At 45.3% G+C, this 71,548-nt stretch overlaps 3 protein-coding genes across 4 annotated transcripts in view; 1 reads left to right on the forward strand and 2 right to left on the reverse strand.

The window, feature by feature from the left end:
• Nucleotides 1–13,489: 13,489 nt before the first annotated feature.
• On the reverse strand, nt 13,490–37,340 carry ERP27 (endoplasmic reticulum protein 27). The gene is made up of 7 exons (XM_019480878.2): nt 36,038–37,340; nt 35,839–35,939; nt 32,872–33,009; nt 29,150–29,266; nt 24,434–24,559; nt 15,755–15,952; nt 13,490–14,068 (listed from the first exon to the last, which is right to left on the reverse strand). The coding sequence occupies exons 1-7, from the start codon at nt 36,105–36,107 to the stop codon at nt 14,021–14,023; spliced, it is 798 nt and encodes a 265-aa protein (XP_019336423.1). The 5' UTR covers nt 36,108–37,340; the 3' UTR covers nt 13,490–14,020.
• Nucleotides 37,341–37,427: 87 nt separating this feature from the next.
• Nucleotides 37,428–49,187, reverse strand: ARHGDIB (Rho GDP dissociation inhibitor beta). The gene is made up of 6 exons (XM_006268057.4): nt 49,080–49,187; nt 43,642–43,829; nt 42,849–42,932; nt 41,232–41,308; nt 39,715–39,778; nt 37,428–38,224 (listed from the first exon to the last, which is right to left on the reverse strand). Exons 2-6 carry the CDS (start codon nt 43,817–43,819, stop codon nt 38,025–38,027), a joined length of 603 nt encoding a protein of 200 aa, XP_006268119.1. The 5' UTR covers nt 43,820–43,829; nt 49,080–49,187; the 3' UTR covers nt 37,428–38,024.
• Nucleotides 49,188–70,294: 21,107 nt separating this feature from the next.
• Nucleotides 70,295–71,548, forward strand: part of PDE6H (phosphodiesterase 6H) — an 11,160-nt gene continuing 9,906 nt past the window's right edge. Inside the window, exon 1 of one of the 2 annotated variants that reach the window (XM_019480881.2) lies at nt 70,295–70,366. The gene's annotated coding sequence lies outside the window, so the exon portion shown is untranslated. The remainder of the gene's footprint in view (nt 70,367–71,548) is intronic. The other variant, XM_019480880.2, reaches the window with a different exon arrangement.

Here is a 71,548-nt window from a genome sequence, read left to right on the forward strand (position 1 = left end):
TGCAGTGCCAGTAAAAGGTTCTAGCAATGGCCTTTCAGGAATTGTGGGGTAGTCACGGATTTATCCCTGAAACTGAGGATAGGATCATGACTGCCCTCTTACATGTCCCAATCTGAAGAGTAAACACTTGCATTTTCCAAAGCCGCACGCACTGACAGCCTTGCACACTCCAGCAGGAAAAGGAGCCAGAATGAGAGACTGGGGGACATGGAGGACTCCAGAAGTGGCAAGACTACTGTGTGGAGGTGTAGGAGCAGACCAGCAACCAGACACTGGAAATGGCACTGAAAAGCATGATGGTTCACAAGGCAGGACTGAAAGCCAATTGAGAGGCCATGGCAAGAGCCAGGTTCAATCTGGACCTGCTCTGAGAGAACTTCCTGTTCAAACAGTCAATGAGGAGTTCCTTACTGGAAGCTTTCCAACACTTAGCTTCCTTCTGTATTATCTGCATCCCCTCCCCACCGCATCTTCCCCCTCACAACCAATTCCATCTGATCCCAGCAGAGGTGCTCTCACCACGTGTACAACAGCTGCTGGAAAATACCTTGCTCTATGACCAGTTGCATATGGGCAGCCAGACCTCCAGTCCCAGCTATGCTGCTGAAAACAGGGAGAACAGCCCCTTCTGGGAGTTGAGCTGCTTTGGCTCCTTCAGCCTGACACCCTGCTACTCCAGCCCTCAAGGAACCCAGACTTGCAATGGGCAGGTGTTCTGTGCACCACAGCACTGACCATTGCTGTGGAGGATGGAAGGGCCCTAGGCCCACCTATATTGCACAACTTGCTGATATTTCTGATCATGTACATAGTTTCCCCATTCCTATTCACATTTACCCCCAGGTTGTTTAGCATTCCTCCCTTCTTCTGATGTATCACTCTTTTCCTTAGCCCAGGTTCTAATGCTCTATCCAAGTTTTTACAGCTTGGCTTTGTTCAAAAGCTTTACTGTTCCTTCCACACAGCCCACACAGGGTTCATTTTTATGGGGTTTCCATGCAGTGTCCCAGCAAATTCAAGCCAAGCAGACCAAAAGCATCACATTGCTAGAAATCAAAGGTGCCACCCACAGAGCAGAAAAAGTTTCATGACTTGGAATAATCATTTAAAATAAATAACAATTTTGGAGAGAATCATAAGAAGTAAAGATGCCCAAACCATTTTTATTTTATTTTTTTTTGGTGGGGGGGTGGGTCTTGCCTTTCTCCAGTGCTCATAGAGAACAATTGATCACTGTACTTTGCGTAACAACCTTTTACATATATGGAAACTGCTATTATTCTCCCCTCAAACTTCTGTTTCTTAGAGGTCATAGATCATGTTTTCTAAACTTTTTACCATCCTTCTTCCTCCTCTCTAGACTCTTTCCAAGTTGTCCCATTTTCTCTTAACATCATGCTAAACACTGGACACAGTATTCCAGGAGGCTTTAACAGAACCAAGTAAAGCAAAGTAATTAACATCCATGCCTTACATATGACACTTCTTTTGATATACCCCAACATGAGATTTGCCTTTTTTTCAAAAGCACCATATTGTTGACTCCTGTTTAGTTTGTGATATACACTATAACTTCCAGATTCTTTACTGCTATACTCCTGCCTAAAAAGTTGTTCTACACCTTGTATTTGTGTATTAGATTTCTCCTTACTCATTGTAGCACTTTGCACTTGTCTTTGTTGAGTTTCACATTTTGTGTTTTCAGATCATCTCTCCAGTTTTTCATCATTTCAAACTCAAATCCTGTCTTTGATCCACAGTGCTTGTAACCTCTCCCAGCTTGGCAGCATCTACAAATATTGTACGTATATGCTCTATCCATCACTAACTTCATTCATTAAAACAGTAACTAGATTTGGGCTCTGGACAGACTTCTGGCAGCCCCACCTGAGCTTTCCTAGTGATAGCAAGTTATTGTTAACTACTCTTTGGCTATATCTACACAAAATGCTACTGCACAATAGCTACTGCACATTTATTTAGTACTTGTTTATACAGTAGCCTGAGTTACTGCTCATTAGTGCTGGTGAATGCCTTTTTTGTGACTCTACTGAGCAGTAGTATCTTGCATAGTAGTGGCACGGTTTTTGCCATGCCGCACTACCGTGCAGTAGTATTGAGCTACTACGCAGTCAGCATCTTGTGTAGACACAGCCTTTGAGAGCAGTTTTTCAGCTTTCTATGCATCCGTTTATGGTGATTACTTCTAGACCTTATTTTCTTAGACTGCTTATAAGAATATCAGAAAATGCAGGCATATATGATAACACCTTCATAATACAAAAACTTAACCACTCAACAGCAACTACGCCCAAAGGAATGGTTGATGTGTTTCCATCTCATTTCAACCCATGAGCCTTTCTCAATTTAGATAAACTGATAACCACTCCACTATAGAAAGTACATCTCTTTTGCTGTTCAGTCTTTTTGGACTTGCTGTTTTGACTATAATCTTCAGGACAGGGATTATTTTTCAGTATGCATAGGTGCACTAGTTAGCACAAGGGGACATTGATCTTAGTTGGGGCCTCTAGGATCTGCTGCAATACAAATATTAATTAGAAAGTTTACCACTAAGGGAATATGCTGTTTAACAGCAGAAACAACCTGTGGTGTTGGCATGACTGTGCAGGTTCAGGAGGAATGTGGACTAGATTTGAAGAGAGAAATTAAAAGAAGATAACAAATTCTTTCTTCTTCCATGTATTTCTGTGACTTTGTAGCTTTTCTTCACAAGAATTTTATTGAGAAGTTTCATTAGTGGCCAGGCCCAAAGGAGGCAAAGAATAACTTGAGTCACAGCCCCAGAAATATCATCTCTGTATCCTGCCTCTCAGCCCTGTCTCTCATCACTATGTGTTCCATATTATATTCATCCAGCAGACTGGGCAGCCTTTCTGTATGCTAAACCACTGGCTTCCCAGACATCCACCTTTTGACCAGTTCTCCTTTCCTTCCAAACTAATGTCCATACCTCCCCCATCCTCCTGTTTCATCATCAGGCAAACCACTTCCCCAGAAGCCAGCAGCATCCTTCAGCCAATATTTCTATTCCTACATCAACTGCTACCTCTTCTCCCCAACCCACAGAGTGTTATTAGTCGTCCTGAGGTGAAAAATGAAAATACAAGGAGATGCTGTGAATGACTCATATTAGCTGAGCTAGAATAGTGGGTTTCATAGATTTCATAGATTTCATAGACATTAGGGCTGGAAGAGACCTCGGAAGATCATCGAGTCCAGCCCCCTGCCCAAAGGGCAGGAAGTCAGCTGGGGTCATAGGATCCCAGCAAGATAAGCATCCAGTTTGCTCTTGAAGGTGTTCAATGAAGGTGCTTGAACAACCTCCGGCGGCAGGCTGTTCCAGACCTTGGGGGCTCGGACAGTAAAGAAATTCTTCCTTATGTCCAGCCTGAAACAGTCTTGAAGTAGTTTGTGACCATTTGACCTCGTCATCCCTTGGGGCGCTCTGGTGAACAAACGTTCCCCCAGATACTGGTGGTCACCCCGATAAACTTATAGGTGGCCATCAGATCACCCCTGAGCCTGCGCTTTTCCAGGCTAAAGAGCCCCAGGGCTCTCAGCCTGTCAACATAGGGTCTGCTTCCCTGACCTCTGATCATGCACGTGGCTCTTCTCTGGACTCTCTCAAGCTTCTGCACATCCTTTTTGAATTGTGGAGCCCAAAACTGGACGCAGTACTCCAGCTGCGGCCTCACTAAAGCCGAGTACAGGGGGAGAATGACGTCCCGGGATTTGCTTGAGAAGCATCTATGGATGCAAGCCAGCGTTTTGGTCGCTTTACTAGCCGCCGCATCGCATTGCAGGCTCATGTTCATCTTGTGGTCAACGATGACCCCCAAGTCTCTTTCTTCCATAGTGCTAACCAACATAGCACTGCCGAGCCTATAAGGATGCTGCGGGTTTTTTTTCCCAAGGTGGAGAACCTTGCATTTATCGGCGTTGAACACCATCAGATTCTCGTCCGCCCAGTTGCTGAGCCTGTCCAGGTCAGCCTGGATCACCCACCTGTCTTCTGGCGTGGATGCTTTGCCCCAAAGTTTGGTGTCATCGGCGAACTTGGCCAGTCTGCTTCTGACTCCAGTGTCCACGTCATTAATGAAGATGTTGAACAGTATGGGTCCAAGGACAGAGCCTTGGGGGACCCCACTGGTCACAGGATACTACGATGAGTGACTTCCATCAATTGCTACCCTCTGGGTCCGACCCCAGAGCCAATTTTCCAGCCAGTGGATCATGGAGGACCCAAGGCAACAATTGGCCAGTTTCTCCAAGAGGCGATCATGGGACACCAGATCGAAGGCTTTTTTGAAGTCAAGATATATGACATCAATCTCATCTCTCTTGTCTAGGTGATAGGTCACCTGGTCGTAGAAGGAAATGAGATTGGTCAAGCAAGACCTACCTGTAACAAACCCGTGCTGGCTATCCCTTAAGATGTTGACGTTGGCCAGTCCATTAAGGATGGCCTCTTTAATAAACTTTTCTAAGATCTTCCCCGGGATAGAAGTCAGGCTGATGGGCCTATAGTTAGCCGGATCCACTTTCCTCCCTTTCTTGAAGATAGGCACCACGTTGGCCTTCTTCCAGTCTTCGGGCACTACACCAGAGCGCCAAGAGTTTTCAAAGATCCGCGCTAGAGGCTGGGCTATGATGCTCGCCAGCTCCTTGAGTACCCTGGGGTGAAGACTGTCAGGGCCGGCTGACTTGAAGGTATCCAGCTTCTCAAGATGTTCCTTCACAAAGTCAGCATTAATGGAGGGCAGGGGATCACCCTCACTCGGACTTCCCGGCCCTGTAGCGGGCATGGGCGTCCCATGGGGCTGATGAAAGACCAACGCAAAGTACCTATTTAATAGGTTGGCTTTTTCCTGGGCGTCAGTTGTCAGTTTCCCCATCTGGTTCAGCAGGGGTCCAATGTTGCCCCTGCTTTTCCTCCGGCTTTTCCCCCACGTATCTGAAAAAGGACTTTTTATTGTCCTTGATGCTCAAAGCTAGCTGGAGTTCAGTTGCAGCCTTGGCTTTCCTGGTCTGCTCCCTACAGGACCGGACCAGTGCAGAATAATCCTCCTTAGAGGTGACTCCCATCCTCCATCCTTTGTAGGCCTTTCTTTTTAGCCTCAGGAGGTCTGCTAGGTCCCTGGAGAGCCAGGGGGGCTGCTGTGCCCTCTTGCTGCCTTTCTTCTGAGATGGAATAGACTTAGTTTGTGCATTGAGGATCGCTCCCTTGAGGAGCAACCACTCTTCTTGAACTCCCCTCTCCCTGTGGTCACGGTCCCTTAGGGCCTCACTGACAAGCCTCCTGAGCTTGTCAAAGTCGGCTTTCCTGAAGTCAAGGACTTGCGTGTTGCTGACCGACTTGCCAGCTTTTCGGCGGATGGTGAAGGTGATCAGCTCGTGGTCGCTGTCACCCAGCTTCCCATCGATCACTAGATCGCTGACTAGGTCATCCCCAGTAGCCAGTACCAGGTCGAGCAGCACTTTGCCTCTCGTTGGCCCATAGACTTCTTGAGTCAGGTAGAGGTCATCCACACATAAGAGGAAGCTCTGTGACCACTCAGATTTTGCTGAGCGATCCTCCCACGAGATGTCGGGTTAATTGAAGTCACCCATGACAACCATGGTCCTGGAGCAAGCTGCCTCAGCCAGTTCCTGGGCAAACTCCTGGTCAAGCTCAGGACTTTGAGTGGGAGGTCTGTAATAGACTCCCACCATTGTGTCCCCTGTGCTGTGTTCCCCACGGATTTTAACCCAGAGGTTCTCCAGCCGTCCACCCTGGTCGCCAATATCGGCTTGCAGGGACGTGTAGCTTTCCTTAACATAGAGAGCTACACCCCCGCCCCTTTTCTCTACACGATCCCTCCTATACAGGGTATAGCCATCTATACCCGTGGTCCAGTCATGAGTGGAGTCCCACCAGGTCTCCGTTATCCCTATGACATCGTAATTGTTTGCACTAAGCAGGAGGATGAGCTCCTCCTGCTTATTCCCCAAGCTCCTGGCATTAGTGTACAGGCAGGCAAGTGCCCCCTGGTTGGGTTGGGTTGGGTTCCAATACAGTATTTCTAAACTGACATTGTTTCTGAACCCTCTTCTCTCTTCCAGGATGCAGTGGGATGGCTTTCCTATCCCAGCCAGTCACACCATACAACCCTTTTTCCCCACTTTACAGCAGGGAAGGCAAATGACTGACTCATACTCTCTCCACTGGAAGTTCAGCAACCTAGTCTCACTGGACTCCGTCCGTCCCTGTTCAGCAGAGCACTTATAAATGACTTATGCACAATGGGCCAGATCGACCTTGGTAAACTGTGCATATAAATGGACTCAGGCTGAATTTAGGCACCTATGTCACAAAAAGCAATCAAGAATGCCCCTCTGCTCCATCAACTGCAAAACCTCTTGGCTGCCTGAATTCATTTGGCACCCACATTTTGGACTACTAAGGTGCATATGCTTAGGCTTCTATGCATGTATAGAAGTGCCCCATTCTGAGTACATAAGTGCCTAATTCCACCTATGCTTCATTGCCATCCCGAATGGAGGTGGGCCAGCAATAGATCCAATCCAATAGATGGGCTCAGATAACACCTAATACACACTGACAGCATTTAGTTCAGCATCTAATTTACAATCACAGGCACTTTCACTCACTTTCACAGCCACCACACAAGAAAGAGATACTATGTTTTGTTTAATTGCCTAGTGCAGGGGTGTCAAATTTGACCAGCCTTCTGGGCCAGTTCTGGACCACAGGGCTCCACACAAGCTGGATTAGGACCCAGCAGTAGTGGGGCAAGGGGCAGCAATGGCAGTAAGGCAAACAGTAGTGCTGGGGCAAGTAGAAGCATGGGATTTACACAGTTATCGTTCCCCCCACCACGACTGACATGCATCCCCAGTGAGGCTCCATATCCAGGAATTCAGTGGCAGGCTCTGCCTCCATCTACTCGGCCCCCGAGTTCCCAGACTCTTCAAAAGCTCCATGGGATGGGTGAAACAGCTCTGCGGGCCATATCTTTGACACCACTGCAAAGCTGTGGTTAGAACAGTGGGGCCAACACTTTTGGCAGGCATACCACAAATTAGCCTCTCACCTTCCCTGAGTGCCAGTCAGATCTCCCTTCCCTACCTGATCCGCTGCTCTGCTTTCTGCTCTCTGGCCTGTGCTCTCTCCCAATCTGACGCTGTTTTCTGCTTCCTGCCCTATCTGTCACTGTGCTGTCTGTCCCCCTGCTGCATGCCACACACAGAGGCTACCCATGGCACTTGTAGTATGCATGCTGCAGGGTGGGAGGCCTGGGTTGTAGGCTGTCTACAAACTGAAGGGCCTCAAATCCACATCTCAGAGGAGAGTACCCTATATTCTCTGTCCCTCTTACTGAAGGTGGGCTACTGTTTAGCCAGCAAGGATCAGAAAGAGAGCAAGCAAGCACTGCTGCCTCCAAGAACCTGTTAGGTTCTACTACAACACATCCAAATAAGTACACAGCCACTATTCAGTAAGGATAAACTTAGTGTAGCCTTTATTCATACCATCAGCCAAGTGATAAGACTGGCCAACATCAGGGATAGTGCATGGTTAAACAAATAGAGATCTAAAGTACATTTCTATTTGACAATTTTTTTACATCAGAAGCGCTTACGTCAAACACACATCATTGCTTTCAGATGATCAATCATGTTTGGTGTCATGCACCTGACAATTTGCTAATTAATGAACTTAATTACAACATTGCTACATATGTTTCCAGGCATGTACCAGGTTTTGGTTGTACTGTACTATGTGTTTTTCTTATCCATTACAGCAGGTTCTACCGATTCTCCCCACTCCAGGATGTTCTTGACTATCTGCTTCTGATGCACTTTGGTGCTTTCCACAGAACTTTAGGCTTGCAGATTTGGACTCTTGCTGCTCTCAGCCTGTCTTATGGCTTACAGCAAGAAGGAACCTGACACTAGCTTAGTGATAGAGGACCCAGATGGAGGATTTGAGACCTGGATCCCAATCTCTGCTCTCAGGATTCTTTCCAATTTTTACCCAATGACTGGCTAGTTTTAAATGTATAAACATTCCCAAAAGTGGAACCTAGGACTCCTCCTTCCCCTTACTTTTCTTTCTGCTCAGTGGCCCAATTTCAACTATACAATAGCTGGGTTGTTAGGCCTCCTTCTGGCAAAGTGAGAGATGTGGGTTTCAGTTCATTCTGACTAAGGTGTCCCACTTCTGGCTCTACCACTTCCTGGATGAGTACTTGACCCACTAGGCTTGTATACAAGAGGTGGGCACCATTATCATGATGGTGATGTCAATTAAGTGCCTGCCTTCAGAAGAGAACTCAGTGATCTGAATCTGAGTAGATGGACATGCTTAATGTGCAGCCTGGCTGAAGGGGAGCTGACCTAAGGGGAGCTGACCCGTCCCACGGGAGGGCCCCCAGATTGAAATGATGGACTGCAGCCTGGGGAAGACCTCAGTTGATGACATACGAGAAAAACAAATGTGATGGTGGATATGGCCAGGAGACCGGTGTGGACCATTGTTGACACAGGGTGGTCACAGACTCTAGTAGGAGCAGATCTTGTACCACATAATGGATGTCTACTCCCACTCCCATAAAGATGATCTGCATTTATGGATGCGCCTCTATTTATGCCAGATGAAGAATCCAAGTGACAGCACATGGGGTCACCAGAGAGATGCCTATGGGAGTGGAGCCAGACCTGCCATACCCAATGGTGCTGGGCCGGGATTAGCTCAAGATTTATGATATTCTGGATGCCATCAGGGCCAAGGACAGCCTCCAGATGTGTCTGATTGAAGAAGAAGAGGAAGAGCTGACCAATGAGGAAGAAAATACACCCTTCAATATGGAGGGATTCGCTAGTGGAACTCAATTTAGGGAGGCGCAGAGAAGAGAACCGGCCTTCCAGGCCATATGGGAAACCAATATAGCACAGAGAGAGCAGTAGGTAATCCATCCTGAGTTATGTGAACAGCTACCCCAGTGTGAGGTTAGGAACAGGCTGTTATAACGCATTAAGAAGGGATGGGGAGAAGGGAAAGATAGCCCAAGTAATGGTGCCACAGGCATTGAGGACCTTTTTGCTGCACTTGGCCCATGCAAATCCCCTCAGAGGTCATCTCAGGAAGGAAAAGACGGTTCCCTGCCAGTTTTTGATGGTGCCCTGCCAAAAGTCTTTCCTGCCAATTTTTCTGGCCCCATTTATATGAGGAAGTAGTGCAGTTTTGTGCAGCAAGTCCCAAGTGTCAGAGGGTGAGTCAAAGAAAACTCCCTAAGGTACCGTTGCAGGTATTGCTGATTATCACTGACCCATTCTCTTGTATTGCATTAGATGGGGTGGGTCCTCTGCCTAAAAGCTCAAGAGGTCACCAGTCTGTATTGGTGATGATTAACTATGCCTCTTGGTATCCAGAGGCCACACCTCTACGGACTGTTATGGGCAAGAGGGTAGCAGAGGAACTGATTAAATCCAGAGTAGGGATTCCCTGGGAGATAGTTATGGATCAGGAGACTAACTTAATGTCCCATGTCCTCAAAGGTGTCTGTCAAGTCCTCAGGATTAGGCTTTTGTGGACTTCTGTCTACCACCCTCAAACCAATAGGCTGGTGGAACGTATTAATGGGAACCTTAAGAATATGTCTTGCCACTGCACCCAAGAGGACCCTAGGCGATGGGACCTGCTAGTTCCTCCTCTCTTATTTGTAGTGAGGGAGGGTGGAGGCCTCTTGTTATGCGACCTCCCTGAGGGAAAAGCTGCGGGTCACTAACAGGGTAGCCATGGATAACTTAGAAAATGCGCAGAATAGGCAAAAGGAGCAGTACAATGAGAACACAAGGGAGAGAGAGTTCCTAATCCTCCTTCCCAGCTCCACAAGCAAATGTTTGACCTGCTGCCAAGGCCCATCCGAAATTGTGAGGCAGGTTGGCCCAGTAGATTGCGAGGTATTCTAACCTGGGCATAGAAAGGAGAAACAGATCTACTGTGTGAATGTTAAAGTTATGGTGACAGCCAGAAGGTGAGAGCCAGAATAACTTATTTGCCAACAAAATTTACCCAGTTCTATTGTCTTTTATCTCCAAGAAGCAAATCTGTCCCTCTCCCATTCACATTGGTAATGTCTAGCAATTGTAGCAGCTAGGCTCCTAGCTCAATTCTGGAGACTTTTGAGGGAAAGTTTCAGCCCAGCTCCCTTTCTCCACCATTGCTGTCATCCCTGCTCCAGGGTCTGTTGGGGCCAGCATGGTGTGGCTTTCTATATTGTAACAATATTGGGCTGCGGCAAAGTGGGGGTGGAGGAGGATGTTTTCCTGACCACATTGTGGTTCAAGGGTTTGTTGATTTGGATTTAATGCTCCAGAAGACACAGAGGGAATTAAGCTTGCCAGCATACACAATAAGGCTCTTTAAAAATTGGCCCTAAAATTAGCTGTGTGCACTGATGGGACAGCCACTGGGGAGGCTGCTTTTGCTCTCAAACATGTTTGCAAAACCACAGCTTCTTCTCACTTCCTGTTTTGTTTTTCTCAGTGCTGGCACATGGGACTGTAGAATGATCATATTGAATTTTGAAAGGCAAGGCAATACAGCTACTCTGCACAAAGAGCAAGGTGTTGATCTGGCTGTTCCCAGCACCTACACAGTATGCTAAGTGGGCTGTTTCCCTATTTATTATTTTCATAAGACCACAGGTGTACATGACACTTAAAGTACATATAAAGATTAAGCCTTGTACAAACAAAGGTCTTGCATACTGGAAGTTGTACTGCTTCATCTGTATTGGTATACTCCAAGCCATACGCCACCCATAAAACTAACTTGGTATAAAGATGTTCTATATTGATATCAGCTATTCCTGTATTGGAAAGAGAAAAAGCTATACCACTCTAAGGCACCTTTATTCTGTCCACACAAGGACATGTATGGATACAAGTATACTAGTTTGCGTTCAAACCCTGAACTGACATAAATGCATGGGTAAAATTGTCATGTGAATGTCACACCTCATGTTCTAGTCCTGCACTGTGCAGAACTTTGCATCAATGTAAAGCCCATAGGAAGTCAACAACTTCCCTCCCCATGCAACAGTGTGCAGAATCAGAACTTAGGCTGGAAATACTTATGTATTGTATTTTCTTACATAACACACACGCCTTTCCCCCCCAGAATCAGCTGGTGGAAATTGGGTGCATTTATGCAAGACATATGGATCCCCAGGGGTCTGGAAATTTGGCAGCAGAGGAGTAGTGGCAGCATTAAATGGCATGGCTTTGAGAGTACCATAGCTATTACTGCTACCACTGCTCCCCAGCTGTCAAATTTCCAGACCTGTGGAGAGCCCCCTCCCCACCATCCAGATAACAACAGCTCAGTAGCAGGCTCAGCTTCTAGCTGCTACTACTTAGTTACTTAACTGTAGTACAAGGTAGGATCCTTTTTTCTTCATGCTGCCTTTTAAAAACGGGATGTACGTTATATTTCTGGGGCATTCTCTATGCAAGAAAACATCTTTGCACATGAAATGAAGAATTAGGGAAATGGAAGGAGAAATACTGAAAAAATCTGTTCCCTCTCTCCTTCTTATTGGGCGCATCTACACAAGACACTTAATGTGCAGAAGACTAATTCTACTATGCATTAGCACAGCACTTAATATGCAATAGATTTAGTCTGATGAGCATTAGCATCACTAATAAAGCATTCATCTCTGCTAATGTGTAGTAGTGCCGATTACGGCACATTAAGTTAGTACCTGTCATTACAGGTACTAAACTTAATGCACCATAATTATGGTGCATTAGTTGGTTTTAAATTTCAGGTAGAGCAGAATGCTTCTATTCTGGGTTTCCCCACTTAAGGCCTGCACCCCAATTTTGGAAGGCTAAGTTTTTTGGGGAAAAGGTGTGCAATGGCACATAAGTAAACCATATAAATCAGATGCAGGAGTATCAGGGGAAGCCCCCACAAATAGATTAATGGTGGAAGCTGCCCATGTCCCAAAGTACAGTATTCCAGCTGTGTCAATTGCTGGCACTATGCATAATAGTATTCAGGCTGTGGGGTAGTCACCTCCTCTTTGGGCCGCTTAACTCTGGCCACCCCTGGTGTATTGTCTCAGGCAAGCAAAGAAAATGGGACACTAGAGCACTGAGATGAAGCAAGTTCAGTTGCTTTGAGGATACCCACAGGAATACAATAGAGACAGACCAGCTTCATCTCCCTAAGGGAGGCAGGAACTAATGTTTAGAACAGTGATTCTCAACCAAGGTGCTGGGACACCTTGGGGTGCTGCCAATTCCTTTGAAAGTTTCCACAAGGCATGAGAAGGTAAGTGAGGCATAAGAAGATAAGCAGATAAACTAAGCAAATAACTGCAGACTCAGGCTTGTCCCTACCCGAGTAATCCTCCACCCTTGCTGCCCAGCCCTTCTGCAAGAGGATAAGTACTATAACATATATGGTGGTTTGTTTTTTTTAACTGGGTGCCACTGAATTTTCAAAAGTTATGGAGAGAGGTCTCAAGTCCAATGAAGGGTGCCTCAAGTCCAAAAAGGTTGAGATCCACCGGTTTAGAAGTGACACTACACTTACAAAGAAGACCTTGTTACTATGAACCTCATTCTAGTGAGTTAGTCTGCCCTCCTTCATGATGCTATTTTCACACTGCTTCTACCAATGCTGGCTTTTATCTCTGGGGTGGGCAGCTAAGTTTTGTTTTACTCACCAGGGAGATCACATCCTGCTTTCCACTCCCAGCTCTTTGCTTTGGGCCAGTCTCTGAGAAGAAACTGTGGTTTCTCAGCTCTGAAGCACTTAGACACCTCTCTGCCAAGCCAAGTCTCTCCCTGAGAGACAATGCAGTCACTGTCTGATGGGAGCAGCAGTCTGTAAATCAAAGCTGCTGTGCCAAATGTGATACAAGCTTGCTGCATACATGTGATGGAGCAAAGCAGTGAGATGGATAGCATATCTCACCTGCATCACCCCTTCCTGTTCCTGCCTTGGGACTTCAGCCCATCCTTTGAATCCTGCTCCATAGCACTTCTTACTATTCCAGTCCTGAGACAACCATCCCACTGCAACATATCTTTCCACTACACACTGTGGTTTTCACCATACACTGTAATACAAACCTACAACACTTCTTGATATCCCAGGTCTGCAGTCCCCTACAGCAATGCCAATATACACTAATCCCACCGTTACTATATCTAGTTCTATTTGGTCCTAGGTCTTCACACAACTTCTCTGTCTCATTAAACCATGCAGATATCCAAGTCAAACCTAAGTCACCCAAAATGTAGGGTGATACTAATGGTTACCCAATAACTAATCTTACAAAGTTATTTACATTCAGTTAGAAGATCCGGGACTTTTCTTAGCGATATTTAGGCTTACTGAATTCAAGGGTAGGGGAGAAACACAGGAAGTTTGTACAAAAACTCAGGTTATTCACTTTCTGCTTTATTTAGTAAAATGTAATGGAAAAGGTCAGGTGACCTCAAGCAATAGATCAGCTCTCAGACCAGGAGAAGCTTATAAGAGCCAGCATGGCAACAGTTAGAGAAAAGGGAGTCAACTATAAAGACATTGCAGTATCAAGGAAACAGACCAGCCTGTCTCTGTAAACTGCAAGCCATGTTCTTGACACCATGTTTTAATACCACCCATGTCATCTGTGCTAGCAAACAGGGAAAACCGAGAAGGATAGAGACAGTACCGTGCTATGGCTCTTGGAATACTGGAATGAGGGGGCTGGAGCTGACAAGTGAGGAGGAAAGAGAGGGACCTCAAGAGAACAGAAAGCATGTATGCTATATGGAACAGAGAGGGATTGATCCTGGTTGACTTGGCTTCATTTTCCCATTGTCCCATGGGCTCCAGAGCTGCTAGTGCACACTAGATCCTTTCTAGACCAAGCACAGGTGGTTTTGGACACAGGCACAATGACATATCCAGTAGCCGAGAGGGAAGTCAGAGCTCCACCTTAACAGCATCCTCCTCTAGTCCAGGATCTTCTTTCTAAAACACATTAAAACCAAGAAAGCCATGTTGATGCCACTGTGTATTAGCATGGGGATTAAGAGGAAAAGAGATTTAATGTCCTGTTTAAGCAGCCTGGGCTACTGAACTGTCCCCATCACATTTCAGTTCCCTCTAACTTTCACTGGCTCTGAGTAACTTTCACATATTGTAAGGCTCCTGCACTGCAGTCTGGCTCAGCTCTGTAAGGCTCAGTCAAGCTCCTGCTCTGCAGCCCCTATTAAGTGCACTGACCCAGTTAGCACTAATCAAGGCCTGCTAATCCTCAACCCCTTCCCTCTGATTGGTTCTAGAGCTGCATTTCAGCAACTTCTCTAGCACCTGAGCCTTGTGCACAACACACTGGTCTCCAGTCTTTGAGCAGCTGCTGTTCTAGCAACATCTCAGCTTTTCTGACTCCTGACCTTGCCTTTGACTTGCTCCTGGATTTTGGCCTCTGAATTCTACCTGCAGACCTGTTTTCTGATCCTAGCTTGGACTTTCTGATTCTGAACTCCTGACCTTAGCTTGGCATTTTGGCTCCTGATTCGTGACTACTAACCCTTACCCCTGCAGCCTCCAGCTCTACAACTGGCTCTATTCACTAGGCCAGAAAGTCTGGTGGACTGTGATGCACATCATGGGGCTATCTAGCATACAAGTTCACATACAAGACAGTAACTTGAGTATTATAAACATAATAGATGCCCAGGACTTGATAAACATAGAGATTAGGTTCCTTGCTCCTCCCTAGAAGTTATCTCAGGTAAGTTTGGAGTCTCCGGTTGTAGTCACACTGTCATGCCAGGTTGTAGGCAACCAGTGTACTGACTCTGAGTATAGGGAAGCCAGAAACCAGGAGATCTGTCTGAGGAGCTGAGTCAGAGATCCAGAGATTCAGGAAGAGCACAGGGTAAGGATGCTGGCCAGGTCAGGTATCTAGAAAACCAGAATCAGGTCAGATATCCAAAGAGTCAGGCAAAACTCAGGGGTCCAGGGACAAGTCAGGCTGGGTACTCAGAGAGTTTGTCAGGAAGCCAGTAGGAGCATAAGCCAGAAGTGCAGTAGCCTCAATACAAAACTGAACTTTGCTGCCCAGTCATTTCCTCTTTCAGGTCAGGGGTTTATATTGGGAGGGGTAATGGGTCAGCTGACCTAGGCTGCCCAGTCCTGTGGCAGGGAGTGGGTGCGTGGCCCAGACAGAGTTCTGGCCATCTGTGTCCAACCAATGTTCTGTTGGGGAGATGGCAGACTGGGATGGGCTACTCTGCCAGTCAGACCAGAGCTCCAGGTTCAAGGCCACAGCCTGACACAATAATTTACTTACAACAGTTGCAAATTTTTGGCATACTGTGATGTACTAAAATTAGTATATTAGATAATCCATGCCTAAAAGGGAGCAACTTTGCAATGCCATGATGGTACTTAACGCATACTAAGCTGCTTAAATGTGCATTTTCTCATGTGTTAACTGCATTTAGTAAGTGTCAATCACCCTTGAAGTCCATCTCTCCACATGCCAGTGGACAGAGGATCTCCAAACCCAACCAGTTTTGCTACACCTGAAAATCTATTTTCTTTATTATAATATTTAGAAATGGAAGGGAGTTACAGACATCTGATATTTTCCTGCTCAGGAGCTATGTGAACAATACAACTCAACCACAGGGGACAGCCCTCTCTTACCTTAGTCTTTCTCTGCAAAAAGGCATTGCAGAAGTCCTGCACATGCTCCACAGAGACGTCACCCAGTGGTAGCACATCCTGCTCTTCATCTGGGGTGTGGAATATAGCGAGAGCTGGCAGCTGGGACTTCTTCAGTTTGAAGAATGACATCACACGGTCGTTGCCCTTCACATTGCTGTCCACCAAAACAAACAGAATCTGCAACAGAGTGAAGAGAAAGATGGAGAGCAAAATACAGAGAGAGAAAAAAACTCATTGCATAAACATGGCATCATGCAAAGATTTACAATGATACAGCTGTAGTGCATTATATAGATGCTAGACCTGAAAAGAACTACAGTACAGTATTAAATCAAAAACATCCTCAACCAATGTGGGCCGTCTTACTGAAATGCATTTCCACTATTTTGTTCCATCTAGACTTATATTACCATATAATGGAATCTGGCAGGGAGGTGTTAGCTAGTCTGATCCCACTACAGGACAAGGAGGCAAGTTTTCTGCTGCTTCTACGGCAACTGGAAAAGCAGCTGCATTCTCTTACAGGGCCTTGGTCTACGGGTCAAAGGCAGGATAGTACTGGTAGCACTCAGCCCCTAGAAGTACAATAGAAAGAAGGCACCTTTATGAACAAGGACTGTGAAAGGAAAGTGAGATGTAAGTGCAAGAGTATAACAAAGCAACAGAGACAGAGGTGCCCAAGAGGACAGTAGATATTAGGGACTTACCAGTCTTTAGGTCAGCAGCTATAACTAGACATGAGGTGGCATTTGCATGAGTAGGAAGAGGTAGTGGGACACACAAGGCATATAACCCCCTCGCAGCAAACAGTTGTACAAAACTATTAATTGACACCAATGTTGTTGACACTATGCTTTCTTAAGGTCTGGGATTCTATCCAGATCCTGAGCATGATTCATCAGACATGCAGAGGAAAGGACAGTCCTCTCTTTGGAGAAATGTTGAAAGGCATACAGGCAGCAAAAAGGTTCTGGAACCAGGGGAGTGTAACAGCAGTCTTACGGACCACTCCACACACTCACCAGAGGCCTGTTCTCTTCCAGAAATGAATTGTGCCTGAAAGATCATCACTTAAAGGAAAGAAAAATTGTTGGGGCCTTCTCCAGAGTAGGCTTGGGCTACAGGGTGATAAGTATCTCCACAGTCCCACTTCAGTCCTATCCAGAGAATCCCTTTGTAAAGAGCCTGGGCTCAGCTGGGAATGAGTCAGTCTCAGGGCCCACCTGGGTAGTCAGGGACAAAATCTGAGCTACAGGAAGAGGTCCCCACCTATACAGGGTTTTATAAGAGCACAGCAGACAGAAGCAAGCTGCCTGGGCAAAGATTGCTGTACTTTGCTTCTTGCCTAATTAATGCTCCTTGTGCACCCCTGGTTTTATGGCTTGCTTCCTCATTCTACTTTTCCTAACCCTGATTCCAGCTCTGCAGTCCTATTCCTGGTTCCTTGGTTTTTCAACTCCTGACGTTGGCTTCTTAGCTCTGGACTCTGATCCCAGTTTCTGGACCCTGCTACTGCCATCCAAGTGATTTACCATGTCTGCCCACACTTTGGTCCCTACACTGTTGTTATGTGGGGTACAGGGTCATGGTTTGGGGATGTCATGAACTTACCATTTGTGAGGACCCTTAGTTATTTGACAGCGGTCTATATGCAGCCAAAAACCAGCCTCCACTTCAATCAGACATGCCCCTCTTTTTAATAATAGACCATTAGAATACAAAAGTCATTGAGATGCTCTTTATGCCACTTTGATGCTCAAAGTTCATCCCTTGGATCTAGTTCTCTCAGCTACTTCTCACTTTTCTGTTGACTCCAGATTAGTCTCTTTATTCATGCCATGGCAAGCTGTTTTAAGAGGCTACCTTGCTAATTCAAATCCAAAAGCACAGTATATTGATCCTGGATGCATTTCAGACCTGGATGCACATTTTGTCCAGGGATCCAGTCTAGGGAATAGGAGGTCTGCATATAGACCACTGCCAAATAAATAAGGGTCCTCACAAATGGTAAGCCCATGACATCCCCAAACCATGACCCTGTCCCACACATAACAACAGTGTAGGGACCAAGGTGTGGGCAGTCGGAGTGGATCACCTGGATGGCAGTGGCAGGATCCAGAAACTGGGATCAGAATCCAGAGCTAAGAAGCCAATGTCAGGAGTTGAAAAACCAAGGAACCAGGAATAGGACTGCAGAGCTGGAATCAGGATTAGGAGAAGCAGAATGAGGAAGCAAGTCAGAAAGCCAGGGGTGCACAAGGAGCACTAATCAGTCAAGAAGCAAAGTACAGCAGTGTACTATTGTTAAAAAGAGGGGCATGAGTGATTGAAGTGGAGGCTGGTCTTTGGCTGCCCAGCTGTGGAAAAGAGCAGCCACAGGGTGGTTCATCAGTAGAGGATGGCAGTACACTTTGACTGGGTGTGTGAATTTCATTGCCCACCCTATAGCAGCTTTATAGCTGGTCAAAGTGACTGAAGAAAGTCAATAATATTTTAGGTTATTTTTTCATCAAAATTCCAGTTTTTTATTTAAAATTGCCCAAAAGAATAGTAATAAATGAATATTTTAGCACCAAAAATGGAGGGTTTAAGGTTGAAGCATTCAAGCAGTGAAGCTGGTATTTTTTTTCTTTGTGATTGTTTTCTTCCTATGCACAAGACTTTAAGATAAATTAATAAGCCAGCTATAAGTGAGACATCAGCTAGAAAGCCTGAGGTCAGCAAGTCCCCAACTTCTGCCCTGGATGAATTTGATGATAAGAAAGTTATCACTTTTGAATCAAACTGAGGAAGCTGAGGTACAGCCGAAGTTCCTGTCCCTCATACGCATGACATGCTAAGAAGTATAAGACACCATGTATTGGCTGTTTCACTCGACCAGTCAAAAGGAACTCTCCCAGAGAATTTTAGAGGGCTATGTTGTCAGAGTGTCTAGACAACATGACTCCAGTGTGTTTTAGAATATCAAGTTCCCAATGAGTACCAGGATGTGGCATGAAATGTATTCCACAAGTAATTAGATGTAAGGGCTAATATGCATCATAGCCTGGATACTCCCCAGTCTTCTCGTTAAGGACTGTGCAAATTACTGAGTGTTATTGTTTGAGAGCCTATGGAGTCGAGTAGTATGGAGGGAACTGATAGCAGTGCTCAGACTTTGAGACCCGATAACCCGAACAAACTTGTAGCTAATGTACAGCTGTTCTCTATTCATAATTTCAGGGCTGGCTGGGAATTTTTTTAACAAAATGTATTTTTTAAAATCAGAAACTCTCTATTAATCTAATCAACACTTTTCAAGAAAAATAGAATAAATTAAAATTTTGTTGGGAAGCTCTCCCAGGTCAACAATGGGAGAGTACAGAGTAGCCTGGTAGCCTCCCACATAGGCTGTGGGAGACCTGGGTTCAAGTTGTTGTCTCTAAGCAATGTCTCAGGTCTATGAACCTGGTTTCCTACATCCAGGTAAGTAACCTAACCACCAGGATTTAGGAGCAGCCTCCCTTCCTGGTTCAGTGAATGGCTATACAAAATGGAATGACTCCTCCAGGACAGGCTGAGAAGTCAGTGGAGCTATGACAGTTTACATCAGCTAAGAATTTGGCCTTGTATATTCAATTATAAATCTAAAATTGATACTGTATTGTTAAACTATAGTGTATAGGTAACATACTGCTATGTCTCCATTCCCCAAATCTCTCTCAACCTTCCAACATGCCAGTGTCTGAAACATGCCTTCAACATAAATGACAAGTGGTCAAAAGATCTAAAACCCATGTCTTTAAATGCAGCACCATGACTGCATTGCACTTCTAAATTATAAAAAAGGTTTGCTGACTGTGTGATTCAAATAACATCATGTTGCAATTTGATGAAGTGTTTCCGTAGAAGAGGGTTTGTCAAAACTCAACATTTTCCCTTCAACAGGTAATTCCAACATTTCAAGAAAGTTTTTATTCCACCTTGGAACAAAAATGAGTAAAATTTTGAAACTTCCTTTGGAAAATATATATTTTTTTAAATTCCTTCAGAAAATTTTTTTTTTTCATTTTTTTAAACCTAAAACAGAGTGGCTGATTGCTACAATTTCTAAGGATTCCTGGAGTTGCTCTAATTCTGAAGAATTCTCTAGACTGCTCAGAAAACCTCAGGAGCTCTCAGAGACAGGAACAGCCTGAATGTTTCCTTATCATGGTACAGGGAACCTGGAAGCCCAAGGAACCCACAGTGAGCTGGAATTTCCTAGCTCTCCTCCATGGAGGGTGCAGCTCTAGCAACTCAGACAACTCAGGCTCTGAACTGGGACTTCTAGTCCAGGGCTGCCATGGTCCCTGATCCACCGAGCTTGGGAGCCTAGAAGTCCTAGATCCTCACCAGGAACTGGCATTCTCAGGAGTTTCAGGTTCCCTCCTACAGTGCCAGGAACCTGCACCATGAAAGCCTTTTCTGTAGTCCAGGTTCTAAGGGTATTTGGGCTCCCAGGGTAGCTGGGCCTCCATCCTTATGGGATTGGTGAAGCGAGTTTTCACAGCCCTGACATACTGAAAGTCTTTTCAGGCTCAGCATTTGAATGGGGGAAGGAAATTACAACCGTGAGTAATCTTTTGAAATGAGGCAGTTATTCAGATGAATATCCCTATTTCAGAACTCACTCTGCTGTTTTGACATGTAGCAATGTGGTCTACTTGCTGATCCTCTAAATGTAACCAGTGCTTTCAAATTCATCCATCAGTAATTCACACAACTAGCCACAGTCCTTTTCAGAATTATAAGCACCAAGGCAAAAAGCCAAACCAGATCTCTGATCAGGATTCCTGACTGATCATATTTAGAGGCTGGATCTGAAACAAATCCTGCATTCATCCACATGTGATGCTCAAGGAGAAACCTTTTCAGCATATTGACAGTAGGCAGCAAGGTGTAGCATTGCTACATCACCTGAAAAATACTTAACAGAAGTCCTAAATGGTTGTCTATATTCTTTCTCAATTGTTCCTTCATGTTATATCTAACTCTGATATCCATGTTGGAATAGGTTGCTAGAATGATCCAAAACAGAAAGACCATTATGCTCTAGAAACTTGTTGCAGTTTTTCAGCACATAAGTGAAGAATCTTATAAATATCAGCATGCAATGTCACCAGCTGGATATCTTTAGTCAGAGGCCTGGTATGAGACAAAGTGCATCCAATTTAACTGAAGAACATGGCAATTAGTTGGATATTAGTTACTATTACTGAAATAGTAAAAATCAACTCCACTTTCGTACTTCTTCTTATGGAAAGAAAGTAGGAAAGGCAGGTTGGCATCAGTGCCAGTCCCATTAGCAAAGGTGGGAATTTAATTCAGCTTGTGACAACTGATCATTAAAAATAACATAAGACTAGTCATTAGTTCCTTAAGAGGTGGTGACAGTTTGGCTACAGATCTCTGGCAAGGTACAAAGGTTGCCCATATTCACAATATTTGGATTTGCTTCTTTTAGCCATAAGTAAGATAGAGTTTCATTGTCCCATCATGGAGCTAAGTGTCTGATGATGAGAAAGCTATAAGGTCTCTGAATGGGCATGTTATGCATTTCCACTAACTAGTGAGGCATGCTCTATCATCCCTGACACACAAGGCCATGAAATGAAGCACTTGGCAGCCTTATTTTAACACAAGGCTTCTCCAAAGATAACAAGCAATTTCTCATGCCTAGTGTCAGTACTTTGATTAATGTACATATGAAAAGGAACGCTGCAGCCAGCACTTGTTATATCATTTTGTTAGTATGATCCAGGTACATCCCTTGCTGTGAAAGTTGTTGTTTCACGGCTCATCTTTTTGTGCAGCCACACAGTACTTCTTCAGGACTTTTGCCATATGTTTTCCAACTGTACTTGGCATATTGTGTTCAGCTAAAATTGAAAGAAAAAAAACCCCTACTCTGCTTCCAAGACATTTATTCTGGATTGGTTTAATAATGTAACATCTGACACTTTCTTTCCTGCAGAATGCTTGGAATTTTGGCAGCGCCTTTCTGAACTGTTATGGGCTCGACTGTTAAAGTACCCTTTATGATGTATGACAGAATCACTCCTGCAGCGCATAGCAAACATATATTTTGATTCTCACCTAACCTGTCACTTACTCAAAAGTGTTTTTCCAGCTTTTTTTAAAGTAGCACTTGTCTCTTTTTCTGTCAAATCCTACTTACTTCTTACTAGTTGAACTTCAGGCTTCCCCAACCAACATTTTACAACCCACAGATTCTAATGAAGAGAAATGTATACATACATTACACACACATACACACATGCACCTACACACAATATATATATAGATAGATATACATACACACACACACATACACACACTGTATTTCTCCATATAGATCATTGTCAGTTGTATCCCTTCTTACAAGGATGGCAGTCTTCCAGTAAACAGGGAAGTCACTGGTGAGTCCACAGATAACTAAGGAGACCAATCTGAAATCTGCATGTTCAACTGCAGATTTGGCAAATAGTTTAATGGATTTCATAGATTTCATAGCCATTAGGGGCTGGAAGGGACCTCATGAGATCATCGAGTACAGCCCCCCTGCCATAGCCAGCAAGTCTGCTGGGGTCAAATGAAGTTCCAGGAAGAAGACTGGATGCAGGTGTTGCTGGGTCACAGCTCTTTTCCTTTGTCTCTTCTTGTCTATTTACCTCCAGGGTGAGGTGAGTGTTTGAAATAATCAATGCCTTATTGTGCATCACAGCACTATTGGGGATGATTCAGTGCTTGAGCCTTCAAGGTATTGATATTAATACTGCATTACTTTAGATTGGCCTTCAAGGTGTCCTTGAATCTCTTTTTTTTTACCATCTCTAGTGGAGCAGTGGCCAATGGTAAGTTGGGAATGTAGGACCTGCTTTGGAAGCCAGTAGTAAGGCATCCTTATGACATGTCCTGTCCAATGGTGCCATATTAACATGGCTTCAATGTTGGTGGTGTTTAGCTGAGCTGCATTTGTTCTTCCATCTTTTCAATTGATATGAATGATTTTCTGAAGACATCACTGACGGTAACATTCCAAAACTCTCATGTGCTTCCAGTATGTCATCCAAGTCTCTTCATTTGCATTAGAATATTTTATATTCTATATATTCTAATGCAAATGAAGATTCACACACACACACACACACACACACACATATTATATATATATAAAGAGAGAGAGAAAGAATTGAGAGAATAAAATTACTTCCAGATACTGCCTCAGCCTCTATTAGTTAGGAGACACATCAAACTCTCTCCATGGGATGCCTCAAACCAGAAGATGCCAGCCAGCCTGTATTTGTCGTACAGTCCTCCAGATATGTATAACACTGGAGATGTTTGTGATTTTGCATAATACAATAAGTCCAGTCTCAAATACTTCAGCCTTCTTTTTACTTAGACAAATTATCATTGACTTTGATTTGATAGGAATCTTGACTGAGTATCAAATAACTAAAAAACATCAAGATTTGGTTTGCTTTATAATTAATAAACTGTTTGGACTTCAGTAGATTGCAGTGTCTTGTGAAATTTTATTTGGAAGGTTAATCCTCACTAGTTTGGGTCTAAGCAGCTCACGTGAGTGGAAAACTGGATGAGGTGCCATAAACAAATGATGATAAACAAAAAGGCACTGAGTTAGAGGAGAGTTCCAGTGGAGTCCAGGAAGGGGGTATGTTTGGAGATATGTATATAAAAAGAGAGGGGAAAAAAAAAACAGTCTCTTTAAAAGGTACTGGTGAGATCACCTACCACACCCAGCATTCAGTGATTTACTAGAGCTGTTTTGGAAATTTCCAAAGAAACAGTCACATTGATAAATGTCTGCTGAAGCAGAAATGTTTTCCATAAACTTGTTTTCTTTCTGGTTGGGTTTTTTGTTTGGTTTTTTTTTGGGGGGGGGGGGGGAAGGGGGGGCATTGATAAATTTCTACTTGATTTCCCGCCAGCTGGTGGTAACTTGGTGGAGAGTCCAGGCTTCCAAATCCAATGTAGGCCAACCATGCAGAGGAAATCTCTGTATAGCATCCCCATCTGTCCTATTTCCTCCCTTGAAACCTCTCCCTGACCCCTAAATTGAACACTTACAATGGACCCACCTGCAAATCCCTCATCACAGCCAATTACAAGAAATCTTTTTCCTTGGGACTAATGAGAAGGATAAGGGTTAACTATCTGTATTGTAGTAATAATGCTGTCCATTGGTATATAATGTTTTTCAGTCTCTAAGATGCTGCATATAGAGAAGTCATTCCTCACACCAGTGGAATGTAACAATTGCTAGGGTGAAACACAGCAGCTATTTGTGGTCTCTAAAACAGCACAAGGCAACAATGTAGGGCAAGAAGCAAAGAACTCAGCATCCATTTGAATCTACAGGGTAATTTTAAAGAGAAAGAATGTATCAAGCATCTTTCCTACAAGGTGATGAACAAGAGGAGGAAGAAAACATTTGTTCCCTCTCATGAACTGTCTCCTACATCCACTTAACTACCCTGATACCTCTCCTCTTCTCCTATCCGGTCTCTCTTCTCCCCAGGTATGTGATTGCCTTCCCTGGAAAAAATTACTGCTCCTCCCTCCCAGAGGAATCCACCCTTATAGTATCTCTTCCCCTTCTTTTGTACTCACCTTCCCTCGGAACAATTCTGCAGCTTCCCGGTACTTGTGCATTCGCTCTGTATGCTCCTTAGAAGTCTTGTCTGTGAACAGGAGGAGGTGGATTTGGACTGTACTGTTGAACAGCCCTATAGCAGTCTGTCAAAGACAAACAAGCCACCAACACACAGACACAGGGAGATGTGACAATTAGATCTATTGCATCTGTGACATTATCAGAAACACCAGTCCCAATGTCCCAGGTGAATTCTCTCAGCAGATCCCATCTGTAACCATGTTTGTCATTTTAAGCCAGAATCTGGAGATATGCAGCCTAAAGGATCCTCAAGTCATGGTCTGAGTAACTTCTGGGCAAGGGTTTGGAGGCCATGGGGCAGAGGTTTGGGTAGGATGTTCAGTGAGTGGGCGAGGAGATATTCTCGAGACAGCAAGTTGAAGTCCAGAGGGACAAGGAGCTGGACATGGAAGGCTAGGATATCTAGCTCTCCAGATGGGGCAGTGAATTGTGGTGACCGTTACCTGGAACCAGAGGACACAGGGAACTGAGATATAACAATAATGGCATCAATGACCTTGGCGGAGTTTGTTGTATTAACCAGGAAGATTTCTCCAAAAAATGGTTTCCTTTCCTTAACGTTAGCTGGATGTGGTGGAGTTGGGCCTTAAATCCATACCCTCTTAAAAAGGAATAACAACTTGTGGGTTGGGCAGCTAGGATTGCAAAGGGTTAACCCTCCATTTGCAGCTTTCCAGGAAGACAGAGGCTGGCTCTCACCATCCAACCTCAGGGAGGGTAGAAACCAGGCAGCACACACTGGCCCTCTGTGAAAAGACCAAAGGTTGGCACTGCCAGTGGAGTTTCCGCACAGTCTCCAGTTGGTGGGCAATTTGTCATCTAATTTTTCCCCCTCCTGTTTCCTGAAATGCAGCAGCTGCTCCCTCAAACTAAACAGAATTCTGGACAGCCTGCAGCTGACCTGCCGCCTCTCCTGTGCCACACAAAACCACAGGGAGGTAGGCTATATAAATCCCTGCCAGAATTTTATGTGAAGGAGAGAACAGTATAAGCAGAACCAAGGATTAATAAAGGAGAGGTCAGCAAGTACATTTATGTAATAGCCTTCCACTTGGGAGCATCAAGCCTCATACAGTGTGGGAGGTCCCAAATACCTGGAGTTTCATCTTCTGAGCCTATTTTCTAGTGTACGTTCATCCACTGCATAGTCCCTCCACAAGGGGCAGCATAGATACGGAGGAAATCATGTTCAAAATGCTAGGAAACTACAAATCAAGAATGGAGGGTGTAGGAGGGACTTGGGGAAGCAGACAGATTCATAGATATAGGGTTGGAAGGGACCTTGCAGATCTTCTAGTCTGACACCCTGCCCTGGGCAGGAGAGAAAACTGGACTCAAATGACCCCAGCTAGGTAATCGTCAAACCTCTTCTTAAAGACCCCCAAGGTAGAAGCCAGCACCACTTCCCTTGGAAGTTCATTCTAGATCCTAGCTGCCCTGACTGTGAAGTAGTGCCTTCTAATGTCTAGTCTAAACCTACTCCCTAACAACTTATAGCCATTATTCCTTGTTACTCCGGGAGGCACTCGGGGGAACAAGGTCTCTCCCATTCCCCACTGGTCCCCCCTTGTAAATTTATAGACAGCCACCAGGTCCCCTCTCAGCCTTCTCTTGTGAAGGCTGAACAGGTTCAGGTCCCGTAGCCTCCCCTCGTAGGGTCTGCCCTGCTGTCCCCGGATCATGTGAGTGGCCCTCCTCTGGACCCTCTCCATGCTGTCCACATCCTTCCTGAAGTGCAACGCCCAGAACTGGATGCAGTACTCCAACTGTGGCCTGACCAGTGTCGCGTAGAGGGGGAGGATCACCTCCTTGGCCCTGCTTGAGATGCATCTGTGGATGTACGACAAGGTGCAGTTAGCCCTACTGACCATGTCCTCGCATTGGCGGCCCATGTTCATTTTGGAATCAATAATGACTCCAAGATCTCTTTCTGTCACCGTGCTCTCAAGAAGGCCTATAGGTATACTACTGGTTCTTACTGCCCAAGTGCAGCACCCTGCACTTGTCAGTATTGAATCCCAACCTATTCTCATTTGCCCACCCCTGTAACCTGTCCAGGTCCAGCTGTATCCTGTCCCTCCCTTCTAGCATGCCCACCTGACCCCAAATCTTGGTGTCGTCTATGAATTTAAACAGGGTGCTTTTCACCCCCTCATCCAAGTTGCTAATAAAGAAATTAAACAGTGCGGGCCCAAGGACCAAGCCTGGGGGACTCCACTGCTCACATCCCTCCAGGTCGAATATGACCCACCCACCACCACTCTCTGAGTGCAGCCTCTCAGCCAATTTGCAATCCATCTGACTGTGTAGGCATCAATGCCACAGTCACCTAGCTTTTTAATGAAAAGGGCAGAAGTTGACAGGGCAGAAGGTGAGGTGAGTGATCATGGGGGTCCATTGAGATCATTGCCTGAGAGGGCCAAGGCCTAGGTTAGCTGCAGCTACTGTTGCAGGTCAGCATTAGGGTATTCTGGGAAAGCTATGAAAGCCCAAGAAATGGGTGGGAAAGAGGACTCATGGGCCCTAATCTGACCCATGTGAACTAATTTTTGTTGGGGCCTATAATGTGTTAAAGTGAAACCAGTTTATGAACCTAAAATAGATTTTGAATAAGAAAGATTGAGATAAAGCAAAATACAGCACTTCCAAAATAAAATGTACTCTGTTTTGGCAGACTGCACCAGTGAGAGCCCTGAGAAACCAGGCTGAAATTAGTGTGATTTTTTGTCAGTTGCCCAGCACTGAACTGGGTACCAGGGATGCTGCAGTGGAAAACTGTGGTACATTGGTACAGTGGTGGTATTTTCAGAGGAATGAAATAACACGTTCTCACTTCAAGTGAGACTTGGCTAAGGAGTCTGGGGAGTAGGAAGCCGGAAGAGGACTCTGGGACTGAATAGGAAAAACATACTGTTGCAGATTAAGATTGTAATGTATCAGCAGATCTGTGTGATGGCTGACAGCTCAAATAAAGCATAATTAGCCAGAAGATACAACTCATTGCCAAAAGATACAAGCGAGGCTAAACATTTAAAAGGGTTCAAAAAAGGCTTGGTCCTTTATAAGGATAATGGGAACATCTGCTGTTACATTATATTTTATTTGGGTAGTTTGAAAGAGATGCAAGCAGAGCTTGTCAGGAAATGATTTTCCCATCCTGGAAAAACTTGTGATTTTGATATTTTTTTCCCCATCTGTTATCAGGACAAGAAAAACCTCAAAATTTTTTGCAGAACTGAACTCCCAGAACATTCCATTGTAAAACAGTAAAATATGCCATTTCCAAAATAAAATGCACTCCTCTTGGCAGGCTGCACCACAGTAGGAACCCTGAGAAACCTGGTTGAAAAGGATGTGATTTCTGTCAGTTGCCTACCATGGAATGGCATCCAGTAGGAGTCTGCTCAATTTTGCCATTGCCATTGCCACTCACTGGTGAGAAGCTGCGAACCTGACAAGAATTATCAATCCTACTCTACATCTTCTAGGATTTTAGGTCCTCGGCTCCTCAGCAACCAAACTGTTGGACAGGTGAGATTCAAAGGCCCAGGAAAGCACAGAAGCCTGGGAAGCCTGGGCCTTTGGTAGCCCATCTGGTGCAGTGGAGGGGCACTAGGGGCCTAGAAGCATCAGCTCAGTGGGCTGCCAAGCAGCAAGGTGAATGAATTCATCTAATGTTAATCAACACTGAACAAAATTGGGAAATTGCAATGATACCAGGGTTTCCTGTGGAGTGGTTCCAAATTTTTATAGTTGCAAGCCTTAATGCTTCAAGGCTTAACCACACAGGTTAGAAAGAAACATCTCCTATGGGCAAGTTATTCCATAACTGCTTTCTTCAGGATTTCTTGCATCTTCCCTGATGCAACTGGCACCAATCACAACTGGAGACAGAAAACTGGTTTGGATGCCCATATGTCTGAAACCAATATGACAAACCCTATGTTCCTGGAGATAGAAGGAGGCACTATTGACTTGATAAGAGTTAGTGCTAGAGCTGTGTACATAGAGACACTTTTGCATTTCCTTTCTGACCTCTGCTCTGTGCCTGCTAAGGGTATGGCTGTACAACACAATGCAGAGCCATCTAAAAGTACCTGAACTAACTCTGAATGAGCTAGTTTGGGTACCAGGAGCAGTGCAACCATATTAACCAGGTGCTCTGCTAAGGCTAATTAGCCATGCTGAGCAGCAGTGTTAACTCAGGTGCAATTTAGCACTAATGCAGCTATGCCGCTTCCTAAACTGGTTCTTTCAGAATTAGCTTGGGTATCTCTGCATGGCCCTGGATTGTGCCACGTGGACATACCCTGTCAGAGTCTATAAATGACATTATAGACTGACACAAATGGAAAACTAAAAAATATCCAGTGTGCGGCTATGGTCACCCAGAACAGACCACGGAACAGATAGTGACTCAATGCCCGATCCACAAATATGAAGGAGGTATCACAGCAATACACTCTGCTGCTCCTGATGCAATTATCTGATTCAACCACCGAAAAGTAAAATTATAGTTGCTGTTCCATATCAGCCATATGAAAGGAGAAAAAGATGACACTATGACCCCCAAAATCTGAATAACTGCAAGACAGGTAGAGAAGGAGAGGGAGAGAGGATGCTGGGTGAGGGTGATGCAGATCATTAATTACCACAGGATTGTACTCTGTCACCATACGGAGTTCATTGATCTGAATGAAGCGGCTCAACCTGGTGGCGTCCATTTCTTTGCCATCTGTGATTTCCAAGTCTTGCCGATTCTCATCGACCTGTGGTGATGCAAAGACACCTGCAGTCATTTTTGGCCTTCATACAATAGTCTCCTCCCTACCTTTAGACACAGGTGACACAAATTCTTTGGTGCAAGTACTGATGTGAGTGGTGTGAGCCTGAGGTGTGAGCCTGAGACTATTAGGCCTCCAGTTCTCCCTGGGAGCTAGCCTGCCCATCTTGCACTTTTCTTCAGTCTCTTCCTTAAGCATCCCAGCCAAGACAGGACAAACTTCATGAAGTAAAAGGAAACAATCAGGATTTTAACATCCTTGTATCTTCAGCACAGGCAGCTCCGGAGCCAGGGAGGATTAACTGATAAAATGTAAAGGGATTCAGGAAAGAGAATATTAAACAAATCTAATTCCCTACATCTCTCTCATCCTTTTAGAAAAGTCCATCTGTTTATTTTAGTCCATCTAAAACTAATAAATGCTGGAACGGACCTGTGTGGATTTCCTGGAAACATTGTGCAAGCAGGAAATCTCTCCAATAAAAAGAGGAATTTTTCCAGTACAGCAGGAAAAAAAATCAGCCTGGAAAACTCCAACTTTAGAAGAAAATCCCCTCCCCCAACCTCTACCCCCCTTCCCTAAACCCCTTTTACCCCCAACCCCCAACCCACTTACTCTCACCACCATTACCTTTTGGCAGCTATTTTATTAAGGTTTACTTTAGTCCTTCTCCTAGCAACCAGGTATTGAGAGAAGGAAAACAGTGAACAGACAAACTCCAAAGTATACCAGGTATATATATAGTTACATTACAGGAGTCAGCTGAATTGAGACATTGCAATGTTGATGTTTAGTACAGTATGGTTCAGTTGATCCCTTTTGGACTTAATCCCTTGTTTATAAACATGTGCTCGTCTTATGGAACCTAGGAGATGTCTTCACGCAGACCCCATATTGTTTTAAATGTGTCCATATGTATGTTATCTTTTCCAGAGCCATGCAGTCCCCTTCTTTTCCATTCTGTGGTCACTAGAACTGTCTTTGATCTGGTGTGTTGCTACACTCCTCCTGACAGTACTACTCTTAAAGTAATAAGGACCGACTCTTCTCCCACTTACGCTACTGTAAATCAAGAGCAAGCCCCTGAGGCCAAACCAATGCAAATTATATCAGGCAGATCTTTGGAGCTGGTCTAACATCAATCAAAGACAATGGAAAAACACCCATTTATTTCAGTGGGGTTTGTTTTTCAACCTATTGATTTCCATTTCTGGAAAATCAGAAACCAAACATACTCTTGAATGATGCAAAGATTACATCTTATGAGGGGAATAACAGGTCCTGTATACAGAGATGACCAGAGTGGGGTGAGAGGCCCACCTGAGAGGCCCCTTTAACACTGCAAGGGGCCACAGCCGCTCCACCTGGTACCCACCCAGCTCTGCAGGGCCCCCCAAAATGTGGGGCCCAGGGCAGTCGCCCCGATTTGCTCCACCACCCACAAAGGATGGCCCTGCCTTTATATAGTAGTTTATCTTAAAACAGGATGTTTCTATCACTCCATACAGTTACATTCACTTCATTATGTCTTTTTTTCGTATTTATCAGTTCAGTCATCTGGCATTAACCAACATAACTCCATTAACTTCTCTGGAGCAGCATCAAGTTCCACCAGCTGAGACCATGATCTCTCTGACAGGCACAGAGTTTTGTAATTTTAGGGTGTTGCCAGGCTATACAAAACTAAAGGACCATTGTTTGATTGCCATCATTTTGATTTGCTAACATGTCTTCCCATTCCTTGGATGAATGCTGTATTCCACGTTTGTGGTTTGTGTTCCAATTCTTTTTTCTTTTTCTTTTTTTTGATCTGACCCGCACCTCCTACACAAGCTTTCAGCAAAAAATGTCTCAATTGTTTAAACTTATTGGAGCCTGGGAATCATACAAGTGAACTGTCAACCACATTTTAAATCTGGATCAGGGATTTGATCTCTTTCTGGTTTTTTATGAAATGATTTTTCAACCCCAAAAGCAGAAGTGCAAACAGGGACAATTGAGGATAATCCAAACTGTATATGTCTTTTATTTTGATAAAGCAGCCTTCCACTTTAGCTATCCTCCATTTCTCCTGCTGAGGAAAATGAGAGATCCTTAAAAGTCTTGGAAAGAAAATCATTGTAACCCAGCAAGCATAGACAAGGTGAGTTTTGTTTCAATTCTCAGCACCTAGTGACAGTAAATGCAGTCTCTGTTTCTAGATTGCATGCAAAACTGGATCATTCTCTTGAAGCAGGGATTGAAATCTCCTCCTAGCCTGTAAACTAGATTTCTACTAAAGCTCTATGCAGGAAACAATTAGGGGACAAAGAGGAAATAAAGGGGGCTTTACATTAACTCGCACCTTCTGGGTTCTGGGGCCTGCCAAGGAACAAACCCTGAAACCTCTCTATTGTGTGTTTTTCCACAAGAGCAGTCTGTAGGCTACTGCAGCACTTCAGAGCAGTAAGTGCTCTATGCTCCCTCCAGCCATGCCTCTTCCCTCCTCCTTTTCCCCTCTTCCACGCCACTCCCATGCTCCTATACAGGGGTCAAGGGGAAAGCACCCTATTATACTCCTATATTATCATAGAATCAGAGAAAATTAGGGTTGAAAGGGACCTCAGGAGGTCATCTAGTCCAACCCCCTGCTCAAAGCAGGGCCATCCCCAAATACATCATCCCAGCCAGTGCTTTGTCTAGCCGGGTCTTAAAAACCTTCAAGGACGGAGATTCTTCAACCTCTGCACAACCTGTTACAGTGTTTCACTACTCTCCTAGTGAGAAAGTTTTTTTCCTAATATCTAACCTAAACTTTCCTTACTCCAACTTGATACCATTGCTCCTTGTCCTGTCTTCTATCACCACTGAGAACAGTCTCACTCCATCCTCTTTGGAACCCCCTTCAGGTAATTGAAGGCTGCTATTAATTCCCCTCTCAGTCTTCTGTTCTTCAGACAAATAAACCCAATTCCCTTAGCCTTTCCTCACACATCATATTCCCCAGTCCCCTAACTATTTTTGTTGCCCTCCACTGGACTCTCTCCAATTTGCCCACATCCTTTCTGTAGTGGGGGCTCCAAAACTGGACACAGTACTCCAGATGTGGCCTCACCACTGCCAATTGAAGGGGAATAATCACTTTTGCTGGCAATGCTCTACTAATGCAGCCAGCCCAGAATGTTGTTAGTCTTCTTCACAACAAGGGCACACTGTTGGTTCATATTCAGCGTATTGTCCACTGTACCCCCCAGGTCCTTTTCTGCAGAGCTGCTGCTTAGCCAGTCAGTCCCCAGCCTGAGCATGGAGCATTCCTGAGCAGGAAGATCATCCAGCCACGAGGCTCCTGTATATAACAGCAGGAGCTAGTGACCATGGACAACAAGGAGCCCTAGAATCAGGGCCTTTCCTTCTATAGACACCTCAGGCCATACATGACTAGAGATCATCAGGTATTGTATGACTGTCTCAAATCTTTCTCCATGTTACTCTGAATACATTCTATGAAAGGAGAAAGGGAGAAGACTTCTAGATCTTACTGATAGAAAATCTTATTTCAGTGCATTGAGCAGTGCTAATAGAAGGGATATAGAGACACAAGGCTGACATACCCTGCGGAAGATAGAGACGGTGTTGATTGTGATGTTATAATGAGACAGGACCTCAGGGCTGGTGCTGAGTCCAAAGGGCACATCTCGGATTTTTCCTACAAGACTATGGAACTCTAAAACTTCTGGCTTCTCTGGGTCCTGAAAAAATAAGAGAGAGAGTGGAAAAGAGGAAAATGGAGAGACTGAGAAGAAGAGAAAGAAAAAGGATTGTAGAACAAGAAAGAGAAGACATAGAAGAAAATAGAGCAAATGGGAAAAGGAGAGGAGAGAGGAGAAGAAAGGAACAACAAAAAAGTGAAGAAAAGAAGATAGGAAAAAAGGAGAAAAAGAGTTAAGAAAAATGACATTAAAAAGAGCTGGAGATATTAGTCCAAGCTTACTTCTCCCTTCTTGGCCTACCCCAGCAGGCTGCAAAGGGGATTTAGCGTGGAGAACAGTGACATCTGCTGGCCATTTTTTACTAGCACAGGTTTTCTCAAAAAATAGGCCACTTGAAAACAGAGGAGCTTGTTTGTCTAAACATCCCCGGAGTCTCACCACCCAGACATGTTCCCAGTCCACCTCCACATCCTATACGGGCATCCTGGCAACTTATTTCTAGCTGTGTGTGCAGAGCTGTGGGGATAAGTGGGGAGGGACATGTTGGGAGTTAAAAGGCTATGGAGAATAAGAACAGGGAGTGGGGAGCCCAGGCATTTACTAGGGGACAGAAAAAAAAGGAAGAAAGAGAGCCAGATGAACTGGCAGAGCTCACAAAGAGGGAAGTGGAAGGCCAAGGAGGCCACTGTGCATCAATGAGAGAGAGAGGTAGCAAGGGATTTTGGAGAGCTTGTGTATCTGAATCCACAGTCCGGCTGAGTGTGAGGAGTGGGAAGCAACTGGGGCCAGATCTGGTAACACCATCCAGTTCCTCCACCGTAGCGCTCTGCAAAGAATCATTTTCCTCTACATTTGTCGTCTCCCCTCCTGCATTCTCACTCTTCCCTGCACGGCGTGAGTGTGTATGTGTGTGCATACATACAAACAAACAAGTCCTCAAACCTGGGCTTTAATCACCTTTACTCTGCACCTTTTCTCCTCATTGCCTTCTTTCCCTCTCTTCCAGGACAAGATGAGGCAAATCTCTCATTCTCTCCACTCCAAACAACTCAAAGACCAGCACAGAGAAATGGGGCAGCGTAAATCCAAGAATCAATGCCCTCGTGATTTTATCACGGGTTTCATTTGAACTCAGTGCCCTAGCTCTGGCATCCTCTGATGAGGTAAGAATCATCTCAGCTTTCATTGTTTTCCTTCTTTGTCTAACCACTTCTTTTTCTCCTTTGTATAATCAGAGCACTTGCAACAGCCCTCTCTAGCACTTACACTTCTCTGTCAGCCATTTCTGTTCCAACCTCCTCTTATCAATGACATATTTTTGCATTACTTTCATTTATCAGACTTAAAGTCTCAAGGTCTGAAGTTGATTTCAGATGGCTGCTTTGTTTGTTTGTTTTTCTGGATACAGAAAAGCTCTGAACAGAGTTGGTTCAGCTGCTTGGGAGAATGGAAAAAAGACATACTTCCCTTGTTCAAAGAAAAACAACTATTGGGGCCTGTTTTAGACCCGCTTTTGCATCAAAATGCCTTTGTCAAGAGACCAGAAATCAGGCTTGGATGATTCTCGGGGAGTCTGAGCTCTGGAGCATTGCAGCAGAAAAAAAAAGCAGGTTGCAGTCAGGGCAGATGATGAGCCTTTGAACATCTCACTTCTCACATACACACAGGGCTTTTCTTGCGCTGTTTTTCCCTGTCACACTAAGTGAAGGGAGGGCATGTTCCATATGTGTGTGGCTAGTTTAGTGATAGACTCAACCATGAACAAAAGGTTTGAGGAAGAGAATTGCTTTATGGTGCACAGTGACTCACTCCAAATGTCAACCACTTCACTCAGGGTGAAATCCGTTTGCACACAAAGAACAAAGGCAAACCCTAGATAATACTTAAGCCCTGGATAAGCCATGACGTGGCACATAGGATTTGTACCACCCCTTGGTACAAGAGTGGCTTTCACCCATGTGCACACTCTGTACTGTTGGGGTCAATACAAATAGTGCCAAAAGAGAGAAACCCCGGGAAATCCGGTAAAGCTGTAGTCTGAGTTTATGAACTGGGTAACATTTAGAGGCAGAACATGTCAGCGAAGTTCACACACACTCTTAGCCTTATCTCTGTCCCTGGTGCATATGCATGATTTTTCATTCCTCGATCACCTCTTTCTGAATCTGTGCAGCCTTTCCTCTGACTTAGCAGTGGGGGTGGGGGGGAAGGTCTCTCCCTAGGCTCTCTGAGCAGGCTTCCAGTCTGGGGCACAGGACTGAGAGAAGTGGAACATCCCCGGAGGGAGCTGCTGCTCAGACAGCACAAAGCTTGAACTCCTTGACAAAGTCTAAAGTGGCAGCAGCAGATCAGAGGGATTAGATAGGGGGAAAGCACCTCAGGATCCTTAGACATCAATTACATCATTGGCACTATGCTCTACTGCTCAAACTCTATACATGTTTCCCCTTTAGTCATTGGAGCAATCAACCAGTCATTTCCTTCACTACCCCTCTTCCCCCCCGCCCCCCGCCCCACACTGCAGTCTTTATCCCTCTACTGTCTAGGTTCCTGTCCCCCCTTTCCCTTCAACATTTCCCTTTCTCTTAAGCCTGTGATCCAATTAACTTTTTCCTCATATTGCCCCTCATCTTATCCCACAATTTATATATAAGGCATATAAAAATAATGGAACTCTCTCATGTTCACAGCCCTTCACTCTGATTACTCTACTTGCACGCGACATCCCTTCTCTGCCCAAATCCATTATGCCTACACAAATAAATTGTCTTTCTTTAGTCTTTGTCCAGCACAGTGGACCCCAGTTCCAGTGTAATCCTCATAATAAAAAACAACCTATTCAGGAAACAGAGAGTGATGTGAACAGACCTGGAAGAATCCAACGACTGCCACCTCAGCAGCACTGATGAAGGCTGTTGTGGTTTCAATATAATTCAGAAGCACAGGTTTCTTTGCATTTCCAGTGGCACCTGGAGAGAGTGAGCAGAGGATATGTCAGCATTGCATAGCAAAGGCATGGATAGCAGCTCAGCGGACAAGCCCTTCATAGGCACAGAAATACACACACCAGCCCCACATGGTCTTTGCATGATGACTGCAGCAGATCTCTCTCCCGTGCTGGTACAATGCCTCCTCATGGCATCCTAAGAGACAGAACTGTGAGGAGACTCACTCACCCTACGGTCCCATCCATGGTTCATGCAAGTTCCAAAGGATCTCTCAGCTGTAGAGCTCCTTGGGTTGCTCTCTGTCTCTCACACACACACATAATCCTCTCCATGAGCTAACCTCAAGGTCACTTTCTTACCGTGGGGTGAGGGACCTTCCTCAGCACACTCTGAGGGGACCCCCCAAGTGAAGATCAAAAGACACCACAACACAAAGGAGGCCATTGTCTCGCCTTCTCTCCTCCTTGCTGTTTGTTCCATGTTGGTTCCTGCCTGGCTGGGTGACACATCAGCTCTTTCTTGATCAGACATGGTGCTCCCAGTGCCAGTGGGAACTGAGCATCTGGCAGAGAGAGAAACCTTCAGCTCCTGAGATAAAAGTTAGCAAAATGACAGGGCCCCAGTGCCTCTCAGCTCTGTTCAGGTCATGGCATGGATACAGAACAACTTAATCCTGACACCACTGGCTGGAAATGACCTGGAGAGAGCCCTACCACTGGCTGGGACTACATAGACTCCTCCACTGTGAATGCTTTGAGAGTGTGCTGCAATGTACCTCATCCCAAGTCCTCTGAGAGGACTGGCACCAGGATGGTATCTCCATTCTCCCAGACTCTTATCCTTGTCCTTGCTCCTGCCCCATGACTATGCACCCCAAACTAGAAAGAACTTCCCCTGCACCTACAAAGAGGGTTGCTGCTATTATTTTTCACTATATCCCAGAGAAAATGGGAGGAAACTGTATACATCAACCTCTATTGTGTCCAGTCAGGCAGCCAGGGCCCAGTGACAACCATTTCCTTGGCTATTGCTTGCATGTACAGCTTAAGAAACCCATATATCTGCTCCGGACAGTGTGCAGCAAATGGCTAAAAATGTTATGGAGGCCTTTAAGCTCATTAGACTTATTATACAGGAACATTGTATAACTAAACCAATGGTCTATCTAGGCCAGTACCCTGTCTCTGATGGTGGGCCGTGTTAGATGTTTCAAAGGAAGCATCTACCCAAAACAGTACATAGGAACTCTGCAGAAGGCAATGATAAAATAATTGGACTACAGGAAAAAAGTATCTTCCTAGCCCTCAGTAGTTAGTGGGTGGCTTATTCCATGAAGCCTAAGTGTTATCACTCTTCTGAAACATTAAGTTTATGGGACGGTTGTTATTATTTTAATTTTGTTTTAATATTTAACTTTGGACACTCTTTATCCACGTTACAGTTATTCTAAATATATGAAGGGCAGCTCATAGAAACACATGACATTAAAAAAAGAGGTTCACTCAGAAGAAAGGAAAGAAAATGGCTTTATTTTTGGGACACTGGAGTCTTTACAGGTCACAGCAGCTAATTGAGTATTAATGATTGGTTTTTGCCTTTAAAAGTCAAGACATAAATGGACTTGAGCAATAGACCCAGATAAAGTACCATAATGGAATAGGAAGAGCCATTTACAATGAATTGGAGTACAGAGCAAAGGTAACTCTGTTGGGGATCTTTTAAGAGACAATCTGCTCTGCCAAAATCATTATGAAGCAGGTACTGTTAATGTGGTTCCTAGAAAAGGCACTTTCAGGGGCCAGGTTTGGTGCAAAATAAGGAACAGCAGGGTTGGAGACATTCCCTGATTTCCTGTTTGTGTGCCACAAAAGGTCTGTGTTGAAGATGGGTTGGTTATTTTCAGTGTAGTAGCAGGAGATGCAGAGCCTGCCCATGGGCCTCTGTAAACACCTGCTTGTGCAGACTCTCCTGTAATGGGAGAGGGCAACAAGAGCTCTGAAACTTGTGATAGAAGGCAGCGTGATGTGCAGGACCCAGGGCCTGGCACACCAGGATACTAGTGCAATAGGCAAGGGGCAAGAAGGGGAAGGCAAGGAGGGTGTGAGCTCATTCTGTCCAATCCTTCTTAATGGACAGATTCCATTCCCAGGTGAGATGGTCATGCTTGTCATCATCGGTGAAGAAGGACTTGTTGTGATAGGTGCCCCGAGCCAGCATGCCCTTGGGGGCCTCTTCAATAGGTGTTAGGAATTCATACTCCTCTGGCCGTGGCCCGTAGCTACCAACCATGAATGTGGCTTTATCCACTAGGGGAAAAAAGCAGAAGGAAAGAGCCCATCATAAGGGAAGGAAACAAGGGGAAAAGAGGCAGATACACAAAGACATGGGAACTGTGGGGGAGGTTATGTGGGGGAGCAGGCAAGGCTGGGAATGGACAGATTGAATTAAATTGCTGGACAGAACCACCAAGGTGGATGGTGGGAGGACAGTACTGCTTTCACGTTACTGATGCGTGTGTTCTGGCAGGTTTTGGGAGGATCTTTGTGGAATCCTGTATCGTGGGAATTATTTCTCCTTCCCCTTTAGCCCCAGTCTGTTAGGTGTGGGAGGGTGAGGAATGGTGCAAAGGTGACCAGGTGCTGTGTTGGGGAAGTGTGTAGGGTCTGCCTTTTGTACGGGCTTGGTTGACAATAGTGCTCTGTGTAAGATGGGACACTGTGTGTATGAGGAGCTGGACTTTACATAGAAGATGTCCTGTGGAGCAGTTCTGTATGGACTCTTCTTTTTTGGATGTGGAAGGCTTTCTATACAATGAGAAACTCTGAGATAGGAAGTAACAGGGAAAGAGGACTCAGCATACAGTGGAAATCTCCATGGTGAGTGCTGTCTAAAAGAAAGTCTATGGGTATGTGTAAGCATCACAGGGCATAGATATCCCAGCTAGCTGTAAATCAGCTGGCAGAAATAATCTAGCCACAGAAGCATGGATGCACATGCAGGCTAATTTGCCCTTCTTAGAAGTATATCTACACCAGTGGTTCTCAACCTAACCTCTTGTTAGACTCAAGGCACACCATGGAAAATGCCAATTCTCTTTGACTACAGAAAAATAATAGAGCAATTCTTCTGTTGCAAAGAACTGGGATGACGAGGACGAATGGTCACAAACTACTACAAGATCGTTTCAGGCTGGACATAAGGAAGAATTTCTTTACTGTCCGAGCCCCCAAGGTCTGGAACAGCCTGCCACCAGAGGTTGTTCAAGCACCTTCATTGAACACCTTCAAGATGAAACTGGATGCTTATCTTGCTGGGATCCTATGACCCCAGCTGACGTCCTGCCCTTTGGGCGGGGGGCTGGACTCGATGATCTTCCGAGGTCCCTTCCGGCCCTAATGTCTATGAAATCTATGAAATCTATGAAACTCAGAAAGACCATAGCAGGTCAGAATGTTTTCAATACTGTGGATTCCTATTTAAAATCTCTGGGTTTACTTTATGAATCATGCAGCTGTTTGCATAGCACCTTGTGGCACCCTTGAAAAGCACCCACGGCACCTCGGGGTGCTGTGGTACACTGGTTGAAAATCACTAGATTTAGGTCTAGACTATACTGCGCCCTACATAGCAGACTAAACCAGTATGTGAAAGACTCAGTGTAGGCTGAGAACCTCTGAAAGGGGCGCTTTCAGTTGGGGTATCACTATATAAGATGGGAGAAGCCATGGGCAGGAATGGAAGCTGGTGTGGGTGAATGGTATGTGTGGGAGGGAAGGGTATCCTCTCTCTCGCTCACCTTTCACGCCCGTTCGGTAGGTGTGCTGTACATATTTCAATCCAGACACAATGTCCCTATTCACCTGCAAGAGAAAAGCATCAGGAATGAGTCAAAAGAGGAGGATCTGGTTCACTCTCACTGCTTTCCACCCTTCAGTCATACACAGACTGCTCCTGTCCCTGTTCCCACTTTGATGGACATGGTGTGACAGGCCTTCAGGTATAGCATGGAGCAGACATAGGCATGACATTTCTCAGGGGCAGACAAATGGAGTCCCTCACAACCTAGATATTTATGACTGTCTAATGTGATTTGTATTTTGGGTTTCTTTTCTCCTCCTCCAAGCTCCCCATATGCTGAGGTGTGTTAATGAGTCTCTCAGGATGGACTGAAGAGGGAATGGCTGAATGAAAGAGAAGCCTAAGTCTCACAGTTGAAAATTCCTATGCTAGATGAGTAGTCATCCTACGTTATATGGGCAGAGTCATCCTGGGTGGAGTCATCCTATGTCCTATGCCTAAGGCACACAGTTGAAAATTCCTATGTTAGCAGAGTAAAATCATTCCTAGGCAGCTGGGTAGAGTCATCCATTCAGCACAAAGAGACAGGGAATGTCAAGGGCAGACCAGCTGAGCTCGTTCCTTTTCTACAGTCTCTATAGGGATGACAACCTCATCTGCAGAGGGTGGTAGATAGATGGTTTAGGTATGTAGTCAGCTGCCGTAGACAGTGTCCTAGTAATTTTTCCTCAGTATTCCCATGTAGTGTCACAGCTTGATGGCATTACCTTCTTCTCCACTCCTTAACACACTTTCTTATTGAAATGTTACTAAAACTGAAAAGCACATAGAGGACTCCTGCCACACCCCGAGGAGTGAGCATGCTGCTCCTAAAGTGATGCAGATCTTTACCAGCAATGGGAACAAAGGAATTAAGATAACTGCCATTCCTGTATAAAAGGATTGAAGGGCATGTTTCCTAGTATAAAAAAGGCCTAGATATGACTCTGGAACATAGCTATGTCTAGGACTGGGTCAGTAGAGTTGTGTGAACTAGTGGAAAACTCTTCCACCTGCCTTCCCATTAGGGTTTTCAGTGTTCCATTCCAGGTGATTTAACATCCCTCAGATAGTGATTTTCTGCCAAAATCAGCTATGTTTTACATAAAAGCCAGTCAATATGACCATTTCAGCACCAAATGACACCTTTTCCTTTGAACAGGGCCCATTTTCAATTTTTGCTTTGTTTTTCATGGTTTGGTTTTGTTTTTTGGCAAAACAGCTTATTTTGGAGGATGTAAGACAATGCAGGAAAACTCTTTGGTGCACCAGGTCCAAGTTATAATGATACCCAACACGAGGCATGTTTAACATGGGTCAGAGGCTCACTGAAGACATTTTGTTCAGCTCTAGTTATCTGACAGGCTGCTCATGACTGTACCCAGCACTGATGGCATGTCCAGCTGCTCCACTCCTGAACATACTTTCTTACTGAAGCAAGGGAAATCAACAATCTGTGAGGGAAAACAAACTTACTTTGAAGTGGATCTTAACTCTGTATTCAACTCCTTCCTTTAATACAAAGTTCTCTTTCTTGAGTGCCACAAGGTCCCCTGTAAAAAAAAGAAAAAGAAGTATCAAGACATACCATGGAGAGAAGAATCTAGATTGGGGTGGACAATTATTTTAGGTGGAGGGCTACTTAACGAGTTTTGGTGAACTGTCGAGGGCTGCATGGGTAACTCCACCCCTTGACAGTTGCCCCTCCCCCTGGTCACCCTCTTGGGACCTGAAGTCCCACCTGTAACTCCTGACCTTTGCCACCAGCAGTCCCTCCCCTTGTTTCCTGGAAATACTCCTTTTGGGAGGGGGGTTGCCATCTTAGAACCAGAAAAAAACCAAATCATACATTAAAAGTCAAACACCTATTATAATGGATTTTAATTTTATTACAAAAAATATTTTTGTCATGATTTGTGCTTGCATAGTCATACCTTCCATCATTTTTACAGAAGCATACTAACAAAATGTATGCACACGTGTATATGCACGGATCAGTACTGTGTGCATGCTTTCTGGAGTGTGTGTGTGTGTGTGTGTGTGTGTGTGTGCATGCGCATGCACACATACAAATACCTGGTCATCTGCATGCTTGTGGATATACGTAGTGTACACATGTGCTTACTGTGATAAATTTAGAGTTCATCAGGTACTCAGATGCAGCATCTACATTAGATGGTAGCTCTTTCAAACATACAAGGCCCCAGCTTTCAGTAAGGGATGAAGACAGGGCAAGTTTTGGACAACGCTGCAATATGTGTGAGCATAAACAGCTTTGTAGGGTTGAGTGAGCACTGCATATTTTAGTTAAACAGGAAGCAGCTATGTTGCACTAGGCCTGCCTTCCTCCTAATGAAAAGCCCATATAAGGTGAAGCTTGACTCTCTCATCCTGCCCCAGGAAGCCAGAACTAGAGTATTGCTTGATTCTATAGTTTCAAAAGAGCCTGTTACATTTAACGTACACTCACACCCTAAGCCAATGGGGGCGACTCAGATGGGAAGCAGAGCTAACCCTTTCCTGTTACTTACCGGACTCCCAGGGCATGTCTACCTCACCTCTGTGCCACAACAAGGAGCACACAGTGAAGAACGGCCTGCCTTTTTTTGTGCGCTACACTGCAGGAGGAAATAATGGGGGGGCGAGGATAAGGCACTGGGTGTTCACCAGTAAGCATGCCTGAGAGAGAGTTTATTGGCAAATGCACAGTATCACACTAAGGAGGCTATGTTCCATGCATTTTGAGGCATGATGTGCATGCCGTGTTTCACTGCCTTGCTCCCAACCACAGTCCTTTGACTATGTAGATGGGCACTAAGACTCGGCGTTCTGAGAACTCTCCAAGCCTTTCTACAGGCTGTTTGAAGCTGGAGACCCTGGCACATGCCTTCATTACTTCTTACCTTTTTTTTCTTATACATTAAATCAGACACACGGCCCAGAGTCTCCCTAGGGACTACTCCCCAAGGATTCACTTTGCCTTCCCCAGGACCAACTTCAACTAGGAAACATGGACCAGAATTATCCCTGGACTTTAAACCCGGGCTGGACCTCTGACTGTTCTCACACAGGACAAGAAACACCTTCACTTACCAGTCAGGTCCATTGTGATTGGCCCTGGAGCAGAGCTGCATACTAGAGTTAGTCGGGTGACTACTACATTGGGAGCTGTTGGGTCTGAAGGATCAAAATGAAGAGGACAGTCAGTTTGTAAAACCAGAGTTTAAGGGGGAAGACATAACTAAGGAAATCTAGAAGTACCTCCCTATGGCAAGACTGCCCTGTCAGGGGCACTGGGAAACAACTAGCTCCTCTTATGCTATCAATCTATAATCTTCATCCTGTCACCCTAAGACTCTTTCCTAGAAAAGATCCTTCTGTTCCAGGACACTCCCATAGCAAGACACAATGCAGGTAAACAACTGATATGCTACCCTCCTGAAAAGAGTCCTGCTTTGGAGATATACCTGTCACCATAAATCCCTTCCCCAACAGGAACTTTGCCAGTCACAAACACGCATGAGTCACAAGCCTCTGCCCCATCTCAGTTACTGCTACACAAAGACCACTGTTACAGACCTCATCTCCAGCTGAGTCCCTGGACCCCAGTCAGGCACATATCTCCTAGCTTGTTCCCACCCCTCAGCACAAGAAGTGCTTATATCTGCCAGTATCAGATTCTTCTTCATTAGGAACTATCTCAACCCCTCCCTACAACACCACAGCCATAACTGGGGAGTGTCTATGTACTGTGATGCCTCTCTGAGCCTGCCTCCTCAGATCTATCAGTCATCTGACCCCAGCACTCTTTCCCACCTAGGCAGAGGGTTGGACTCAATCTGTTGAGGTCCCTTCTGACCCTAGCATCTATGAATCTAGATCATACCTGCCACCACAGCCCCGTCCCCCAGCAGGGATTTCTTGTACTTAGCAAGGCTTTCATCATCCTTGTCCAGCTCCTGCAGCTCCTGAAGTGTTTTCTGGGGTGGGGGCTTGTAATTCAGTTTGTCATCCAGTTCATCATCATCTTCCTCCACATGTGGCTCTGGGGTTTTCTCAGTCATGATCACCTGTCTGGGAGTGTGGGGAGACAGTCCATCACTGGGAGTACAAAGCAACTGGGGTATAGTCTAGGCTGTAATTGTTCTGGAGAGCTATTGGTTCAGTGTCCAGGCACAGCACTGATCAATGATCTTGCATTAAAAGCTGCTGCCACATACAAAGTATAGAGGCAGTGCCGTAGCAACAAAGTTTGGTACCCCGGGCAAAGCCTGCAGCGGCAGCCCACCCTCACCCCACAAAGAGCCGCGCACACGCCCCCCACCCCATGCTTGCCCAGGATTGTACTCAGCGGCAAGAGCTGCCCGCACCCCCCCCCCCCCCCAACAAGCTGCTCACGGCTCCGTCCCACACCCCACCCCAGCTGGGCAGTGCCTGTTGGCCCCCCTTCACTTTGATGCCTGGGACTTTCGCCCCGCTCACTCCCTCCCCACCCCTTGCTATGGCACTGCATAGAGTAAAATAACTACCACCAAGCGGAAGGTCTTACTTTCCTGCCTGAATGGGTTATAAATAATACTGAGAAACAAACACAGAATTTTATGAACAACATTTTATGAGGAAATTTATATATTAAACAAAATATATAAAGTCTCTTTGCTCAAAACATGAATTCTACTCAATCCTGTTGCAGATGTCCCAGAGTTTCTCTGCTGCACACCCCTGAAAATAGTTCACTTCATGCACTAATCAGGTCCACATCCTGCACAGGAAGGAAGCATGTGGCATGTTCCTATGACAACATTTGTCCCAGCTGCAGAACTGCTCTAAGTAGTGGGGACTCAGAAGAGAGAGTTCTCGAAAGGAGAGGAAGTAAGAATTGAATCTGGTGCAGAGTATTCTCAGCACAAGCTTAGACAGGAGCTCCTCGCTCTCTGAGAGCAAGAAACATGCCTTGGTGGCTTCACAAAGAGGCGTAGAGAGAGACAAAGCAAAGGATTGAGAGAGGATAGGTAAATAAGTGGATGGGTGGTCAGAGGAGGGAATGAGTAGAGTTAGTAGGACAGAGGTTCCCAACCCCCGGGCCACAGCCCAGTACTGGGCCGCAAAGGGTTGGCTGCCAGTCCGCAGGAGGGTTGGCTGCCGGACCAGAAGTCCAGAAATGACCGGCTTACTGAGGACCAGCAGCCAACCCCTTTTTATACTAGGTATAAAAACAAGTTGACTGCCAGTTCACAGTATGCTGGTCACTTCCGGTCTACTGTATGCTGGTCTGCAGTTTGCCAGTCCACGGACTAAAAAGGTTGGGAGAGAAGGATGAGTTTGTCAGGCAAGTAGATAAGAATGTAAGATCTTTCTTAGTGAATCAAATGACTCTCTTACTCTATTTGTCAGTGACCAAATTCTGATGCTTCATGGAAGGTTAAAAAACCCAACCACTGGGTCAAATAAAATTCTGGCCGAATGCTTTCTCACTGTATGTCAGTTGCCCTTGTTCTAAATATTCTGGCTATTCATTTTAACAACCAATTGTTCATTCTTCTGTCATGGAAGAGCATAAAAAAAAGAGTGACTGATATATTTTCATTTTCTTTTTTCTTATTTAAAACTTCTCTCAGCCCCTCTAAATCTTCTCCTTTCTAAGTGAGCAACTGCAGTATTTGCCCATTCTCAGCTTGACAGTTTCAGTCAGCCATAACCCTGGTGAGATGGAAGGATAAATTCCAGGAGCATGATGTCGATAAAATAGGGTGGGCACAGGGAACAGATAAAAAGGCTAAACAGCAGAGGCACAGGAAGATTCATAGAATCATAGAAAATTAGGGTTGGAAAGGATCTCAGGCGGTCATCTAGGCCAACTGCTTGCTCAAAGCAGGACCATCTCCAACTAGATTCAAATGTGTACTCTAATGTATGATGCATGTGATATATGGCTGCATAACAATTAAGCCTGGGAAGCTAGGATAGAGTTAGTATGAGGGTGTCACCAAAGAGAAAACCTTAGATCACCTCAAAGCATGTCTAAGGGACAGGTCTAAGTGCAGCTGTGCTAATTTATACTATGGGCACGTCTACACATGATGCTATACTTCTGTAGTGATGTCCTACGGTGACATAGCATCCACAGGTGTCTACATGTGACCAGCAGCTACTTCGCCATAGTGGTGCACTCCCCTGTTACAGCGTGCCGCTATGGCAAAGTAGCTTCTAAAAATAACTCTTACACTGCATGTATGGCACAGTATAGGCAGTTACTGTGCCATGCTTTAGTACTTCCAAAAAGAAGTACTAAAGCATGGCTCAGTAACTATGTCGCCATAGGGCAACATATATATGTGCCCTATATGTAGTATATTTATACTCTATGTAGTATATGCAGTCTGGAAGGGTGCCTGCATTCTGTGGGGAAAGAAACCTCAGACTGTCCTCGCAAAAAGGGAAATTAAGGTCTGTGCCAGGATACTGTGAGGAAAGAAATGATTAATCCTCTAGTTTCAGCATGAACAGCACCTCATAAAACCCTAAAAAAAATTTATTATCCCTCTTATAAAACTTGCTCAAATCCAGATGCAAGAAAAGATCATGATGAGATGTGGTGGCCACAATTGGATCTTTTTTACACATATTTCTAGCTGCCAATTTGGGCCATTTCAACTCTAATACCCTTTCCTTCATCATGACCCTTCACATTCTGACAATTAACACTGCTTCCACCCCAGAATATCATTGCCTGGCCACCTCATCCCTCCACAGGAGATTTATGATTTATAATAAGGGGAATGGCAGAAGGAGGAAATGAAAGAGAAAATGACCAAGGCATAACGAAAGGAGATGCCAAGTAGATAATCCATCTTTGAGTGCTTTGGTTGCTTCCGTTCCCTTTCTCTCACTTCATGAACAGAACAAAAATTATCCCTCAGTAGCAGTGAAAAGGGCTCCCTATCCGGGGAACCCTTCTGAAACCTCTAAGAAATCAACAAAACCCTTAGAGAGCTGGAATAGCAGACTGACTCATTATTAGAGTGACCCAAAGTGATAAAGCACCAGCTAGATGCTATGGAATAGGCAATATTCTACCTCATGTGTGTGCCTACCTACTGGATAGATCAGGTGAGACCCAAATCTATGTGTTCTCCAGGTACTGTGGACCTATATGTTCTCCAGGTACTCTGCAAGCCTCCCAAGGTCTTTAGTGAGAATAGGGCTGACCTTCTGTTCACATACGTGCATGTGCTCATACACCCCAGCCACCTATGGAACAGATCACATCAAAACTCTCATATGTAACTTCTCCCTCTGACTTGTGTGTTGATGTGTATGTGCGAGTCCATCCATGCAAGCCCTGCTGGGTGAGGCCCAGTGCAATCAAATATAAAAGTCACAGATCCACCCAAACCCAGCAGGTCATTGGGCTAACATGGTTGAAACGCACCAATTTCTGTAACACACAACACACAGGAGAGTCATGGTGCCCAGCACACAAGGCTGTTATTGTGTCCAGCTGCTTTGGACTCCTCAGCCAAATTGCAGATGACCCAAATTGCTTTGGACTCTCCAGGTCAATTGTAGATGACCTATTTACAATTGAATTACTGAGATATGGGGTTTTCAACCAGGGGCACACATACCCCTGGGGGTACTTGTGATGGCCTCAGGGGGTACTTAGCAGCGGGTGCCAGCACTGGCATTGCTGCTCGTCTCCATCTCCCCCTTCCCCCCCTGGCTTATCAACTGGCTGCTGGGGACCACCACCACCCCCCACCCCTAATCACCAATCGGCCACTGGGGGACACCCCCCGCACTTGTCTGGCTGCCGGGGAACTTCTGCCTTCTCAACCAGCTACCAGGGGTACAATGACCCAAAAAGGCTGAAAACGCCTCAACTAAATCAGTGGTGCCCAAACTTTTCACCACAGGCCAGATGGCCAATGCCAGGTCCATCCATGGGCCAGGTACAGCTGGTGGGCTGACTTCAGTGTGCAGGGCAGGCAAGGCCTAGCCTTGATCGGGCCACATGGCAACAACCGAGCCCTGATCTGGCTGTGCACGGGAACAGAGGGAGGGTTGCTAATTTGCCAGTGGGGGAAGGGTAATAGTAGTATTAATTACTACCACTCCCCTGCTGCTGCCTGACCCCATGACTCTATGGGCCAGATTTGGCCTGCAGGCCAGGGGTTCAGCAGCCCTGCACTAGGTCAGTACCTTATGCCTAAGGATCCATAACAAGATATTTTAACTGCTCTATCACTGCAGCCCTGAAGCTCAGGACTCGGGGTTATATTGTCCATAAAGTAAATGTAGTTAATCCAAGGACAATTAGCCTGGCAATATTTTTAAAAGAAGTTTAAGACAATTTGTTCTGCCATTAACAATTTCTCTTACTTTGTCCATTTCCACAAGTCCTTCTACCCTTCTTACCCCCCACTCTTCCCTTTCCTTCAGCACTTTTCTCTTTAAGGACTCTAGATTTCAGCCTGTTGCCAATGAGGCTTGGGTGCTTTCTCTTGAAAGGAAAAAAAAAGCAGGACAGAATTAGGGGGCCCCTGACAGAAAGAGATGGCTTCAAAACAGAAAGTGAAAAAGTGCCCTTTTATTCTGGGTACCAACTAACTGTCACCCCTTATTAGCAGTTCTGCCAGGGGCTGACCAGGCTGTGAGGCTCCCTTCCTGAGGTGCTCTGTAAAGCATGCAGGGAAGTATGCTGAGCAGATGCAGTAAGTAATTAAAAAAAAAAAAAAAAAAAAGGCTTCCCTTGTGGTTCGCTGTGCTGCATTGGTTTCTGTTCCGTGGATTCAGGGGGTTGCAGGAACACCATTTTCCAAACTGTTCTCAGGAACAAAACATTCACTTAAAAACAAACTGCTGGACTTGTCTAACATGATCGAAAGGGAGCAGTCAAGGGAATGGAATGACATTTTCCATGACAAAGAGTATAATACTCCCTTAGCCAAGCCCACTTCTCCAGGGCTGGAAGGTAAAAATATACCACTGCCTGAGCAGACTTTTGGGGAATGCCTGGCAGTACCAGAGATCCTGGAGACAGCCCCTCTCAGCCTCTGCCCCTTCCTAAGGATCCTCCAGCCTTGCTGACCCTGCCATGTAAGCTGAGCTCACCCTGCAGAGCCACTTCTCCCTTCTCATTGCTGCACCCTGACTTCCCCTTCAGGTACAACCAAGGCCACTCCCGCTGCATTTCTTTCACATTCCTCATGTCCCCTTCTCCACAAAAAACAGACACACTCATGCTTGGTAATAGGGTGGAAAGGCTCTTTTTCCTCTCTGCCTCCCCAAGCCCACCCCACGTTGAGCTGAACTCGTACTCACTGGTTAGCGTCTGCGTCTGGGGTCCCTCTCCGCTCTCAGCTCTCAGCTTTGAGCTTTGGCAGTTAGAGCAGGAAGGAAGTTGGTAAAAAAAAATATGAAAAAAAACCCCAGCCGCCCCACTTAAAGAGGAAGTTTTGAGCTGCAGCGTTGCAGCGCTTATCTGGATTCTGTATCTTGATCAACAGACTCAGACCAGCACCCTTCCCCATGCATTTTGTGTGTGTGCATCTCTATGTGATTCCATGTCTTTGAATGGGTTTTTATCTATTACTTTGCACCTCTTTGTGTAAGAATGCCTGGTCATGGATGTGGGAATATAGCTACCTATGCTACAACGTTTTTTGCATGTTTGTGGGTGGGTGGGCATTTGTATTGCCACCCTGCCCTGGTTTTCCTCTCACATTAGCTTTATGCTAGGGTGACAACAGTGGTTTCAGAAATTATTCCTGATTTTGATTAATTTAAATGAAATGAGAATCAGGCTGCGTGGGCAGATCTGGCGGCATGTCTGTAGTTATCTGAGTGTGGGGTGGGGGGAGAAAGTGGGGAGAGAAAGGAAGAGACTGTGCCTTACTCAGGCACCTTATCTTGTCTGTAATTAAGATTGCATTTAGCTTTCAACTTAAAACATGGCACAAATCTCTAACCTAAGCTTGGTCTCTCACAGCATCTATTTCAAGCACAAACTACATCAAAAAGAGTAGCATTTAATTTTCAAGGGCCTTTTCACATGCTTTAGAGAGATTGCTTTTCAGTGATTTAAATGATTTCATGTGATTTCCTCTCTGAAATTTCAACAGAGAATTTACATTTTAGTTTCAACACAGATGCATGTAATTGTTCACAGTCATACATACGCTTTACATTTCCTTTTTGCATGAAAGATTTTAAGAACGTGTTAGAGATATGGCTCTCAGGGATGGTCTATGCATACATTTTCCTACCTTGGTGCGGGAAGCTGGTTTAGATCCTTTCTCAAGACCCCGTCCAGGGCTACAGTTCTATGATTCCAACTGTGCATATAGGAATTGTGCATTCCTATATGCATAATTTAAATTCCAACCTCATACTTTTCCAACTACAAATGTCACATTACAGAAATTACTGCTGCAGATGCCTCACCATTTTTTATCTTGCTGAGGTTAATGAGACGGGAGACCAGCATACCAGTTCCAGGTGCCAACTTGGGGCGGGGCACAGAAACAGCAACTACTGCCACTGCTCTCCTGGACACTGTGGCTAGGGAAAGACATTACACATAAACCAGTTTAAGTGATCAGAAACTGGTTTAAACCTGTAACAGAACATAAGTTCAGTGCATATAAACCAGTTTCAAAATGGCCCCAATCAGCTTGAGATCCTGGTTGAAAATAGTATCAGACTTAACTGATTGAGCTCAAACCAGTTTATGCAACTTCTGTCCCAAACCCCTTCCTGGTTTAAGTTAAACCAGAGTCCCACAGCATCCAGCATGCTCTCTGGGCTGTGTTCTCTGCTCCACCAGAGCAGGACTGACCCTGACTCTCTGCTCCCTAACCAGAACAGGAACAAGCAGGGGTGGGGGCCTAGCCAAATACTGGCCCCAGAACAGAGCAGGAGAGAGATTAATTCCCCGCCCCCTCCTGTCCCACCAGCATGACCTGCATGTCTTGACTGGACTGGCTGCTCCAGTGGCAGGGGCCTGGCCAGCCCCGGGCAGAGGCCTGGAGTGAACTAGCCAGGCAGGGGGATCAATTCCTCCCCCCCTGTCCTGCAGACCTGACCCAGGGTCTGCTGAGTGCTCACCCCTTACTGCTGCAGCAGCAGGGTTGCGGCCAGATGCCAGCCAACACTGGTCCCTCAGGCAGGGGGGAGGGAGGAAAATTATTGCCCCCTCTGCCTGCTCTGCCCCCGGAGAACCACAGGGTATCTGACCGCTATGACCACCACTGCCACCACTCGCACTCTCTGCGGGGCAAGCAGCAGGATAAGCCCTTTCCCTGCCCCCTGGCCAGGTGCCAGAGGGAGGGGAATAACTGTCGTCCCTGTCCCCTCACCTAAGGGGAACTGCAGGCCAGCCTCTGGCTAGGCCCCTCCCCTGCCACTGAAGCTGCAAGGGGGCAGGGCCCTGACAGGACAGCAGCCCCTGTCCTGGTATCTGGGGAATATGAGCCTCTTCCTGGCAAAGGGGCCACAAGCAGGGGTCAGAGCTACCACAGACTACACAGGGAGGATGGCAGCACTAGGACTCGGAGGGAGCCATAGCCCCCCGAAACTCTCCTGGCACCACTGTTGCTCACACCGTGCAGTCCATGACAGCTTGGACCACCCCACAGTATGCCCCCCCACCCCTCCACCCCCCCCCCCCGCCAGGAAGAGGCTCACGCTCAGGGACACTGTGACAGGGGCTGCGGCCCCCATCAGGGTTGCTCTCCCCTCACCACTCCAGTGGTGGGGTGGAGGCAGGGCCAGAGGCCACCCAGAATGAAGCAGGAGAGCAGCAAGGGGGAGCAACCCTGACAGAGGCTGCAGCCCCTGTCACGGTGTCACAGAGCATGAGCCTATTCCCAGTGTGGGGCATGCTGCAGACAGGGAAAGCTGCCACAAATTGTACATGGTGAGCAGTGGTGGTGCTAGGGGAGCTTGGGGGACTATGGCTAGTGCCGCCCCCCCGACACACAATGCGTGGCAGCTGTAGTGACATGGAGAGGGGTTGATGGGAAATGGAGTCCAGATGCTAGCCAGATCCACCATTTTGCTCACCCCTGATATAAAGACATGCTAGTTGAAGTTATTGTGTATGCCCAGGTCTTGGCTCCAGATTTCCTTGAATTTTAGTGACTGTGTGGATAGATGATGTACCTGAGAAAATTTAACTCGTAGTACTTTTCAAACTTCCTAAATTCACAGAAACCTTTCATATCACTTCTATCACAAAACCCCTACTTCCAGCCAGCTCCCCAGACCTAGCACAGAAGCAGACCCCACACGCATGCACACACCCACCTTCCCACACCCACACCCAGGGCCCAGGCATAATTTCTTTCAGCCCAGTACAAACTTGTAAGGTGGGCCCCCTCCTACGCACACACCATCCCACATACATAAAATCTCATGAATAATGAAAGAAAATGTTCTATTTTAATTCTGAAATTACATTCTACATTGCTGACTATTTTGTAACTTTTTGGTTGTGGTCCTAATAATGGTGTTATCCAGTTGATATTTTGATTTTTTTGTTGTAATATACCAATATGGCTGCAAACATTTTATAAATAAACCAATTCACTTTAAAGCTTTCTTTGTATGGCCTTTTTCATTCGAAAATCATGAATTCTCCCCCAAGTAAATTTCTGTTGCAAGTTCACACTCGACAGACAAAATAGCAAGGTGGCTTACCCGTTCTTGTCCCACAGTAGAACGCCTGCAGTTTTTGATGAGTGCTAGCTTGCTGAAACTTCTTTCAGCTTCCACTAGTCACTAGCAGTGTGCAAAAGATCCGTATAGCTATGCACACTTTACTGAAAATTAGTTGCAGTTGTTTTTTCTAAATCTCATTTAATAAGATAAATGGGGATAGTTCATACTCTTTTCCAAAAGTAGATTTGAAGATTTTTTTTCAGATGCAACATTTCACAAGGAAAATTCTCAGATTCATAGGATACCTGTGAAGTAGACATTTAGAAGCTTCGTTCGGTTCCTCAGGCTCTAGTGTCACATATTTTGGACTGAATGGAATGTAAATAAAATGTTATTGGTTGCTTTGAATATGTGCTCTAATCCATAGATAATGTTGTCCAAAGTCGCATCAAAACATTTCTTCTGAATAAAGATTCTGGATCATTTTCAGAGATGGTAGAACGTGATTCCTCAGCTGTCTCACCATGAAATCTTTTCCGCTTCTTACCTCTCTTCTTTGGTAACTGTGGCAAAATTCCCATGCCTTCTGCTACAAGACATGCTTCCTGTAGAATTTTGGGCCACTGATCTCCAAGTTGTTTTACTTCTTCAATAATATCAGCAATGAGAGCTGCCTCTGATTCAATCAAGAGAGAGTCCCCTGACTTGTAAAATCTTGTTTCTGTCATCAATACTTGTAAGAACCTTGTACCAAAAGCTAGCCAACAAAAGGCATGAAAATGAGCTGAAGTACCTTTCCAGTGCTTCCAGTTGTGATTGAGCTTTGGTGTCAAATTTAATTCAAGAGCACATTCCAGTGCTTCCAGAATACCTGGAAGATGCTCAGTGAGTGGAAGGATAGCATCAGAACGTGCAGCCCAGCATGTCTCTGACAGAGAGTGGAGTGAGCAGTGTATCTTATCTGTTATAATTTTCCACCTCACTGAAAAACACAAAAAGTTGCTGCACACAACCAAAAAATGTTAATGTTTCAGTATGTGCTGCTGCAGCATTAACTCTTACAAGATTTAATAAATGGGAAGCACAAGGAGAATACACATCAACTTCATTTTTGGACATAATGCAGACCTGAACACCTTTTATTTTCCCTGACATATTAGAGCCATTATCAAAACCTTGACCTCTACAATCATCAAGAGGAATGTTATGGTGCTTCAAGGTGGCAATTAGCATTTCAGCTATCTGCTCTCCATTTTCTAAAACAAAGTTGATAAACTCAAAAAACCTTTCTTTAATGCTAAATGTACCAGTATTTTTGTTGTGAACTACAAATCGGATTATCAACATGTGTTGTTCTTGGTGAGAGACATCAGGTGTAGCATCACGTATGGTTGAATAATAAATGGTCTTTTCTCTCTCTGCAAGAATGGCCGTCTGCACACTCTTACCACTTAATTCAGTAAACTCATTCTGACTCTTCCATGAGAGAGAATGAGCCCATCCTTGCATCGTTTTGCCCTCTGTTTGCTTCTGTTTGACTTTGGCCCAATGTTCACGAGTGATGCTGTCAGAATGAGCTATTAACTCAAGAGTCCCACGACTGCATGGGTCACCTATCAGATTATTATCCCCTTGGAATGCTAACCCTCTTGAAGCAAGATATAAGGTAACATCCAACAATCTTCCCAGTATTTTTTTCCATCTTGTTGCTTCTCTTAATATTTGTTTTTGAACAGCACTGCCCACTCCATGTTCACCTGACAGTGACTGCTCTAATTCCTTCCACTGGCAGTAGCAAGTTGTATGTTCGATGCTCTTTTCATGTTCAGGAAGTTCATGATACAGCTTTTGCCATTTTGTCACATTTGGTGAATACCCTTCACTTTTTGCCAGCATTCTGCATTGTTTCTGTCCCCCGACATGGAAAACCATATAGCGCTTGATTGGTAGGACTCCAAACAAGCCAGTCTCTTGGTAGCTGTTCTCCATTGGAAGTCTTACACTTGAGAAGAAATTCAGGAAACTTATACCCATCAACTTCTTTTGGAATTGACTTTGCTAGCTTCCACATTTCTTCAAAAGTCAGGACACCAGATAGAACAATTTTTTGCCAGACAGAATCTGTTATCAGTTTAGGCCACAAGCCTGGGTCTTTGAAAAAGCATCAATCAGATTGTGTAGTACTACTCTCTCCTGTGCTTTGTAAGCCTTCCTCTGAACATAGTGGTGCTAAAGGTGATATTACCTGACTATCTGTTGAAAGCATTAGATTGAAGTTATGATGTATTTGGCAGCTTTTCTTCATTATCAGTTGCCACAGACAGTCTCTATATTAAAATCATTTCCATCTTGCTTTTGTACATCTGCTTCCCTAGTTAGTGTATTACCTAAGCCAGGCTTCAGAAAGGCCTGGTCTGTTTTGAAAAACTGGAGGATTGATTGGTGTCCTTTAGCTTCTTTTAGTTCCCTTAATTTTACCTCCTTATGTTTCTGGCTGCCTGACTTGTATTTATAGCCAGACAGGGTATGTGTGTATGAGAAAGAGAAAGAAATGTCCTTTCCTTCCAGGCACTAACCCTATCCCTGTTTCACTTCTACTCTGTGCAACATTTAGACCACCAGGCCTAACTCATTACGCACTTTTGGGCCTGTCAATACTACCAGCAACACCATGCCTTCCACAGCCCCGGGGGATCTATGTCCCTGGTTATACGTGCTTTGTCCCTCCCCATTCCATCTCTATGCACAAGGGACTCTGGGACTTGTAGTTCTTGAGAGAGCATGTCACATAGGGAAGCATAAACCGCTCTGTCTCTCAAATGACAAGTCCTAGAATGAACTGCACAAGCACACTCTCTCTGTTCTACTGGCCAGAAACTCACTTGTTCTGCTTCTGATTGACTCCAGCAAATCTCACAGTGGAGACCCCATATAGTGCCCCCATAACTTTCCATACAGATCCTCAAGCATGACCTACGAGTTACCCTTTTTTTCCCTCATGGTAATAGGGTTGCAGCCTTGGCTGGGCCTCTCTGGTTCTCCGGGCCCTGGTCAAATGTACCATTCTCTTCCCCCCACCCCCACAATGCTTGGGCCCTGCCCACACCCTCACACACATAATATATAATGTACAAGAGTAAGACTTTATTTTGAGCTATTATGTAATCGCCTCTGTACACACTACTCAAAAACACATAGATCAGAACAAAAAATATTTTTTGAAATAAAATTAAAATGTTATAGTAGGTGTTTAATTTTTAGTATATGATTTGCTTGTTAAAATGATATCTTCTGAAATATATTATGTGCACAGCCCTCAACAGATCACCAAAACTTGTTAAGTGGCCCTCCAGCCAAAATAATTGCCCACTCGTGCTCCAAGGTAGTTTGGTTCTGAATAACGTTTTTTTGGTGGCGTGGGGAGGAAGGAGGGTACATATCCTAAATACTCTGCGTGCATATGTACATGCTTGTATTTTTAAGTGGGTATGTGTACATATCAAGACATACATATGCAAGTGTGTGTAGACATACACTGTAGTTTTAAAGATATGTCTGAATGCTGTACATAGTACACTGTGTGGTCAGGCATGTGTTTGTTCATGGGGGGGGTGTGAAAGAGAGAGAGAGAGAGAGAGAGGGAGAGAGAGAGAGAGAAAATAGTCTAGTGCAACAGATCCCACACCTTTTGACCCAAGGGACCACTATCCTCCCTCATTATTTCCAACAGTTACGCAACCTTATAGTCAACTTTTTAACTGAAAACCTTATGAAGACGAAGTAAATGAACATGAGATCCTAGGTTTGTAAAATAACCACAGACGCTTCCCATGGCCCGGCTGACATCAGTGGCCCTCAGCCCACGGTTTGGGAACCACAGACCAAGGAGACGATATACAAACTGGGACTTGAGGGACCTACATTCTATTCCCAGGTTGACTTAATCTTGATTCTGTCACTTCATCTCTCTGTGCCTCAGTCTCCTCATCTCTGCAGGGAGTAATGTCTTTCCTGGTTTGCAATATGCTTTCGGTTCTACAGCTGGACAGAGTTACCTATGCCAATTAGACCTAGCTGAAGAAACATAATTCCATTCCTTCATTTCTTGGAGGACTCTGAGATTTGGTCTCATTTCAATTCAGAAAGAAAACCAGTCATTTCAAAGTTGGCTGTGACTGAGGCTGGCACCCGGGCTCCAGGGCAATCTATATGACAGACTGGCCCTGAGCTGAAGACCCTGAAGCCCATGCTACCAAGGAGCACTGAGCCTAAAAAGCTTGGAATCCAGGGCACCCAGGCTTCCTGTCACCAAACAGGCTGTTGAGGAGCCAGACAAGTGAGCTGGCAGGAAATGAGGCAGGTTTCAAAACCTGCCCAAGCTGCATCAAAACTTCACTGAAACTGAGTCATTTCCACGACACATCTTAATCTTGACAATTTTTCAAATTCCAGTGAAAAGCTACTTTGGCAGAATTTTTCCAAACAACTTCAGTCATTATAGGTGAAGGAACAGGACAGAAGAACCATGACAAATAGAGCCTGTTCTACTGGAATCTCATCAAAATAGCATGTGAAGTTTAAATGATGTGCTTAGTTGGAAAATATCACTGTATCCTATGTAGTTACTTCACCTTGACTATGAAGCAGCATCACTATACTGCAACATAGCGGCAGTGGTGATCTGACTTCCAAATGTCAATATCTGAATTCAGTTTGGATAAGTATTAAGAAGTTTGAAAGTCCAAGTTCATCCAGACTTTGGCATGTGAATATGTGCATAAATATGGGTGTTTGTCATATTTTGGTTCTGCATGGAGACCATGGGGCAGGTGCCTAACTAAAAAGGGTTGGGGGCGGTGTGGGGGACAGGGTGCTCATGGGGTAGTCTGGAAGCACAGCACACAGCATGGGGTTGATGGGACTCCTGACCCAAGTCCCTCCTGAAGGCTCCCAGAAGCCATATGTTCCCAGAATCCATTCAGATCAGTAGGCTTGCAGGTGTTTTTTAGGTCAGGAGTCTGAGTCCCAGAGGAAACGTGACTGGACATTCTGTCTCTCCAGATATTTCCAGAAGAGATTTCCCTGAAGGATGGAGAGAAGATTGGAGATGTGATGCTTATGTAAGCAGCTTTCAGGCCAGCTAAAGAGCTAATCGCATAACTCTTGACCTCAGCTCAGAAGCTAGGAAGGAGTGTGCATGTGTCCTGGGCCCCTGCTGGCAGCTACTCTCACCTACTGGGTTGGGGGAGCCTGTTTAGGTGAAGTGAAAGAGGAGCCTAAGCAGAGAATGGGGGCTAGGAGGCATAACAGGAGGCTGAGCAGGGAAAGATCAGGGTCTGCAGGGGGGCAGGGAAGGGAAAGGTTTAGAAGGCAACAAGGTTGATCCACAGCAAAGATTGTCTGATAAGGGGGAGAGGGATCAGGACTGAGAGATCCAAGAAAGAACTCAGAGGACTGTTTAATTGGTGAGGGGGCAGTGGGAGAGAGTATCTGTGAGGAGACAGGGCTCTGGGTAGGGACAGAAGGATTGTGCCATTGAAGAGATGGGGTTCTGACTTTGCCACATGTATGTAGGGGTCCCAAGGTCCAAAGCAGAGAACAAGTGAATGCTATACCTAAATTTCAATCCACCTTTCTTCTCCCCAGCTGTAACTGAAATGAGCAATGATGTTATGCAGGGCCATGTTTTAGAGAGGTCCCCAAGACACTCAAAAGGAGACGGGTTATTTTATAACTTCTAAGAAAACTGGTGGTTACAGAAGATCAGCTCACAAGAAGTGTAAAGAAATCTCAAGCTTCTGGGCATAAAATAGATTATTCATGAGGGTATTTGGGAGGAATTTGTCAATCCAGTCCTCAGGGATCTGTAGCACAGTGTGTTCTTCTGAACCTTCCAGTGCTGGGAGCAAATTACCAAATTAGAAGAACCATATTGGTCCCAGGAAATCTCCATTGCCACTAACAATCTCCCCACCTTTAGAATGTTCCCTGTGTGGCCACATGCTAACTCCTCCTCCTGGAAAGGGTCAGCATTTCAAAATAGCAACTAATTACTGGGTACAAAATCAAGGAAGAGCTCCCTATACATCTTTCCCCCAGACTCCTTGACTGCCCAGAGGCTGTGTGGTCCGGACTCAAGGCAGGATAGTCAAGGTGCCTGAGCAGAATATTAACTAAGCACAAGTACACTTTTTTGCTGCTCACTAGTTTTTCACTTTGTGCATCAAGAGCAAAAAGTTCAATTACATACCAGCTCTGCATAACCACCGTTATATAGCAGCTGCTATTAGTAACCACAACTGACCTCTATGAACTCAGGCCCAGACAGTTCAGTCTGTGAAGTTACTCAAGGCCCTTCCCTACCTGTGTTGCAGAAAGGCAGCAGTGGGCAAACATGGCCCAGGGGCTGCATCCATCCTGTCAAGAGATTTTGTCCAACCAGTGGCAGGTTCTTCAGCCCCGCCTGGCCCAGGAGCAGGGGGAAGCCCAGGCCTTGGTGCATGTGGCTGGTCCCACCATCCCAGACGCAGTGGCTAAATTCACTGCCTGGTAGTAACAGTGTCTCTCATTGCTACAAAGTACCGGTACCCAGGCACCCTGGACCATCCACCCCATACGCACCAACGCATGAGCAAGGAGTGCAGCCAGGTAGATGGGATGGGGCCACGGGTGGGCACAGAGCAGCGTCCAGGAGAGGGATGGGCAGATGGGACCAGAATCACAGGCCAGGATCATAGGACAGTGACAGCACAGGGCTGGGGCTCAGGACAGAGCCGCAATCCACTACCTGCATGCCCCTGTGATAGGCAGTGGTTCACTGCACAGGGACATATGGGGAGCAGATCATGGCTCTGCCTCAGGCCCTAGTCCCACACTGTCACTGCCCTGTGATCCCTATCTCAGTTTTGACCCCACACATCCATCCCACTCCTGGACTCTGCTCCCTCCCTCTCTGCGGCCCCATCCCATCCACCCAGCCATGTGCCCTACCCACACAGGTCCCAGCTGGTCTTCATGGAGACCCCAGGATCTCCGGGCAGTGACAGTGCAGGGCTGAGGCCCTGGGCAGAGCCACACTCCTCTTCCTGCATGCCCCTGCCTGCAGAATCAGAGCCTGTTGCAGGGGCATGAAGGGAGCAAATCGCAGTTCTGCCCCAGGCCCTGGCCCCGTGCTTCACAGCCCCCTGATTCCAATCCCAGCCCCAGACCTGCCCCTCCATCCCATTCCCAGATGCTGCTCCCCGCCTGCCCGCAGTCCCATCCCAGCTGCCCAGCCAAGCACAAGCCACTTAGGGAGTTTTGGTGAGCTGTTGGGGAGTGGAGTGCTGACCTGACCTGCAACAGCTCCAAACTCCCTAAGTGGCCCCCTGGCCCAAATAACTGCCCACCACTGTGCTAAAGGCTGCTTGTAAATCAGGATAAAGAAGACCAAGTTTTCTTATAACACAGGTGTCCCAAAATTGCCTCATGTCCAGGCAATTTACAAGGGAGTAAGGAACTGCTCCCAGATTACGTGTAAATTGGTACGCAGGGTCGTAACATTGGCTTGTGTTTGCATCTCCCTTCAGAGAGCAAACTGCAATCTCTATGTTAAATCCATCCAGAAATGGAAGTCCACATTCAATCGAGTTTTTCCTCATTTTGTGCCTAAAATCAAGTTAGTAAAGCAGCTTAATTTTGGCTGTGGCCTGGTCAATAGGCAGGCGATAGGTTGCAATTATCAAGAGTGCAGGATACTTATCTATTGATTTCACTTTGAAAATCTCAACTGTTTTATTATTTTTGTTTTGTTCATTAAAGCTGATTATAGGATAGTCAAGAGAGAAATTGAATGCAACTGCACTTTATCTGAGGAGAGAATGAAGGAGGGAGTATCTGTTGACAAGTAAGAGCAAGAAAAAAAATAACATCTCCTTAAGAAGAAAAGAATGCTGAACCAAGATGTTTTAAAAGGTCACGTGCTGGTTGGGAAGCTGGCTGGCAAAGAAAAAAGGATGTCTTTAAAAGATCTGGGAAAAGGAGCTGATATTGTTAGAAAAAAAAATCTGGAACTGACTTGTTTACAGTTTATTCCTCTTAATCTAGCCACCAGATAATTTGATCTTCCATTTGAAATTGATCAAAGCCTCTGGGATCAAAACATTTTTATTACAGAAAACATCTTGCAAAAAATTCTTCCTTTATTTAGATCCAAGCTTGGTCTCTTTAAGGGAAAATTACTGGCTAAATTAATCCCTGTTTACACAAACTTGCCGTAAGCAAGATCAGATTTCTGAAGCAGGCTAGGGAATCCAAGGAAGAGCCTCAAGATAATCAAAGGGGACATGACTGCTGTAAAAATAGCGTTGTTCAGGCACAGTTTTAAATACAACCAGGTGCTATGCCAGCTGTGATATGCCTTCTGGTAGTCATACAGATAACGAGATTAACTTCTTATACACACCTAATCAAAAGAATTGGCAGGCCCTGCACCAGGTCATAGTGCATGGTTCTAAGCAGGGGCTGGCAAAGAGAGGAAGAGAAGAAAATATAAGTTTTATAAAAGAAAAACTGGAGAAGTTTTAGTGGACCTAAAAATGAATCTCTCTTCATAGCAGTGCCTGCATGCTGGACCCAGCTTTATTGCTGGTCAACCATCAACAAAGGCGAGGTATCAGAAAAGATACTGAGCATCTGTATAGCTTTCTGGTGGGAGAGCTTCCATTCCAAGTGAGAAGGGAGATAGGTAAGTGGTAGGGAAAAACTTACCATTTGTAGGGTACTGAATCAATCTGTGTATCATGCAGCAATGCATGAGTTACAAGTGTGGAGGTCAATAGGGCAGTGTTCTATTTGTGGTGTACTGTATGAACTTGGGTAAAAACACTTATCGTCCCCTCTTCTGGGCCTCTGCTTCCATATCTGTAACATCGGAATGTTGATACTTAACTACTGTTTCAAAATGTGTTGAAGTCTATGAATGAGGAATGTTGTTCTCATATAAGAGCCCAATTCTGTTCTCCATTTACTTGATACTAAATCAGGAGTACCTTCAATAGATATATATGGATGTAAATTGGTGCGAGAGAGAATCAGGTAGCAAGTATAGTTGTTTTATCTTGGATCCCAGGGCTGGCCAAGGTGGGATTTAGAAGGGTGAATAATTTGCAGGCTAGGACAGTTTGTTCCAAACCCTGCTCTGAAGAAAGGAAGTGCAAAAGTGCAATAAAAAAATACAGTGCATAACACATAGCATGGGTTTTAGATCAGCTGATGTTAAAAAATCTGGTGTACAGTGTTTTCTGAAGTGTTGGCTGCAGAGATCATTAAGTCTTTGAAGTTGTTCTAACATGTGGAAATCAAGCTTTCTTTAGTGAAAGAAAACTGAGAACTTGAAACCTTGACAAATCAACAGGACTCAACAACTCAGACTGGCCATGTAAGCCTGAATGACCTTCCGGCATCTGATTTGGAATCTTTTGACAATATATAGCTTGCTCCCCTGCAAGAAATCTTATCTTCCCCTACATAATAGACACAGTTTTAAAAAAGCATAATGTCTTAGACAGTTTACGGCTAACAGGGCATGTTTCAACATAATCCAGGGTGGACCCTAACAGTGACAAGGCTGAGTATAGGTAAGATTCTGCATGTGCCATTATCTGCTTTCCAAACACAGCAAACATGAATGCTCAACAATTTAACTTGGAGAATCAACCCAGGTGTCTCATGCTGCACAACTTCTAACATCAACAGGAATGTTTTTAATGATTCACTGCAGCCTAGAGCCCAATTCATGTTTATACTAAAACCCTATATTGGAATTCAGTGGCATTTTGCTTGGCCATTCCTCTGAAGGAGGAAGACCCAAGCTGAATTATAGAAGCCTTGATTATTCTCAGCCTATCCTTTTCAGTAATGACGGACACCAGTTTTTGTCTCAAATCATCATGAAATAAAATGCATTCACTTGGGGTTGAAAATTCTATAAAAACTGAGGCCAGCTGCTTAGTTGTATAGATCCATGAAGTCCAATAGAGTTAGACTGACTTAGTTAGGCTCCCACTGTCCCGTCCCAGTTTAGCTTCAGGCGGGGTACCTTTTCACAAGAGTGCTCATCTATCACACAGGATATTTTAAATCACAAGTTTCCTTTATAATTAAAACATTAATAATTGACTAATTATTTGTTAGTTTTGTTACACTTACGTACACACTCATAAATAGGGTGAAAGATCTTGGGGGATGGGGTTACAAGAAACTTTGTTAATGGAGGAAAATCTAGCCTGCAGCATTAATAGTGGTAGTTCTCCCGTCTTGGGCCAATAAGACAAAACTAAGGGTATTATTTGATCCCTGCTCCAGAACCTGCTCAAAACTGAGCAAGAGCTGACAAAAAGCATTAGGCTGAATGTCTTAGGGTGCAGACAGAAGTTGTTGGGCAATTGGCCCCCTGAAAGCGCTCTACAGCCATGCTGTGACACACAAGTACTGCTCCAGAGCACTTTTAAAGTGACTGATTGCATGACAAATTAATCTTCATCAAATGAGGGATCAGAGGAAGATGCTCCACTATGGAGCACCTTAGGGAATTTGTGTTCCCTAGGGTTAATCTGTTGCATGCACATCCTTGGGGCCGGGCTGATGTGGCCTAACCCTGCCCCTAGCACTGTCTGCAGGAAGGGAGGGGAGCAAGCTCCAGGCTAGGGTTTGCCTGACCTGAGCTGGAGAGGGAGACGTGGATTGGAGCTCCCGCCCCCTCCCCTTCCCTGCCCCCACAGCTCAGGCCTGGTAAACCTGAGCCTATAGCTCACTCCCCCTCCCCTTCCTTCCTGCAGACAGCAGGGGAGCTGGGAGGCAGAGGCAGAGGCAGAGGCAGAGGCAGGGTGGGGAGAGAGGGGTGGATCCTCCACTGAAGGCAGGCTTCTGCAGGCAGGTTCGATTCCTGCCCTCTTCCTTCCCAACCCTAACCCCACCCCAGGCTCCTGCAGACAGGCTCAATTCTCACCCCCGCAAACTCAAATTTGGGGGGGGAGGGCGCATCACTCTAACTCATGGCACTTTATGTAAAGTGGCATGAGTTAGAGTGGGGGCCTGCATGTCTGTCAGCACCGTTAGTGTGTGAGGCAATCAAAGGCAAGGAATTAAAACATAAAGTAGTGGAAGAGGCCATAGCCATAGAGAGAACTCCTGGAGTGAGAACTGACATGGCACTTGACTTCTGAGCTACCTCTCACAGCAGAATTCATCCTGCAACTGGAATGTGCCTTGACATTACAATACAGGGTTACTGTTGTCTGTTCCCCATTGACAAAGCAAAGGTTTTTCCTCAATGAGGGAGAAAAAAACTTGGGGCGAGTGGAAAGAGGGAAGAAAAGGAAGGGGACCAGACAGAGAAAAGGATGATAAAGAAAAGACAAATGGAGAGCATAAGAAGACCTAAAGTACTATTTTCCATTAAAACTTTTTTAGCCGGTGTTTAATTTTTTGACAAAACTGAATTTTTTCCAAAAAGATTATTTTATTTTTTTCAAAAGTCTTCAGGGTTTTCATTGGAAACCTGAAAAAACAAAAGGTTTTCCTTTTAAACAAAATTTTACATTTCAGTTGTGAAAAACCTATATATCTGACTTCTTTTTTGACAAAAGCCTGAAAATCTTCAGGAAAAAAAATTTTAGAAAGTCAAATTTTCATTTTCATCAGACTTTTGGATGGCGTCAATATTGTTTCCCAACTAGCTCTGGATATAAGTTGCAATGAAGAAAAATACCCAGACACCTGAGCCTGTGTGTGAAGAGGAAGCCAATGGGGCTGAAGGGAACCCCAGGGAAGGGAATAATTCCCCTCTGCTCATCTTAGAAGAAGAAAGGCTCACCACAGGAGCATGCAGCAGCACACCACGGGTACCGAAACAAATGCTCCATTAGGATTGACAGCCAGCAAGCATCTGCGGGTACTTCTGGCCACAGAGTGGAGCAATCTGGGAGAGACCTCAGCATCCAGAAAACAAAGACACTGTGGGACTCTCCCACAAGCACTGGTCTGCAGCCATTGGCAGCACCGAGGCACCTAGCAAAGATTACAGATAGCTGGAGGGCCACCACAAAGGGAAGCACTTCAGTTAGAGCACAGGAGCCATCTGCCTGAAGTCCAGAGAAGCCGTCACCAAGTAGGTGTGGAAGGGGTAGGGAGACCTCAAGAGTCGATCCTTCAATGAATGAAGGATGGTGCCTAAGAGCACGAAGGGACTGTTTTCTTTCTTTTTTTTTTTGCTTAAGGTTTAAGTTGATCTCTTAACTTTGGGACTGGGGCAGTGCATGTCCCCTAACTAAAAAGGGGCAAGCAGTGTGAAGGGCCCCAGCAGAATACCTATTGCTGAGACCAATCCCTGCATGGACTTATAGTCAGAGCCGAGGCTCTTCCCAGGGAAAGAAAGGGTACACCCTGCTGGTTGTTTCTTTTCTTCTTTTTTTTCCCATATGCTTGACTGTTAATTTATTGGCGACCAACAAGTCAGGGAAGTACTGGGGAATGCAGATAGGGAACAGTACCTATTTTTTCCATTCCCCAGTGGTGGGGTACTGAGGGGATAACACTGAAGGTTCCCCAGCCTCTGGCCATCAAGGAATGGCCCCAGAGCAGCTGGAAGGAGTGCACTCCTGAAGAAGACTACCAAAATTAACACGCCGGGAGTGGTAAGGATGGGATGTAGAGGAGGTGGAGCCACACAAAGAAATACCTCCTTCAGACCTGGATCTACCTCTCTGTGTAACCAACTCCTGAACAAACAACAGCAAAGTCATGGCAAATGAGAAAAACAATGTCAGTGAGCAGATAGAAAGGTAATATCAACACCTTCTTGGCCTGACAGTACTCACAGGGCAGATATCAGGCCAGAGGAGGCCCAGGCCCTATAGCACCTATTCCTGGCGCTGTGTTTGGCAGATGGAGACTTGGAAATGAGCAGTGGCTGTGGGAGGAGAATCTGTTGCCAACGTACTGCACCTGTTTCTATCCCCAACAAGCCGGCTCACACTTGTAGTAATCACATTTTCTGTCCAAAGCTTCCAAACCCAATTAATCTCTGAGCATTTATGTGCATGTGTGACCCAGACACTGCAGCGAGGACAAATAATGCCAAAACATTATTGCCAACCCTCAATATTCAAACATCATGATTCAGGCTTCAAAAAAAATCACTGGGTTGCCTTAAAATTCATGAGAATTTACAGTAATATATGTTTTCCTTCCCCTGTTAAAAGAAATATCCTCATTATACTAATATTGTGTTCAACTTGTTTTCTGTGGGCAGGATTCAAAGCCTTGCATTAGGGATATGAAAGGTACTCAGGCACACTTAACCCACTAAATGAGTCAAAGTGGCCTTATACCATGGCTCACAGAATTCATAACATGTCTTCATTCAGACAGTAAAGCTCCCTAGTTATCTACATTAGGCTTCTATATGTAGCAGAAAACTATTCAAGTGGAGCCCTTGGGCATATCAGAGCACTCAAGATTTGTTCCAAGTCCAGGTACTCCTGGGAGACACCTAAACTTTGTGTAAGAAATGCAAAGACTAGAGCTGATGAAACCTCTCTTGGATCCAATGGGTATGCTATCCCCACTAAGAGACAGACTCTCTTTTGCCAGCTTCCAGGGTTGTTTATGCCTTTTACATTAAGCAGTCACTGGTTTAAAGAAGACAAATCAGAAATAAGCCTGACTAGAACCTAGGAGTCCTCCAGTGCATGCTCTTGCTTGGTCTCTTTCTAGCCCCATGTCTGTCATTCTTGGCTACCCAGTGGCCCAGCTTCAACAAGAAGGATAGAAAGTATTTTCACCCAGCCTGCTCTACAGCCTGGAAGCTAGGGCACCCTCCGAGAAAGTATAATGTGCACTTCACATTATACTCAAGGTAAGGAAGGCCTAGAATACAGGTCTCCTACTTCCAAGTGATGTGTTGTAATGCCCACCATATTTGGCAAAACATGAAAGACTGCACTACCAGCTTCAAAAAGGGGACTTCAGAAACTAATTACTCAGCTCCCTCAAGGGTGGGACTTGGCATTGAGAGTGACTGAAAATGCCTAACAGACAGTTTGAGTCATGCACCTAAGCTGTTGAATGGGGTAAGGATTCAGACATACCTTGTATTTTCATGCTTTTAGTTGGGTATCTTTAGGTACCTTAGGGTTGTCTGAAACACACTTTGAGGCTCCTATCACTCCCCATTCTCTGTCTAAAGCAACAGGGTGCTTGAACCCGAGTGTCTCTTAAAAACCTCTGAAGTCTCTCTATTTACTTTATAGGGATCCAAGTCTCCTAATCAGGTCATTCTCAACCACCCTCCATAGGCAAGTGCTCAAAAGTTAAGTCGGGCAACACCTAATCGTTCAACACCAGTTGGATGCTTTTAAGTCAGCTGGTCCAGAACGACCTTCACCCAAGAGTGCTGAAAGAGCTCGCCAAGTTCATAGTGATGCCTCTAGCAAGGCTGTTCAAGGAATCATGGAACTCAGTTGTCCCTAATGACTGGAAGAAAGTGAACATGGTACCTATCTTTAAGAAGGGAAAGAGGGTTGACTCTGCCAGCTATAGACCAGTCAGTGTGACTTAGGTTCTGGGGAAGATCTTTGAAAAAATTGTCAAGGAGACCATCACCCACAAGCTCGCATCTGGTGGGGTACTGAGAAGCAACCAGCATGACTTTGTAGAGGGGAGGTCATGCCTGACAAACCTGGTGTCCTTTTATGATCAGGTAACTAACCACCTGGACACGGGACAGGAGGTGGATGTCATCTACCTAGATTTCAGCAAGGCCTTTGATACTGTTTCCCATGAAATCCTCTCAGATAAGTTGTAGAGTTCTGGCCTAGACCAGGCTACAATGAGGTGGGTTGGGAACAGGCTCAGCGGCCGATCCCAAAGAGTCTTGATTGATGGGGTGGCCTCATCCTGGAAAGCTGTCTCCAGTAGTGTACCCCAGGGATCTGTGCTTGGGTCCATGCTTTTTAATATCTTGGATAAGGGAATATTAATAACTTGGATGAGGGAGTGAAAAGTGCAATGATTAAGTTTGCAGACAATACCAAACTGTGGGGACAAGTGGGCACATCAGAGGACAGGTCAAGGATTCAGGTCAACCTTGACAGGCTGGTCCCATGGGCTGAATGAAACCAGATGAGGTTCAACAGGGACAAATCCCAGGTCCTTCATCTGAGTAGGAAGAACCCTCACCATATCTGTACAATGAATTGTGGTCCACTGGCTGGCGCTGCATCCGAAAGGGACCTAGGGGGTGACACTTGATCAGAAGATGGCTATGAGCCACCAGGGTGATGAAGATGCCAACAGGGCAAATAGAACTCTGGAGTGCATCAGCAGATGTGTTGCCAACAGATCCAGGGAAGTGCTCCTCCCCATCTATTCGGCATTGGTGAGGCCACAGCTGGAGTAAATACATGCAGTTCTGGGCACCGCACTTCATGAAGGATGTGGACAAGCTCAAAAGGATGCAGAGAAGGACCACCCACATGATCAAAGGGCTAGGGGACAGGCCCTATGAGGAGAGACTTTGGGATCTGGGACTGTTCAGCCTGAGCAAAAGAAGGCTGAAAGGCAACTTCATAGCTGCTTACAAATATGTCAAGAGAGAACACCAGGACCAAGGTGAAAATCTTTTTAAGAAAGTCCCCCCTGGGAAGATGTGGACCAATGGATGCAAGCTAGTCAAGGAAAAGTTTTGGCTGGACATAAGGAAAAACTTCTTTTCTGTATGGGTAACTAGAATTTGCAACACACTTCCAGCAGAGGTGATGCAGTTGGCATCTCTGGTGGTCTTAAGAAGAGGCTGGACAAATACCTCATTGAGCTCATTTGAGCCCAATTACCTCCTACCCATGGCAGAGGATGTAACTTGATGATCTTATAGGTCCCTTCTGGTCCTTCTTTCTATGATTCTAAGCCAAGGCACTTGCTGTGAATCAAGATTCACCTGTTTCTCTTCCTTGCTTCCCTCCTTTGCCATTATGTGAATCCATGGGCCTGCCAGAAACATAACAGACACCCATCAGCCCTGGTTCTTCCCTCAGATCATAGTCTGTAATGTTGTTGGTAGCACACTTACTCATCTACTTTTCCACAGATTACTGGAAATGGAGGCAGATTGCATTGCCCTCTTTCTAGCTCTTGTCAAACCCTTTGTGCCAAAAATACTTTCTTTAGTCTCGTGAAGAAAGTCTGCCATCGTGTCCTAAGAGCAATAGGAACTGACTCCGTTTATCTCAGCAAAGTTTTGGCTCTGAAACAATGATGAAAATATAAAATCTTCATAGATTCATAGATGTTAGGGTCGGAAGGGACCTCAATAGATCATCGAGTCCGACCCCCTGCATAGGCAGGAAAGAGTGCTGGGTTTAGATGACCCCAGCTAGATGCATATCTAACATCCTCTTGAAGACCCCCAGGGTAGGGGAGAGCACCACCTCCCTTGGGAGCCCATTCCAGACCTTGGCCACTCTAACTGTGAAGAAGTTCTTCCTAATGTCCAGTGTAAATCTGCTGTCTGCTAGCTTGTGGCCATTATTTCTTGTAACCCCTGGGGGCGCTTTGGTGAGTAAAGCCTCACCAATTCCCTTCTGTGCTCCCATGATGAACTTATAGGCAGCCACAAGGTCTCCTCTCAGCCTTCTCTTGCAGGGCTGAAGAGGTCCAGGTGCCCCAGTCTCTCCTCATAGGGCTTGGCCTGCAAGCCCTTAACCATACGAGTGGCCCTTCTCTGGACCCTCTCCAGGTTATCCACATCCCTCTTGAAGTGCGGTGCCCAAAATTGTACGCAGTATTCCAACTGTGGCCTGACCAGCGCCCAATAGAGGGGAAGTATCACCTCCTTGGTTCTGTTCGTCATGCATCTGCTGATACACGATAAAGTGCCATTAGCTTTCCTGATGACTTCCGTCACACTGACGACTCATGTTCATCTTGGAGTCCACTGGGACTCCAAGATCCCTTTCCGTTTCCGTGCCTCCAAGCAGGTTATTTCCTAGGCAGCAGGTATGCTGGACATTTTTCCTCCCTAGGTGCAGCACTTTGCATTTCTTCTTGTTGAATTGCATTCTGTTGTTTTCTGCCCATATGTCCAACCTGTCCAGGTCTGCTTATAGTTGTTCCCTGCCTTCCGGTGTGTCCACTTCTCCCCACAGTTTTGTGTCATCTGCAAACTTGGACAGAGTACACTTCACTCCATCGTCCAAGTCGCTGATGAAGACATTGAGGAGTATCAGTCCAAGGACTGAGCCCTGCGGGACCCCACTGCCCACACCCTTCCAGGTCAATACCGACCCATCCACTATGACTCTCTGGGTATGACCCTCTAGCCAATTTGCCACCCACCAGACTGTGTAGTCATCTAAGTCACAACCTCTTAACTTGTTCACCAGTATGGGGTGGGATAGCGTATTGAAGGCCTCATTGTTCACTAATTCATTGCCAATGAGTTTGCTGGAAATATAAAATTTCTGTAGAATTGTGGGTGAAGTTTAATTGATAATTTCCATCCCTTCCCTTCCTCCTGGCACTGCAGGGGCTGTACAGGTTTGTGTTCCAGGATGTTGGTGATTTGTCATCTTCAATCTTGCTTCCTAAAGATCATGTAGAAATGTCATCATAGGGGCTTAAAAAAACAAAGCTCTCTCTTCTTGGGTGAAGCCATGAAACCAAACACCCTTCCTTAAAGGGAACGTAATGCCTTTAAACCTCCCCTGAGCTGAACCTTCAGTAAAGCCAGGATCAGAGCTGTCAAGAGATGTTTACTCCTCCTCCTAGGATGAATGGCCTGTGATTGGTCCTTCACCCTGTGATGTCACCTGATAGTAGGGTATATCGGGTGGAGGAGCTGCTTGGAGACACATTTCTCTTCATCCAGAAGGCAGGTGATTTAATGAACTCCAAGAGGAGCATTCTTGACTGTAAGTGTTCCCTATAACTTCTCTGTACCCCAGCTACATGGGGAGGAGGAAAGAAATGAGGATTGGCTCAGAAACTGGGATTAGGAAAAGTCCAATGAAACCTAATGGGACTAGATTAGATTTTTGTGGCTAGAAAAGCCCTACAGGAATCACTTGCAACAGCTAGGAGGGGAGAAATTGTATTTCTTGTGTAATGTTGTAAAGCTCTTCATTTAGTGTCAGGTTCATTGACAAAAGCAGATGTTAAGTGCTGTGGGGTGGTCTGCTTCTGAGGCTCATCAGTCTGGAAGCAGTTTCTTTCTTAGTATGTCCGCTGGTGACTGGTGGGATTGCACTACTGGCTGGCCATTGTGGAATTTGTTTAATCCTTTTTGTGGCTAGAACCCAGGTTAGTACCTGGGTACTTGCAGGGCAGGCTTGTAAAAGGAAGGTTGCAGGGAACTGTGGTAAGGACACCATTGCAGTCCAGAACTTGACTGGTGTGTACAAGATACTGCCACATCATCATTTGGTATCTGAGGGGCACAAATATGAGGAAGTCCACATTGTTAGATACCCCTATCCTGTGTATGATTATATACCCTATATCCTCCTGCCGGCTGGACGTGTTCTAGTCTCACAATTTAACCATGGCAGGATGCGTTGGAGCTGCCTGCCATTTCCAGAAAGGAGGATGCAACAAGAATACAGTTCCACTTAAAACTAGATTTAGTTATTTTTCTTTTCAAGAGTATCCTGTCTTTGCTTATCCTTGGTCTTTAAACCATTGCTAATGAAAAGAGCCTGAGAACTCAGAGCTATAGGATATGGGCATCAGTCATGGCTGAGGCTGGAAATATTCATAATATATACCTAGGTAGCCAGTTCAAACAGCTGACATTTAGAGCTGTGGGTCTTCTCTCCCTTATCTGCAACCTTGTGTGATACTGGTTACTAAATTGCGTAGCTAAAGCATTGCTGCAATGAAGGTCACAGCAGTACACAAGGAAACATACCCGAGACTGAATTAATTTGTGGAGGGAATGTAGTAGCAAGAACATATTTACCAGAGATTATATATAATTTAAAGACAATTGTTGTAAGGATGACCACAACTCATATGGATCCAGTACCTTCCATTTTGGGAGCACTGCTGAAGGTTGCAACACATGTGGAATAGTCTGTGTCTGATGGCTTCTGACA

Source organism: Alligator mississippiensis, chromosome 4 (genome assembly GCF_030867095.1).
Source record: "Alligator mississippiensis isolate rAllMis1 chromosome 4, rAllMis1, whole genome shotgun sequence".
Lineage (NCBI taxonomy): Eukaryota > Metazoa > Chordata > Crocodylia > Alligatoridae > Alligator > Alligator mississippiensis.

Bases quoted from the DNA above. Each gene is read 5' to 3' on its own strand.
- ERP27 (XM_019480878.2), bottom strand. From the start codon at position 36,107: ATGAGGAGGCATTGTACCAGCACGGGAGAGAGATCTGCTGCAGTCATC. The intron at 33,010-35,838 runs GTCTGTTCACAT...TTATTTTTTCAG, and splicing joins CAGTCGTTGGATTCTTCCAG to GACCCAGAGAAGCCAGAAGT. The intron at 15,953-24,433 runs GTGAGTACAAAA...ACTCTGTTGCAG, and splicing joins CAGAATTGTTCCGAGGGAAG to ATTCTGTTTGTTTTGGTGGA.
- ARHGDIB (XM_006268057.4), bottom strand. From the start codon at position 43,819: ATGACTGAGAAAACCCCAGAGCCACATGTGGAGGAAGATGATGATGAA. The intron at 41,309-42,848 runs GTAAGTGAAGGT...TTTTTTTTACAG, and splicing joins AATCACAATGGACCTGACTG to GGGACCTTGTGGCACTCAAG. The intron at 39,779-41,231 runs GTAAGTTTGTTT...TTTCTCTTGCAG, and splicing joins GAGTTAAGATCCACTTCAAA to GTGAATAGGGACATTGTGTC.